Genomic DNA, 57569 nt, shown 5'->3' on the forward strand with positions numbered 1-57569 from the left:
TTTTCAGTTTTTTTTTCTGTCATGGCTCTAAACTTCTTCAACAAGCTGCATGAGAGCAGAGCGAAGGTAGGGGAGGGGCCGTTGGCGTTAAGTGATTTGATTAGGTAATAGTGTCAGCGATGAAAATAAACATTTTTTTTGTGTAATCAATCTCTATCCGGCTTTAACTGTGGATCCCAGTTTCTGTGGTCAGCTTTTCTTCTGAGTAAATCTTCCTTGTTAAGTTGCTCCTTTTACCGTAATTAACCTGAGTGACCTTTGCACATGCCCATCGACAAGACATTTCTTTCACCCCGGACCAAAACTGTTTCCGCCCGGTTTCGAACCGGGGACCTTTCGCGTGTGAGGCGAACGTGATAACCACTACACTACGGAAACCATGTCGTGATGGCTTTCATCCCTGACCATTAGAAGACTCAGAAGTGCGAGAGTCGCTGTGTGCGATATTTTACAGTTATGAAGTGCATCTCTGAAGAAACAACGCACACAGTTTGAGTGGCACAGACCGTCTGATAAACTGGCACGGTAAGCTGCAGTTAAGTTTGACTGAATCCCCTCTGAACACAAACACATTACACTGAAATTGGCATAATTTAAATAAAATAATATCGCTGCATTCATGTGTTTGCAGGTTCAGCTGATGTTCATTATTTGTCTGTGAAGGTTCTCAGTCATCCAGGTCATCGTAGTCAAAGGAGCTTGCAAAGAAAAGCGTCTGGACTTCTTTAAGTTGCTTGAAGACGTTCATTAAGATGTTCATTATTATTGTGTCCAGTTTCTGCTGACGAAAATTCAGCAGAAACTGTTTTTTCTGTGGAGTGACTGTTACATATGTAGTATATAACACATATACAGTACATATTTTGATTGTGATTACGTAACTCATAGTACTTGCACGTCACATCTTGATGCATGCTCAGTGGTCCCGGTAAGTAAATCCCCAAAAGTTGATTCTGTTCATCTGGACGTAGCGTTTTCAGTGGGAGATACGTTTCGTCACTCATCAACGTTATTTCTTCAGTCTCAGCAGGTTTCCAAAATCTTATAAACAGTATATTTGCATAATGAGTGAAACTAGCACCACTGAAGGAACAATGGGCTGGGAGGTCAGTGCCTTGATCATTAATATGCAAATTCTCATGACCATTGATCAGTGGTCAGTCATTATGCAAAAGTACTGTTTATAAGATCGGGGAAAGATAAGAATGAAGAAGTCACTTGGATGAGTGAGGAAACGTGTCTACAAATGATACGCTACGTCCAGATGAACAGAATGAAATTTTGGGGACATTTTCACATAAGACTTTTGTATGTATTGGTATAACAATGCATATACTGAAATGTAATATAAATGTGTTTCCGCCCGGTTTCGAACCGGGGACCTTTCGCGTGTGAGGCGAACGTGATAACCACTACACTACGGAAACTACTCGAGAGATGTCAAAGGGTCCTTTCTCCAAAAACTGAACTATAGCTAGATCACTGAACTCAAAGACATCCTACAACGACAAGGACGAATGAGCGAAAGTAGTTTTCAGTAGTGATGGCCCGCTTGAAGCTGAAGCTCCGGTGCGTGTGTCAAAAAAATCAACACACTGCTTCAGAAGCACTGTATCGAAGCTTGATTCGTTTGGCCAGAGTCACGTGATCGGTGACGTCCGAAGCTTCATTTAGAACCTAACTGCTTCGGTATCTGATTCAATGGTTTATAAGGAAGCGAATCATTCACGGGATTTGTGGAGTGTTTTGATGGTGACAGATAGCGAACCACTGATCATTCCACTGAGAGATTTGGAGCCAGCGAGGAATAGAGGAGGTTCTGTTGTGTGGGAGAATTTTGAGTTGATTTTTGTCAATCGGGTGGGTTTTACAGCTTTGTGTTCTGGCCGTTTACTTTTGTTTTGTGCGTGTTTATTATATCTGAAAATGGGAAAAAGATAAAATGTCAAAAATCTGCCTCCATAATATAAATATCATTAAATAACTTTAGAAAAACTTCCACTTGACTCTTTACATGTAATGTTGTAAAAATATATATTTTATTGTTTAATTAATCTGAAAATGTTAGTCTGCCAAATGTGCAGCAATTGAATTTATTTATTCTCTTTAGCTGATAGTTTGTGGGGCCCAGGTAGACTGTAAAACTGCATCTCTACCAGTTTCTCTGCACTCCAGCCTCCTCTGGGCCATGTGAAGGGATTTTCCTTAAGGCAGGATAAATGATCTCCACCAAAAGGAACAGGTTCGGCCATCGCACATTGTTTTATTAAACAAATAAAACACATTTTTTTAACCACCAAAAAAATACACGTTCAAAGCAACACAACAGCGGCCCAATATCAGACAAAACTCCACTCTGTAGAGTAGGCAATCGTAATGAAGCAGTTGGTTTTATTTTGTGGATTCAAGCTGCTCTTTGTATTTTTGGCCACCAGATGTCACCAAACAGGACTGTGTTGAAAAGCTTCGAGTAATGAACCGTTTTTCAATACAAGCTTCAGTGCTTCAGAAAGCTTCATTTGGCCATCACTAGTTTTCAGCATTGTCTTCTATTGTTATTCTATATGTAACAAGTGTCACCTGGCAGTTTGTTGCTCTCTGCCAGGTGATTGGCTGAAGAGCTGTGAAAAGGTGCCTTCCTCCTGCTGCAGAGTCGGGGCGGTCTGCCTCCCCCCACCGCAGGGAAAAGGGTAACACCACCTGGGTCTGGGTGCAGTTCCCCCCTCCAGGGGCAAGGGAGTGTGATCGTGTGTACAACGTCTCTTTATGTCTGTCTCCACGTTGGGTGAGTGTGGAGTAAGTGCATATGAGAGCATGAGGGTGGGAATGGATGTTTGTGTCTGTGTGTGCCTGTATGTCTGTGTCTATATGTCAGGTTGGGTGTCAGGCGCCACCTCTCTGGGAACATCTCAGGCCCTCCAAGGTATGGAGGCCTATCTCCCCCTACCACCACTTCCCCTGCCAGTGGCGGTCCCCCTCGGACATCGGTGCGTTGGTGGCTCTTTGTGTCCGGGGGTGGGCGTCCAGGTACACACCGGCTCACTCCTTGGCGGCCGCTTATCGGGGCCTGGAGCCTGGGGCTCGCTCGGGCCACTTCGGAGGTGGGGTGCCCCCGGCCTCTCGGCCTGGGGCTCGGTCACTCAGGCGCGGCTGGCTGCCGGCGGAGCTCACGGGCGCGTCACTGCAACTCCCCCTGGCTTCTGCTCCGCGGCTGCTGGGTGAGCCCTCATCTGGGACTCTCCTCAGCTCTTTCTGGGACAGTGGCGTGGCTGCCCCTCTGTTGGTCTTCCTTGGTCTCTTGTGTTCTGGGGGCCTCTGGATGTCTGGAGTTTTGATCTCCTCCATACCTGCTTCATGCCCTGGAGGACGGGGCTGTGGCCCCCCCACACCCTCTAGCAGATTATTACATGAAGGAACCTTTTAAAAAACAAAAAACAAGCGCGTCCATGCTCACAGGTGTACACACGGGTGATCACACCCACAAACTACACCCTTTTTGGCTCCTACCTCAAAGCACACTGTGTTCTGTTGATCTTATGTGCTGCACAATAATGTTTAATATTTAGTATTTACTGTCATATTCCCATATATCATTGTGATGTTGTTTATTCTATTACTCTTGTTCTCTTCTGCTTGCTTTCTTTTTTCTTTCTCAGCAGGTGATCCAGGTGATTGATATATGCATTTTTTTTCTCTGCCCGTTCTGTTGGTTTTTGTCTTTTGCCCTTCTCCCCCGTCCCTCTTCTCAGCTGTTTCTCTTTCCCTCTTTCTTTCTCCCCTTCTTTCCCCCAGTCAAGTCTGTCCCGTATTCAGTAAGTGAAAATAAAATAAACAATAAAAGGTGAATCAAATGGACCATTACGGCAAGGCTGGGATGGTCAATTTGGTAAAGTAAATCCGTTGGGCATCTTTCTTTGCCTTTAGACAACAATTCTGATGGCAAAAGAGCCGAACGGGACAGGCCAAAAAAAAAAAAAAAAAAAAAAAAAAAAAAAAAGAGCTGTGAAAAGGTAGTGGGTGTGTGGAAAAAAAAAATCAGAGGCAATTAATTCACTCAGGTGCGAGTGGGTATACTGTCGGTAAGAGACTTTTGCCATTTTTGTTTGGATCGTTTGCTATTGCATGTGCCTATTTTTAATGTGTCATTGGACTTTTTTAGTGTGATCACGAATTTTAATAGAAGAATTGATCAAGCCCTAGATCGACTGCGCGCAGGGAAACTGATCAATATTGTAGGTATATTGAGTGTTTGTTTTAGCTTCATGATTTTGAATGGTTTCCTAAAATTGATATTTTATTGGGTAATATTTTAATTGATAAAGTTGTTTGTTTTTCAGCTGTGCTGTCTCTGCTGTCCTTTTTTCGTTCTTTTGATTGATTTGTAATTTTGTTTTGGTTAGTCTGTCCAGCCGTAAAGGTGGTTATTGATTGAGAGTAAGTTGTGTAAGGGCGGACTAACCTCCCTTTTGTTTTTGTTTTTTTGTTTAATTGTTTGTGCCACTTCCCTTTATTTCCCAATCGCAGGCCATGCATAGCACTGATTCCCAGCTGCGCTGAGACCCGAATTGTTTCAATCAATCAAAGCTTTATTCGTCACATGCAGGTTGCCCTGCAGTGAAATGGGACCCCTACCCACCCTTACACATATGGCACAAACATTACATGGGGATACAGGTCGGAGATTGGTAGAATCAGAGGGAAAAAAACATTGAAATGTACACTACAGTGGGGAAAGTACAAGAGGAAAAAAAGAGACCCCTACTCATGCTGTGCTTCCATGGTAGGACAGCACGAGAACAGGAAACAAAAAACTCCTCTGCACAAAAAAGCACATAAATGTCCACAGCACAACATTGTGAAGACATGACAAGCCACAGGGGTGGGTGAGGAGTAATCCGAAGCGAACACAGCAGCCCATTCCAGCGCGGCACATGTTTGCAGTGTGTGCCACGATTGCAGTGTCGCTAAGCGGGGTGTGACGGGTTGCAGTGTTGTTATTTTCGCACAGTTTGTGTGGTAAGTCTCATGGACAGCTGGGATATCAGCAGGATGTGTTGTAAGTCCTGTCTGGAAATGACTGGGAATTTGTATGTCTAACTCATGTAATAAATAAATGATCAATTTATTTCTTTGCCCCGTTTACTCATCCCTTGTCCTCGGTTACATATACATTATACATTCTCACTCAGGAGAGTGCACTTTCTTTATATCGTGACTGTAATGCCTTTTTCTAAAGCTTAATGTGTTAAACACAGTCCGGTTTCAACTAAATCATGACCCGCACCGAGCCAGCAGAGCTACAGTACTCTGACAAGCGAAGAATGTGGATGAAAACAGAACTGACTCTCAAAACACCCAACCCTTCAGATAGGGCTGTGCGATATAACCAAAATCTCATGTTAATTTATGAACACAATTCCCAGAAACGTCTAATTTTAAAGATAAAAGTGTTCTGCCAGTGGAGATGCTTTAATGTATCAGATTTTTGAAATTAAAGGTCTACTTTTTTTTTTAAAATTTAATTGAACCTCTGACAATAAAAGTATCAACTGCTGTCTCTATTCAGATTTGTTTGGCCAGCCTGTTTGCCTCCTCTTTTCAGCAGCAAGCCACAGATCAAGTGTGGCAGAAGCAACATTCCCACCGTAAATTCTGTGGAAATTGTGAAGTCTAATTTATTTAGCAATCTTGCAGCTTTAGAATAAATGGATTAAAATACAAAGCACATTCTTCACTGGCAGCTCTAAACAGCCCAAGAAAGTCCACCCCAAAATGAGTGCAAGCCATATTTGGCTCAGTTAGACTATAGTTGGCCAAGCTGTGTTCTCCAGAACAAGACAAGTCTGCTGACTGTGGTCCATTGATTGATTGACACATTGTTATTGCTTGTACATTCACTTGCTCTCTCTTGCATGTCAAACGTTAGAACCTGCTAGTCTTCCTGATGGGTGGTGACAAATAAAAAGCCAGCAACTTCTCTTTGTTTCACATTCTCTTATTTCTTTGCAGGCATACGGACGCTGACCTTCTCAGTCCCTTCTTCTACTGAAATGGCTCTGAGCGGTAAAACTGCAGTAGTGACTGGAGCTGCGATGGGAATAGGAAAAGCCATAACGGAGATTCTTCTAAAAAATGGTGCCAAGGTACGTGTGGCATTGTAGGCATTGACTGAAAAGGTAGACACATCATCATTTAACAGCGTAGGAAGAGATATTTATTATATATAAGATAACTAAAGATAACTAAGCAAGTTGCCTGGATTCAGATATTTTTACACTAAGTTACAGCTCATATGATCAGCTCAGGAAAAGGGCATTGGGGATCAATATTAGTTTTCTTCATAGATAAAGATATCATCTTATTAAACTAATCTCAACTGTACGTGAAGATGCTGCAGCTTTATTGGTGGTGTACGTTTCCACAGAAAACTTACCAACACCCTTTAGTTGGAAAAAACAACTAAGAAAGTTGTTGTTGACATCATGCCAAAAGCGAGGTGAAAAGTAAAAAAGTTGATTTAGTGGTTGTCAACCTGCGAGGGTGCGGGTGGGGGGTGGTGGAGTTGTGGTGCAGTTAAATTAAACTGAATGATTTTCCCAGAGAAAACAACCAAACAAGAGTTTGTTTTTTTTATGATATCATGCTAAAAGAAAGGCTAAAAGGCTGAATGTGATTCTTTACTTCTGAGATAAAAGAGGGACATGGCCTCAATCTAGTCTTTAAATCTTTATTTGCCTCAAGCAGTTCAAACAAAACAAATACATGGATTCTCCTTCAATCAGAAAACCAGTCAGTCTGCAAGCAGTTCACTGTAGCCAACTTCCTGAAAGATGAACCTACTTATTATTACACAGGATTATATATAGAACTGTGCTTCTTTCACGTAAGTCTAAAGTCTTATGTGAAAGTAAGAATTGATTCTGTTCATCTGGACGTAGCGTATCAGTGGGAGACACGTTTCGTCACTCATCCAAGTGACTTCTTCAGTCTGATCTTTTCCCAATCCTATAAACAGTACATTTGCATAGTGAAAGCTCAATTGTCATGAAAATTGGCATATTAACTTACCTCCCAGCCCATAGTTCCCCATTTCTGTACCGGCCTCGCACTGGTCTGCACAAACAACTTCTAAATATACTCAGGCATAGCGTGGCCAAATATATGTGTGCAATAAGATTCAGAGATGTAGGTGTGAAATCTAACTATGTGTACGTGCAGAATTAAACTACGAGCAACAGTAACAGTGGCCTGCATGCCCAACCCGGGCTTCATCACAGCTCACCAAGCTACAGGCAAAATCACAAAAATAAAGTAAGATTTATAAAAAATGGTCGACCTCACAAGGCGGTGTCGGAACTTACCAACACCCTTTAATTACTGCAAGTCTGTCAAAGTAGTTCATATGTTTTCAAATAGCCTAGATGGGTACCTAACAAACTGACAGCATATCTGTCCTTTCTGTCAACAGGTTGTACTTCTGGATAAGAATAAAGCCGCAGGGGAGAGTTTGGTCGAAGCCCTGAGCAAAGAGTACGAACCAGATCGAATGCTGTTCAGGGAATGCAACATACAATCAGATGAGGAGTTCAAAGGTAAAACACATGACATTGGAAATCAGATTATAAATGTTGGAGGTACAAAGGTTAGCATAATTGTAAAGCACTGTTTTCTCCTCTCTCAGCTGCCTTTCAGAAAGCCGTAGAAACCTTTGGAGGAATCGACATCTTGTGCAACAATGCCGGCATGTTCGATGAGTCTGAGTGGGAGAATATGGTCTCCACAAACCTTGTGAGAAAGAGAAAGCACAACAATTAATTATATTTCTAATACCTCAAATTTATGAATTGCTGATTCATTCAGAAAGATGTTGTTCCTTTTATTAGTTAGTCTGAAATAAACAATTGGCAACCTGAGAAAGTCCAAATTTAGTAGGCTTGGGTTACATTAATCTTCCTGTTATTCATCACAATGTTTTGTATGCAGATGACTGTTTGAAGTGTTTACAGAGAGAAAACAGATTTTCACTGTATGAACTGATGCCAAAATGACGGGTTTTTTTTTCCTGTAGGTGGGCTCTATTAGGGGAACTTATTTGGCTCTGGAGGACATGAACAAATTGAAGGGAGGTCAAGGAGGGGTCATCATCAATGTTTCATCCTTGGCAGGTAAATACTGTAAATTCAAATTGGAGACAAATTGGAGACATACCAGACTAGGATTGTAAATGTCATTACATTAATAACACTAAACTTAAACCCTGTACAATGATTGATATAACCCATCCTACAGGTCTTGGACCTTTGCTTACAGCTCCTGTCTACTCGGCTACTAAACACGGGCTGGTCGGATTCACTCGATCCATTGCAGTAAGAGATTCTCCCATGAGATTGTTTAAGAAGATTTAAAAAAAATCTATCAAATTTCTGCAGAAATTAATTGAAACTAGAGCAAATTTAATACTAATAAAATGTTTGCCTTACTTTTTCATTTTTATCTTTATTGTTTGGCATTTCCTGCACATTGACCTCACAGTTCAGTCTGAGGCAGCGCTCGCACATAACATCAAGTGAAAAAGAAAGCGTTCACAGGACTCTGCAGTGAAAAACACCACATTATTCAACAGCTTGTAGAGCCACCGTGTAGCAGCAATAATATCCAGTAACCATCCACGTATGACTCCCATTGTTGGGGAGAAATTTTAACTCACTCTTCTTTACAACATTTTTTCAGGTTTATGGAAGTTTGCAGGTATTTGTCTATGCACTGATCTCTTTGACTGCAAGTCCTTCATTACTTTCTGTTTGGGCCATTCTGTTGTAGATTTGCTGCTTGGGAGCATTGTCCCGTTCCATGAACACATTTTAAACAAACCTGTACTGGTTCTGGACAGACAGCCTGAAATTTGACTCTGGTTTTACGTCTACACTGGCAAACAGTTTGTGGTAGTTTGTTTAATTACTTTTGTCTGAAAATGTTCCTAAACGGTTACTACAATTCTTTGGATGGTTAAATTTGTAATCCAGTGTGGAGGTGTAAGAGGCAAAATTAGAAAAATGTGCAAACATTGTGCACGTGCACGATATGTGCAGAATCTTTCAGACTTCATCTTTAAATTTGGAATCTTTGGACACTGAACTTCAAAAATGCAAATGTTGAAACAAAGAGCACTTGTTGTTTATCCTCACACTACGCTTTCTATGTAGATGAAATGTAACTTAAAAAGCCTAACTATGTGTTGTTGTTTTTTCCAATAGGCTGCCTTTGCAGCATCAGACTATGGTATACGGGTCAATGCTATTTGCCCAGGTTTTGTTCAAACAAACCTGATCTCTGAAATGAAATCTCAAACGGGCCAATTTGCCCACCTGGTAGATGCAAGACTTCAGATGCGAGAGAATCTTGGGGTGTTAACGTAAGTCTTTGTTTGTAGTAACCCCTACAACATCAACATTTTGGGGGGTTTCCCCCTCTACAACTGGATTTAAAATCATCTTAAAATGCATATTGTATCTTTTTGACGCAGTGCAACCGAGGTAGCAGAGTGCATCCTTGAGCTGGTAACAGATGAGACCAAAAATGGAGAGGCCCTCGTGGTCGTAAAGGACTCAAAATTTTATGTGACTTTCCCAACACTGGATAAGAGCAGTGACAAACCATAAAATCATCATGTCAGTATCTGATATCATTCTTTAAGTATACTTGAAGTTAAAACACACACACACGCGCGCGCGCGCGCACACACACACACACACACAAAAGAAATACTGCTCAAACTATGTTTTGTTTTGGTTTTGTCCCCCTCATAAGATTTTTGGTATTGTGTGTCATTATTCTGTACCTTGAAAAGTTTTGAATGAATTCTGGTAAAACTTTGTAAGGGTTTGGAGTGGGGTCATGTCAACAACCTATTAAAATTTGGCTTACATCCAACAAGGTTTTCATGGTCAACTTAACGATTTGTTGGTTAAAAATGGGCAAAAATCCTTATTACTTAGAGCACCTCATAAAGATTTTAAATATCATGTCACATTTGATGTCTGACCTCTCCTTCAAGGTCAAATAAGGTTAAAATATTCATAAAATGTCTTTTATCTTTAAACTATGCTTAAACGACTGTAGTGTGGTATCATGTTCACCTTACACAAGAAAGTCTGGTTTCAGATCAGTGAACTAACAATCTTCATGAACAATGAGGCTTCTGAACTGTGTCCTGATTCCTATTTGAGAAAAGAGACATATAACTGAAGGTCCATAGTGCGTCAAAAGAATGATTTTATTAAAACACATATATGTGGTGAAGATGGGCTCTTTTTATAACATATGATGACCAGTAATCTGCATCACTGCAGATGCATGTTCCAGTAATTCCAGGTAGGAGATATTCTAAAAAAAGAACAGCTACTTCCTTTGTTTCTCCAGATGCTTCCTGTTATTCCACCCTCTGCACTTCAGAACAGAACTTGAGCATGCCATTTACAAGCAAAACAAGTCTGTGTGCAGGCAGACGTATGTCTGTGTTTTAACCTCAGTACATGACCTCACTCAACAAAGACCTTTTAGAAGTATACTTCCTGACTCTGTTTGAGTCATCTGTTACCAGGCAAACTCCAATGCAGCAGGCTGCTGAATGCACCCACACAGGCCTTTATTCCATCTCTAGACAACATGTATAATATGTGGTAAATTGTACTGTAAACATGTAGGCAACCTTTCAATAGCTGTACTTGGCTCCATTGATCGGCCAGACATCGCGCTGCCCGTAGCTTCAAACCATTAATTAACTTGACCTAGCTTCAACTCTTTAATTAGCAATATGTGTATAACATGATTACAGTTGCACCTGCAATGAAAGATTATGTGCTTATGCTAACACCTGAAATACAGACTTTAATGTAACATCAACAGTTTCAATAAATGTGTCAATGAAATGATAATGATAAATCATAAGTGATGCAACAATAATAATAATGATTATGAATAGTAACAGTAAAATAATATTTCATCTCTACAACTGCTTAAAGTCCTCCGATTGGCCTCCCTGCTGCTGCGGAGCCTGGGATGGTCTGCTTGCCTCCACCCCGGGGGGAAGGGTAACATCTCTTGGGTCTGGGTTCTGTTTCCCCCTCTGGGGGCGAGGGTACCTGGACCCGGGGTATAGAGTATGTTTGGGGAGTGTGATTGTGTGTACATGTCCATTTATGTCAATCCTTACGTTGGGTGAGTGCTGAGTGTTTGTATATGTGTGCATGATGGTGGGAATGCATGTTTGTGTCTGTGTGTGCCTGTTTGTCTGTGTCTGTGTGTGCCTGTTTGTCTGTGTCTGTGTCTGTGTGTGCCTGTTTGTCTGTGTCTGTGTGTGCCTGTTTGTCTGTGTCTGTGTGTGCCTGTTTGTCTGTGTCTGTGTCTGTGTGTGCCTGTTTGTCTGTGTCTGTGTGTGCCTGTTTGTCTGTGTCTATATGTCAGGTCGAGTCTTAGACTCCACCTCTCTGGGAACTCCCAGGCCCTCCAAAGTGTGGAGGCCTATCTCCCCTCACCACACTCCCTGCCGGTGACTGATGCCCTCAGGGGTCGGTGCATTGGTGGTTCTTGGTGTCCGGGGCTGGGCGCTCAGGTATGTACCAGCTCACTCCCGGTGGCTACTTGGTGGGGCCTGGCGCCTGTTGCTCGGTCAGGCCTCCTCTGGGGTGCAGGGGGCCCTCAGGGCTCCGGCCTCTTGGCCTGCGGCTTGGCTCACTCTGGCACAGCTGGCTGCCGGCAGAGCCGGCGGGCACGCCGGTGCAGCCCCCTCTAGCTTCTGCTCGGTGGCTACTGGGTGACGCCTCGTCTGGGAATCCTCAGCCCTTCCCATGAAGGTGGCACGGATGCCCCTCCGGTGGTCCTCCTTGGGCTCTCGCACTCTGGGGCCTCTGGATGTCTGGGGCCTGGATCTCCTCCATGTCTGCTTCATGCCCTGGGGGACGGGGCTATGGCTCTCTACATCCTCTTGCAGACCATTACATGTGGAAACCATTTGAATACAAGCACGCTGATCCACACAGGTGTGCACACGCGTGTTCACTTTTGTAGACTTAAATTACACCTTTCTTGGCTGCTACTTCAAAGCACATTGTGTGCTGTCTGTCCTGCGTGCTGCACAACAACATTGAATATTTAGTATTTATTGCTGTTTACACTTAGCTAGATTAATGCGATGGTGTTGTGTTTAGTATGTTGCTTTGGTTTTTTTTTTGCTTGTTTTCTATTCTTTCTCTCTCAACAGGTGATCCAGGAGATTTTATTTTATTTTATCCCTTTCTCACTGTCCCTCTCCCCTTCTGTTTCTCTTTTCCTTCCTCTTTCTCTCTCCCTTTCCTATCCCTCACTCATGTCTGTCCCGTCTGTAACATCTGAAAATAAAATATAATAAATAATAAAAACAAAGGTCGATCAAATGGACCAATACGGCAATGCCACGATGATCCATTTGGCAAAATAAATCCATTGGGTATCCTTGTTGGTCTTCAGACAACAATTCTGACGGCTAAAGAACCAAATGGGACAGGCAGAAAAAAAATCCTCTACTAATACACTATTAAGTATCATGGGAAAATAATGTAAGTTATACAAACAAACAGCCAAGACTAGATTCTTTTGACTCATTTTCAATAAAATATTATCTGTCATTGTTGGGAGAACATTTTTGCGACTTCTATTCTTATATTTTAGAACACATGACATTTTTAATGTTATCTAATCATTTTCTTCTTCGGATGCTGTCATAAATCATATTTATTTTAGAACATATGACAATTTTGCATATCATTAATATAATATAATATTGTACAATTAAAACATGCATCATATTCGCTTGTTTCTTTACATGTGCTGCATTTGTATTCCGATTGACCCTTTAGTGGCGCATGCGTAGTTTCCGTAGTGTAGTGGTTATCACGTTCGCCTAACACGCGAAAGGTCCCCGGTTCGAAACCGGGCGGAAACATGTTTTTTTTTTTTTCTTTCTTTTTTCTTTTTCTTTCTTCTTCTTCAAACATGGCTTCACATGTACAGCGAGAATGCAGTGTATAAATATTGTAAACTTTGTTTCAGTGTTGAGATTTACAAAAACCATTGTTTTTTTTAATTCTGTTTAGGTTTTAATCTGATTTTACTCTCATCACCTGCAAGTCTGATACAGTGTACAACAGTGATAGACAGCAATACATACTTCTCCAAAAATTCTCTCTTTATCTAAGTTTTAGTGACAATGGGTATTAGTACTACAAAATAAATAGTGTGTAGAAAAACATATTAAATTCCCAAGCATCCTCCTGCAATTAGACACATTTTTTGACATAAATAAACTCACCTGCTTCTTCAGATATCAGTGGGACTGGTTCAGTGTCTGGAGTGTGAGTATGGGGAGATGGGAGTGGGACAGCTAAGCCTCATGTCAATATCTGATATCATTATTTAGGTATTTGGCAGATGCTTGGAAAAAAAAAACAGCAACAAAAAACTCAAACAAATAAAACAAACAAAAAATTCCTCAAACCATGTTTTCTTTTGGTTTTGCCTTCTTTGCCAAAAAGGTTATGTTTTTGGTATTGTGTCTCATTATTCTGTATGTAAACACTTATAGAAAGTACCCCATAAAGATTTTTAATATCATGTCACATTTTACCTCTGACCCCTCTTTCAAGGTCAAATAAGGCCAAATTTTCATAAAATGTCTTTTATCTTCAAACTGTGCTTAAAGGACTGCTACAAAAACATTACAACATCAAAACCAGTCTAACTATAACCCATGTCTGTGGCAGAAACTGACCCCAGAGTGACACTCCACCAGTGTCTGTAGTGTGGTATCATGTTCGCCTTACAAGTCTGGTTAATTAATGCAGTTCTGAATGCAAGAGGAGGTTCAGGTAGCAGGGTGCAGATAAAAAAAAGTGTCCGGAGTGTAAATAGAAACCATCCTGTAATAAAGAATCTTGATGTATTACGTTACTCAGGCATAGAGTTGGATGTCTCGAGACCCGTCTTGGTCTCGAGACGGGTCTCGAGACCACTTTTACGTGGTCTTGGTCTCGTCTTGGTCTCGACGGACTTTGGTCTCGGTCTTGTCTTGGTCTCGCTGTCTCGGTCTTGCTGTCTCAGATCAACATAGTGGTCAGGAGATTTGGAGTCAACAGTATCCATGACACACAGCGTAACGTTCGATAATGCATCATGCGCAAAAGCTTTAGCTCTAAGAGCCGTGCTTAGAGAGTGCTTTGTAGTGAATCAGAATAGTCGACTCCCATTGAGCGAGAGCCGGCTCCTCACTTAATTTCCTTGCGCTGCTCAGCTGTCACGCAGCGACACACAGTGGCTCAGCCATGCTCAAATCCCTCCACATTGTGGATTATAATCTTCAGTTTGATGTTGCAATTTTATCTATATATAAAGTATAACTGAAACCAGTTACATATTTCCCATTCTTTAGACAGTTGTTGGAGGTGATCGCTGTTTTGTCAGATGACTTTGGGGCCAGTCAGTACCATCATGTCAGCCCTCAAAAGCACACAAAAGTTAGTCTTTTTTGTCCCGGTCTTGGTCTCGGTCTTGGTCTCGCCTCAACTTGGTCTTGGTCTTGGTCTCGGATTAGGCGGTCTTGACTACAAGTCTACTCAGGCATTACATCTGTGGGTGTTGGTATATTGTGTGCATGATCAAGTTTGAACATGTTGCTTGAGCTCTGGGAAACCCGCACCGTTTAATCCCAGCATGAAGAAAAGGAAAAGTGTGTTTCAACTTTGACCTTTAACATGTCAGGCAAGCATGAAAACCACTACTCTATTTATGCTCCATTTAATCTTCTTGTGGCTTCTGTTCTTGAATAGAGAGATCTAGAGAGGGAGAGGAAGACAGATCTCCCAATAAAAATACATTTTTAAAAAGCAGAATGGAGTTTTGCATCACAGAAAAAAAGAAAAACATTTTTTTTCTGTCAACCAGAAATGCAATTTTCAGCTTTTTGATTTATTACTTTTGAATCGCTCAGAATCAGAATCAGAAAAGGTTTTATTGCCAAATGTTGGGCAGGTTTACAACATTAGGAAATTGCTGCGGTACTTAGTGCAAAACATACTGTAAGACAAACACTTAAATAACTCATAAAAATAAAAATTAAAAGTGCTAAGCAGATTGATATATACAGTGGGGCAAAAAAGTATTTAGTCAGCCACCGATTGTGCAAGTTCCCCCACTTAAAATGATGACAGAGGTCAGTAATTTGCACCAGAGGTACACTTCAACTGTGAGAGACAGAATGTGAAAAAAAAATCCATGAATTCACATGGTAGGATTTGTAAAGAATTTATTTGTAAATCAGGGTGGAAAATAAGTATTTGGTCACCTCAAACAAGGAAAATCTCTGGCTCTCACAGACCTGTAATGTCTTCTGTAAGAAGCTTTTCTGTCCCCCACTCGTTACCTGTATGAATAGCACCTGTTTGAACTCATCATCTGTATAAAAGACACCTGTCCACAGCCTCAAACAGTCAGACTCCAAACTCCGCCATGGCCAAGACCAAAGAGCTTTCGAAGGACACCAGGAAAAGTATTGTAGACCTGCACCAGACTGGGAAGAGTGAATCTACAATAGGCAAGCAGCTTGGTGTGAAAAAATCAACTGTGGGAGCAATCATCAGAAAATGGAAGACATACAGGACCACTGATAATCTCCCTCGATCTGGGGCTCCACGCAAGATCTCATCCCGTGGGGTCAAAATGATCATGAGAACGGTGAGCAAAGATCCCAGAACCACACGGGGGGACCTGGTGAATGACCTGCAGAGAGCTGGGACCAAAGTAACAAAGGTCACCATCAGTAACACACTACAACGGCAGGGAATCAAATCCCGCAGTGCCAGACGTGTTCCGCTGCTGAAGCCAGTGCATGTCCAGGCCCGTCTGAAGTTTGCCAGAGAGCACATGGATGATACAGCAGAGGATTGGGAGAATGTCATGTGGTCAGATGAAACCAAAGTAGAACTTTTTGGTATAAACTCAACTCGTCGTGTTTGGAGGAAGAAGAATACTGAGTTGCATCCCAAGAACACCATACCTACTGTGAAGCATGGGGGTGGAAACATCATGCTATGGGGCTGTTTTTCTGCCAAGGGGACAGGACGACTGATCCGTGTTAAGGACAGAATGAATGGGGCCATGTATCGTGAGATTTTGAGCCAAAACCTCCTTCCATCAGTGAGAACTTTGAAGATGAAACGAGGCTGGGTCTTCCAACATGACAATGATCCAAAACACACCGCCCGGGCAACAAAGGAGTGGCTCCGTAAGAAGCATTTGAAAGTCCTGGAGTGGCCTAGCCAGTCTCCAGACCTCAACCCCATAGAAAATCTGTGGCGGGAGTTGAAAGTCCGTGTTGCTCGGCGACAGCCCCAAAACATCACTGCTCTCGAGAAGATCTGCATGGAGGAATGGGCCAAAATACCAGCTACTGTGTGTGCAAACCTGGTAAAGACCTATAGTAAACGTTGGACCTCTGTTATTGCCAACAAAGGTTATGTTACAAAGTATTGAGTTGTATTTTTGTTATTGACCAAATACTTATTTTCCACCCTGATTTACCAATAAATTCTTTACAAATCCTACCATGTGGATTCATGGATTTTTTTTTCACATTCTGTCTCTCACAGTTGAAGTGTACCTCTGGTGCAAATTACTGACCTCTGTCATCATTTTAGGTGGGGGAACTTGCACAATCGGTGGCTGACTAAATACTTTTTTGCCCCACTGTACATGTACGCAGGTAATGATCAGTGCAAAAATGGAACAGATGCAGAGAACACAGTATAGGGTTGTGTGCTTGTGGTGGGAAGAGTCATATGGTTATTGTTCATTAGTCCAACAGCAGAGGAGAAGAAACTGTTCTTATGGCAAGAGTTTCTGGTCCGAATGGACCAAACCTCCTGCCTGAAGGGAGCAGGTAAAACAGACTGTGTCCAGGGTGAGAAGGGTCAGCTGTGATCCGAGCTGCATGCCCCAGTGTCCTGGAGGTGTACAGGTCCTGCAGAAATGGGATTCTGCAGCCAATCACCTTCTCAGCAGAACACACAACACGCTGCAGTCTCTGTTTGTCCCTCCAGCGACCGCATGGTGATGGAGAAGATGTCGATGGACTTGATGATTGTAGAGTAGAATTGCATCATCGTCCGTGTTGGCTTGTTGCATTTCTTCAGCTGTCTCAGGAAGTACATCCTCTGCTGGACCTTCTTTATGACGGAGGTGATGGTGGGCTCTCACTTAAGGTACTGGGTGATGGTGGTACCCAGGAAGCGGAATGAGTCCACAGTGGTGATGAGGGTGCCAGTCAGGATGATGGGGGAGAGTGGGGCTGTGTGCTTCCTAAAGTCCACAGTAATCTCCACTGTCTTCTGGGCATTCAGCACCAGGTTGTTGTGGCTGCACCAGGACACCAGACGTTTAACCTCCCTCCTGTAGACAGACTCATCCCCGTCCGAGATGAGTCCGATAACAGTGGTGTCATCTGAAAACTTAATGACAGACTGGTGGTTGGAGGTGCAGCAGTTGGTGTACAGGGAGAAGATCAGAGGAGAAAGAACACAGACCCGGGGGGAGCCAGTGCTGATGGTCCAGGAGTCCGAGACATTCTTCCTCAGCCTCACATGCTGCTTCCTGTCTGTCAGGAAGTCAATGATCCACCGGCAGATGGGATCAGACACATTCATCTGGGAAAGCTTGTCTTGGAGATGGTCTGGAAGCATGGTTTTGAAACAAATAGGCACAAACAGGCTCCTGGCGTAGGTTCCCGGGGAGTCCAGATGCTGCAGGATGAAGTGTAGAGTCATGTTGATAGCATCATCTACAGACTTGTTGGCTCTGTATGCAAACTGCAGGGGTCCAGGAGGGGGGCCGTGAGGGTCTTGAGGTCTTGATCTCTGAAGGGGTGAACGCTCTTCCTTCAGTGGAGAAGTCAAGCTGGGCCAGTTGTATTTTGCAGAAAGGATGGAAATTACTGTGGTGAACATGCCCTTTATGAAGAAGAAGGAACACAAGGTGACACAGAAGAGTGATTGAAGGTGTACACAGGAGGATATCTTATGCAGAAGGTGCAATGTGAAAGAGATGGGTGAGAATGTATGTAGGCAGCTGTAGGATGACTTTGGAAATTGAAAAGAGGAAGAGAATAAGAGGTGGAAGAAACTGGCCTGACTTCAGTGAGGGGTTGAGACAAGTTTTTGTTAGGAGAGTTACCAGATTGATACCTTAGGTTTCCAACAATCTTGTGAAAACTCTAAGCCTTATCTTAGGGGCTAATAACTATACAACATCTTAGGAGATTTACCATTTCACGTCATGGAATACTTATGAAGACTGAAACTTTACTGTAGTTCTTTCAAGTAAACCAAATAAATATGTTTCCGCCCGGTTTCGAACCGGGGACCTTTCGCGTGTTAGGCGAACGTGATAACCACTACACTACGGAAACCAGCTTAGCTCTCGTGAAGGGATATTTTGAGAAAATGAATAACGTTTAAAGAAAATTGATCAGTTGTATGTTATATAGTCATACCCTGTCTGCTGTATTCATTTTCCATTTTTCATCTCGTCTCACACACGGACTGCGCAGATTTGCCTTAGTTATCGCTCTGTTAATACACTGCATATCATAGTAGGAGGCCATAATAATCACCTCACTATAAAAACTCTGTATAGCCTCGTAAAGTTGCACTATGCTGCAGAAAATATTATGCAACAGAAACTTCCAAAAGCATTTCCATTATCCAGTATATTGCCGCAGCAACTCTCCTTCGGTCTCCGTTGAGTGTTTGGTTAATAGTTATTTGTCTCCACCTAGTGGCTTACTCAGATTCAGCAGAAACACGTGTGACTGCGAACTGTGATGTGCTGTGATAGCCTGAGTATCTGCGTTCCCATGACGTGAGAGGGAATACAATTCGTGTTAAAGATGGGGCATCTACTGTCTGGAACTGTTGTCCAGTTTTGTAAACGTCCCTTGCCATCCACCCCCAAAGGTTCTCAATTGGATTTAGATCAGGGGAACACGTAGGGTGGTCCAAAAGAGTGATGTTATTCACTTCAAAGAAGTTCCTTGTGTACTGTAGAATTGTCCTGTTTAAAAACCCAGTCGTTACCACACAGGCGAGGGCCCTCAGTCATGAGTGATGCTCTCTGCAACATCTGGACACAGCCAGCGGCCGTTTTACGCCCCTGCACCTCTTGAGGCTCTACTGAAGGAAAAAGCACTCAGACTATATGGTGTTCAACAACGTACGTTCAAAAAGGAAAGGTTTATTTGCCTTGCCATCAGAATGTCATGACAGTGTGACTACCTGAAAGAAAATGACAATGAATCCACATTTTTGAACAGATTTGACCTTTCAAATGCATGCGATCCTAAACTTTTGATCAGCTGTCAAACAACCCGTTTCATTTTAAGCGTCATTTTCAATAAATTGCATGCTCAAAAAATGTTTAGTCTCACTTCCACTTCTTCTTGTTGCATGTTGAAGCTCTACTTCGAACCTCGTTATGATCCAACCATGGGTTTCAAATGGTCTTGAACTTTTGTTCGGGACTGTATCCCTAAATTTAGAGTCCCTAATCGCACCTCACACTCCTGCCTTTCCTTCTTTATTACCATCTCCTAGCATACCTTCCTCCTCTCCTCTTACCTATTTTTAACCAGCAGTATAGTTTCTACAACACCCTGTTAGCCAGCAATAGTGGCTATTGTTGTTCAAGATTGCATCTTTCTTTATGATTTGCATGTCTGATTTGGCTAAGATTTTTGGATATGATTTTTTGACACAACCCTTCCTATTTATGCAAGATTGGGGGTGTGCTTGGAGTATACTGGATTGTGCTGTATTGCATGTGTTTAAAGATTAATGTTTAGTTTCTCATAGCCAGGCGTTGGGTGCTATATTAATATCGAGGATATTTTAAAAGGCTTCCATGAGGGAATTGAATTCAGTAAATCCCCACTGGGTGACCGTGGGTCAAATATGGCTTGTTACTTCAGTTAATAACGTAATGTTTATGAAAAGTGTGACTCAGGGAAACCAAATAAATATGTTTCCGCCCGGTTTCGAACCGGGGACCTTTCGCGTGTTAGGCGAACGTGATAACCACTACACTACGGAAACCACTCGTAAACGCTCCAAGAGGTCACCGTGAACAGGTCAGTATAAAAATAAAAGCTCACGGTTAAAGTATTATCTACTAAACCTGTGTATTACATAGTCATACCCTGTCTGTAGCATTCATTCTTCATCTCGTCGGCACATACGGACTGCGCAAATTGACTTTATTTCTCGCAGAGTTAATACACTACTGTATACTGCTAAAACTCATATCACCGTAAAGCTGCACGATGCTGCAGAAATTATGCAACGGAAACTTCCAAATGCAGTTTCCATTAACCAGTATATTTCTACAGCAACTCTCCTTCCGTCTCCGCTGAGTTTTTTGTTAATAGTTATTTGTCTCCACCTAGTGACTGACTCAGATTCAACAGAAACACGTGTGACTGCGATCATTAAGAACAAATCGTATAAATGGTTGAATGTTGGAGAAAATCAGACAATAAGATATGATATAAACTGTGCTTACTGTGTAGTCTCAGTATTTGCTGTGACACAGATGGAAAGCATGGATCTGTCCTAGCAACAATTTAGGACCAGTGTGGACCCAATATCTGCGAGGTGTGTTTCCAGCAACTTGTTGATGTCATGAAGAACCAAGGGAGATCTGAAGGCAATATGTACCTAATAAATTGTCAGGTGGCTGTATAGTATTTTTGTGTTTTCTTGATAATGTGAAGAATTATAAAGAAAAAGCAGTACTGTTTCCGCCCGGTTTCGAACCGGGGACCTTTCGCGTGTGAGGCGAACGTGATAACCACTACACTACGGAAACTCGCTATGATACGACTTTGTCATTTTACAATAATATATATACATGTCACGATCTAATATTGTCACACATGATTTGGCGACAAGCAAAAATACTCACTTTTATAAAGTTACAGGCCTGCTGTTGCGAAAATACAGTCCAAAAGACATGTTATATAGACATTTTCGAACCGGAAAGTCATTCAAGTCATACAAGTCGTTACAGAAGAGGATTAGGTCCACTGGAAAAAAAGGTGGGCACCTCTTTTTTCTTTTCCAGAATTCTGAGAAAAAAGCCAGAATCCTGAAGTTAGAACTTTAACTTTAATCTCAGAATTCAGACTTTTTTTTCGCAGAATTCTGAGGAAAAAAAAGTCAGAATTCTCAAATTAAAGTCAGAACTGTCGGTTCACAGTCAAAATTCTGACTTTTGGTATTCTGAGAAGAATACTGAGAGAAATTCTGAGAAGAATACTGGGAGAAAAAGTCGGAATTCTGACTTTAATCTCAGAATTCTGGTAAGAAAAAAAAGACATTCCCACTCCTTTTCCCTGGGGCCCTAATCCTCTTGCGTAGAAACGATACAACACACAAAAAAAATAGACCTGACATGTTTCCGCCCGGTTTCGAACCGGGGACCTTTCGCGTGTTAGGCGAACGTGATAACCACTACACTACGGAAACCTCCACTACGTAGCCATTGAACAAACACACAAAAACGAATACTACATACGGAAAATTTGTTTTTTAATGGCCCGAAAAAGCATCGAATGCCTTGTCATTTGTAACAAATCATTCTCCATTGTGGAGACCACTGCCTGGTCTGTATGCTACCGGGGAAATATTCCCACATGAGATGTGAATAAAAGGTATTTCTACAAGTGGTACTCCAGTACGGATATACGCAAGTCTAAACTGAGTGTGACAGCTAAGAAACAGGCTCAAATGCACTGAAAACTGTCTGTGCTGGCTGCCTGTTAGAGAACAGACCACTTATGTGTCTTATGTAGTCTGGAAGATGAGTGGATGATGGGGTGGGTGAAGTTTTCTCTGTGGTGGGGTTGGGTGGACTGTCCCAGGCTATGTGGGGCCGGGCGGCGCTGCTGCACTGGGCCCCGGTCCGGATGGGCCTGGGCCCCCTTTCCCTGGCGGGTCGCGGAGTATGGGGATGCCTACTGGGGTCAGCGGGGGAGCTGGCCCCAGGGAGGGGTCACTTGCCCCTCCCTTCCTTCCTTCCCTCCCCATCTCCAGCTGCCTCCCTCTTCCTGCTCCACCACAACCATCCACACATGCAGGGCCTTGGAGTAGGGGTGTGTCACCAGGTTGAAGAGGAGGCAACCCCCCTCCCCCCTCTGTCCCCTTCTGGCTGCCTCTGCCTCAATTTTATCCCACAACTTAGACATTCACATTACTCCCACTCTCATTACACATACATATAGGATCTTGGGGGTGGACATGCTACACGGAATTCAAATTACCATCAGGGTGTACACCTCACCCCTGGCGTCGTTGCCCACCTCTCAATTTTAAATACACGTAGACATTGAGGGCTAGCAGGAGGGGCTATGCGCTTACCTGCTGCTCTCTGGCAGGTAGCTCCATGCCCTCCTGGGTTTTAAATGCACCTTAGAACACACATGCATCAACACTACAATGAGCGGGTGGAGGGAGGTTTGGAGTCTACTCTCACCCCCGTTCTCTGCGGCCTGCTGGAGTGGGGGGCTAGGAGGAGGAGTTGGCCGTCCGACTGGGGTCTGGAATGTGGGGCCTCCCTGCTGCTGCGGAGTCGGGTCGGTCTGCTTCTCCCCACCGCAGGGAAAAGGGTAACACCACCTGGGTCTGGGTGCAGTTCCCCCCTCCAGGGGCAAGGGTACCTAGACCCGGTTCGTAGAGTACGCTTGGGGAATGTGATCGTGTGTACAGTGTCTCTCTATGTCTGTCTCCACGTTGGTTGAGTGTAGAATAAGTGCATATGAGAGCATGAGGGTGGGAATGGATGTTTGCATCTGTGTGTGCCTGTATGTCTGTGTCTATATGTCAGGTTGGGTATCAGACGCCACCTCTCTGGGGACATCTCAGGCCCTCCAAGGTTTGGAGGCCTATCTCCCCCTACCACCACTTCCCCTGCTGGTGGCGGACTCCCTCAGACATCGGTGCGTTGGTTGTTCTTTGTGTCCGGGGATGGGCGTCCAGGTACACACCGGCTCACTCCTGGTGGCTGCTTGTCGGGGCCTGGAGCCTGGGGCTCGCTCGGGCCACTTCGGAGGTGGGGTGTCCCCGGCCTCTCGGCCTGGGGCTCGGTCACTCAGGCACAGCTGGCTGCCGGCGGAGCTCACGGGCACGTCACTGCAACCCCCCCCCCCCCTGGCTTCTGCTCCGTGGCTGCTGAGTGACCCCTCATCTGTGGCTCTCCTCAGCTCTTTCTGGGACAGTGGCGTGGCTGCCCCTCTGTTGTTCTTCCTTGGTCTCTTGTGTTCTGGGGGCCTCTGGATGTCTGGAGTTTTGATCTCCTCCATACCTGCTTCATGGCCCTGGAGGACGGGGCAGTGGCCCCCCCACACCCTCTAGCAGATCATTACATGAAGGAACCTTTTAAAAAAAACCAAGCGCGTCCATGCTCACAGGTGTACACACGGGTGCTCACACATACAAACTACACCCTTTTTGGCTCCTACCTCAAAGCACACTGTGTGCTGTCGATCTTACGTGCTGCACAATAATGTTTAATATTTAGTATTTACTGTCATATTGCCATATATCATTGTGATGTTGTTTATTCTATTACTCTCGTTTTCTTCTGCTTGTTTTCTTTTTTCTTTCTCAACAGGTGATCCAGGTGATCTATATATGCATTTTTTTCTCTGCTTATTCTGTTGGTTTTTGTTTTTTGCCCTCTTTTGCTGTTTTTCTTTCCCTCAGTCAAGTCTGTCCCGTATTCAGCAAGTGAAAATAACATAAACAATAAAAGGTGAATCAAATGGACCATTACGGCAAGGCTGGGATGGTCCATTTGGTAAAGTAAATCCGTTGGGCATCTTTCTTCGCCTTTAGACAATAATTCTGATGGTAAAAGAGCCAAACGGGACAGGCAAAAAAAGAAAAAAAAAATAGAGAACAGACCACAGTGGGAAGTCCTTTTCCTCTGCCTGCGAGTTGCGCATGCGTAGTAGGACGCCGCTGGCTGTGAGTAGAATCTATGGCCGTCGCGATGCAGACCGACGATTTTCCTTACTTACCTTCGGGACCAGCAGAGAGTATGTGCTGTTTATTTAACAGTTTGACGTGTGTTTTAGAAGAAAAGGGCGCGGTTGCACTGTGTAAAAGCCCTCCCTGTTATAGCTTAAAATACCGGCGCTGTTGTTACCTTCGCAAAGCTAACGTTAGCCGGTACTTAAGCAATAAGCGCATCGAGTTGCTAAAATGTGCTATGCTAGCTGTAGCCGTTTCGGCTCCAAGGTCGACAAGAGCACGTCTGCATCCGATGTTGCTTTTCAGTGACTGTGAAACATTTCGCCTGAATGGTTACTAATATGGACAGAGGGAGGCATCTTTGGCTTGGCATCAACTGAAATGCGTCTTTCACGCCATGCGGATTGCACTTCTGCTGGTCTTGCTTGTGTGTTTAGTAATGCAAGCAAGATACATGTGAGATTTCAGCTCGGGACAGTGTCATAACCGCAAGTGTATGAATTATGTAAAAGTATTTGTTTTAAATTTATGCGTGTCAATATCCGATTCGATGTATTTCCAGATAGTTATCCAGGGTGTAGACCTTAGTGTACATACTCTTTATGTTAGTCTTGGAGAGTCTGTTTTGTTTGTTTCCCCCCCTCTACTTTGGAAAGGATGCCACGACCATCCAGTGTGTTTTCTTTGGTGGACATACAGATTTTTTTCTCCAGTATGTTCTTTCAGTCTCGGAATACATCAAATCGTTGATTGGGCGACTTATCTTCCCACTATACACTCTTTGCAGCCTAAATGGAAATTGTGACTGCGATCCAACCACAGATTCAATTGTCCATTTAATTTTGATGCCTCGAAAAAGACTGGCTTTGTAATTCCTAAAACCTTTCCACAGTTTGGTTATGAAATGATAATAAAAAAAAAACTGCATTTTTTCCCCTTCTGATCCTTTTTCCATTTTGGTTCCAAATTCCACATGAGCATTGCAGCGTCTTCTGTTGAGGTCCTGTCATGTTCAAAGCTGTGAGGAGTGTTTGCATAACAAGACGCCCAAGTCTGAATAACAAAAAGCTGTGACTTTAACAGGATTCCGAATCCTCTAATGTGACACATTCAGATTGTAAATGCTTAAAAATACACTGTGCTCCTACATGTGTAAAGACGACGTGACATGTCATGCCATCCTCCTACAGAGCTGTAACCAACCAATTCGGCTGCCTGTCACGATAATACACCACCTGTTTAAAAAAAATTATTTATACATATATATTTTACTTTTGAGATATCAATGTGAATTAGTGATCTGCTTGGTATGAGCCAAGAATGACTAAGACTAAAAATGTTGTTCACAGATGTTTGCACAGGCATTGCCATAAACCCATAGGCAAGATAATAGTTAATCCAGAAAATTGTTTGTATTTTCCATAACACTATTAAATAAAACCAACACAAAATAGTGCATTTAAGCTCCTACATCCTTGGTAAGTAAAAGGAGTAGCTCGAGCAGATATGTTGTTTGAACTGCTGCCACAAATAGTCTCTTCACGTTGTGTTATAATTGCATTTTCCCAGATGATGTAACCTGATTTGAAGTTTCTCTCTCTCCCTTTCCTCTCCTTTGCAGTAAATAAGATGATAAAGGAGCATGGCGACCTGTTTTCTGACTCCCAGTGTAAAGTCTGCAGTGCTGTCCTAATTTCTGAATCTCAGAAGTTGACTCATTATCAGGTCAGTGAGCCCACGGTCTGCTGTGTGCTGCTGTGTTGGTGTCAGGGGACTTAGCTTTCATTAGATGGTGCTACAGTTTTCAGGAACGAGAGAAAAAGTGCACACTTATCACTTTTTAAGGTGTTATTATTGAATAGACTTGGCACTACATTAAAAGTTTATTTAAGCTGTAATAGCACATCATCATAAGGCTGTCCAGTAAATCACAAATATAGCAAAAGAGGGCAGAAGGGCTGTCCAACCAGCTGAGAGTAAGTGGACCTTTGGCCACACTGTTGACCAGATGTTTACTGTGATGCACTTCTCTTTTTTTCCCTGCTGTAAAGTGGATGATGAAGAGGAGACAATTCTAAGTTATTCTAAATTTTGACAAACCTGCAGATGTAAACAGCTTTTCAAATACTAATATTTAGTTTAAGTAAAATGGTTGGACATTGTTTGATTTATACGTTCATTTGTGATTGCTGGCTCTCATTGCAAAGAACCAAACTGAAGAAAAGAAGGAAATACTTACATCTAAAACCGTGTAGTTGCAGTGTTTGGCATTTATTGTGTAGTAAATTAGCAGTAGTAGATTGATGTCGATCCATAAATGCAACACTGAAATGGTTATATTAAATACAGTTATATTTTAGTTGAAATATTGATATGTTAAAGTTTGGAGACATAAATGTGTTAGAAATGTGCAGTGAATGTTTGTGTCCACTGTGGAATAAACATTGTGCTTGTCCTTTCAGAGCAAGAAGCATGCCAACAAAGTGCGGCGCTATCTTTCCATCCAAAATGAAAAAGAGCCAGCACTCAAAAAGCTGAAGCCCTTAACGTCTGACAGCGTGAGTAAAAAGTAGAGAACTCAAACCAGCACGAAGAAAACTTTTTATGAGTCACTATTACCTCGACAACGATAAATCTGAAACAAAGTACTTTTAGAGATATCTTTGATCTTGAGCAGTTGGCTCTCCCAGTGTGTCTTGCACTTTTTCAGCGGGAGGTTTGTGTATTTTAAGACCATCAGTGAATGTTCCAGTCATATCTGCCTGCTCTTCAGTTTATATAAAACCTGCTCACATCAGCTAGCTGGGGCTGTCAGGTTTTCAAAAATTGTGATGAAATTATTCAGATGAATTTAACACAGTCTAAATAGTTTATCCTGAAAAGCTCCCCAGCAGTCGTGGAACACACTGAGAATTATTTCATGATTGCTTCATTCACCATCAGGATGCCTAAACTAGGACTAGACTAGGATGTCCTCATGAACTGGGGGAATAGTTACAGCCATGTCCCACCGGTAGGAGGCCCAGGACAGGACACTCTATAGAGATTATGTCTCTCGGCTGGTTTGGGAATGCTCAGGTTGCTGGGGTACAGGATCTGAGTATCTCTGCCTAAATTGCTGCCTCTACAACCTGAATCTGTATAAGGGTTGATGGGTAGATAGGTGGATCTTTTATTCAGAGATCAATTATTAAGTCATACAAGTTGTGGAAATTAAACTTGCTGATAATCTACTGAAGGTTGAGGCTTTTTTTTGCAGTAATATTTGATTGATTTATGTTCCTGTGCAGGACTGTAACAATGGAGACACAGACCGGTTTAAGGTGTGTCATGTATGTAACATGACCTTCTCTGCTCCAGTAGTGGCTGAGTCTCACTATCAGGGCAAAGTTCACGCCAAGAACCTGAGGTTGAAAGCAGTTGGACCTCAAGCTCTAGGTATTTAGCTTTTGGTTTTATTTCCTGTGTGTATCCTTTATGTTACCCTTTATGAAGTCTTTTTTTAAATTCTATGTCTTCTTCTGCAGTAAACTCCCAAATAGCGCCAACTCCTCAACTAAAGAAGAAACCTGCAGATGATTCAAGCGGCACTCCAGTGACAGGAAACAACAACAATCCAGACCGTTTCTGCTCCATATGTCAGGCCTCATTCAACAACCCGCTCATGGCCCAGCAGCACTATGTAGGCAAGAAGCATAGAAAACAGATGACAAAGCTTAAACTGATGGAGACGTACGGGCCATCCACAGCACCAGGTCCGATTGCAGAAGCATGAGTTTGTGCAGTTCTGTTTTGTTTTTTAAAAAAAAACAACAACTAAACTTTCAATATGCAATAAGAGCACATTGTTTGAAATTATTCCCTACTTTTCATTGATCTACAGCTTCCACAATAAATGGCTATCCATGCACCATCTGCAACATTGAACTGAACTCTGTGGAGCAGTATCAGTCGCATATCAGCGGAGCCAAGCATAAGAATCAGTAAGTACAACACTGGGGTTAGTTTTGTTTTGAAAACAGAACTTTTTGGCACCATGTGGTTACCACAAAGAGTCCACAGAGTCCTCAAATGAGCAAACAGAACATAACATAGCTACTTTTCTGTTGGCTGTGTACATGTTTGCTTCTCTCCTACTCTCTACTCTCACTCATTCTGCATTTTGATATAGTCGAATTCACAATAAATCTTTTATCACATACACATTTTCTGTTCCTGTTGTCAGAAAACAAGATGACAATGAAATGCTGATTGATTGATTTCTTTTATTTATTTATATTTTAGCACAGCCCAGAAACTACAGGGCGCCATAACACTGACTAGTCCACTTTGTTCTGCTGTGACATCAGACAAACCCTACACTCACATGTGTTAAAAACAAAGACTGCTGAGAACTGGGCTGTATGTAAAATTAAAGTTATTGCTCAAAGAGAAAGTTAACACACCATGGAGCTGGAGCCATAGCAGTTAAGTGTGGCAGTATATACTAAAAGAGCTGAGTAGCTCCCGTTGGCTGCATCTCAGGGTTACAAACAGACCTGAAGGCAAGCAGCTGTTCCAGTTTGAGTTAAAGTTACAGACACTGAAACTGAGCCCGAAACCAGGCGTATAGAAACATATTATACAAAATGATATATATCGTTGTATTTTGCATTGGAATTTCAGATATAGAATCAGGGCACCGGTGAGACTAATATTAATATAGGAAACTAACTTGGCGCTGCAGCCTCACAGCAAGAATGTTTCTGGTTCGAACTTACCAGATCTGATATGTCTCTGTGTTAACCCTGAAATAGACTGACACCCTTTCAGGGTGTACCCTGCCTCTTGCCTAATAATAGCATCCATTCATTTTCTTCTTCTTATCTGGTTTGTGGGGTCCGAAGCCTAAGCAGAAGAGCCCAGACCTTCCTCTCCCCAGCCACCTCCTCCAGCTCTCGGCTGGCCTTGGTCTACCCCAGAGCCTCCCCCAGGAGGCATCCTTGTTAGATGCCCAATCCATCTCAGCTGGCTCCTTTCAAATTTACCAGTGTAACCCTCCCTGGGATAGGGTTACCAGCCCCCCACCCCACCCTTCAGCCAGGGGAGGGAGCAGCATCTGGTGGCCTGGCCCGTCCTTTTGAAGCCCCACCACCCACAGGGGGCGCTGTAGGGGTAGGGTGCAGTGTGTGTCAGGTGGCAGCCGAGGGTGGATGCCATAGCAGCCTGATCCAGCTGTTGAGGCTGGCCATCTGACCCTTTGAAACAATAGTAACAAAACTGAAACGAGTAAAGCCGGCACAGAAATTAAAAGTAAACTGAAAAATAAAAATAAATACAAAACCATCAAACCACAGATGGAAGACAGTGGACAGTCTCCATTCTTTACTTGACCACAAAGAAGTTCTTTACATATTGTGGACCCTGTCTTCTCTGTGGCAGGGACTAAGCTAAAGCACCAACACCCACATGAAGAAGTGCATTTTTGAGACCCAAGTTGATGGTGCACAGCTAAAACATGTAGACAACACATCCTCTGGAAAAAGAGAAATGTCCTAAAAATAATTTTCTTTTATTTCAAAGAGTGAAGAAATCGAGCCTGAAGATCACAGAGAACAAACACCCGGCAGATCAATCGTACAGCAGCGATAACCAGTATGCTGCCCCCGATGACCAGTACCCGCCCGAGGAGGAGCAGTTTGGCAGAGACGACAACTACATAGGCGGAAATAACCAGTATGCTCCAGAGGACACGGCGTACACAGAGGAGTACCAGTACACTTGAGGCTGGACTGGGATGGACTAAAGAGGTTTCAGTCAGGACTTGGAATGACACACAACAACCAGCCCCTTTAACGTATTAACAAAAAATCAACCTCTATGAACCTTCAGCTCCTGTCAGTCTCTTCTGAGTAGGTGTTTCCCTGGAACAGAGTAATGTAGCTTTGGATACTGGAACAACATTTTGAGTTTCTCACCGAAAAGATTTTTTTTTTTCTTTTTGTTTGTTTGTTTTTATTTATTTCTCTTTAAATGGAAAAAAAAAGAAGCTTTTCACTCGTGGAAAGTTATTTAACCCTTCAGTGCGTGATAAAGGAAGTGTAGTTCAACATCCGGGCTTAGTGTACAAACACCAAACACTAACAGGGGAAAGTCTGCTTTGAAATTTTTGTCTTAAGGGTTGGCAGCAGTCATCCCATGTTTATCCCTAAACTAACCTGTATTAACATCTCATACCTGAGCCACATGCAAGCAGTGAACTCTACAAAGCAAAGCAGCTTCATACTTCTCATGTCACCTCTTCGGTTTGGTTTGTAGGTCCTGTAAATGCATTTATTGAGACACGCGCCTTTTTCATGTCTCAAGACACAGTAACTTAGTCAAACTGAGGCTTTATGTCTGGATTTAACAGACTAAAGCTGATGTTTTAATGTCCTGGACAAAGCTGATATTATTGTTCAAGTGGCCCACAGTTTTTCTTTTTTATTCCCCTTGTCTTGGTAGCTGCAGTTTTTACTGTAAAAACACAAGAGTAGGTGAGCCTCAATTAGATAATTTTAGTACTTCAAATGGGATCCAAATGTGTCAACAACAACAACCATTGTATTCAAAGTATTTGATTATTATTATTGTTTTATAAAACATTATCTTTCTAGACTTTAAGCATACAAATGTTATCATGCAAAGTTTGAACCTCATCATTGACTTTTGAAACAAAGTATAATTTTCTTTTTTTGTACTGTTTAGTTAAAGTCTAATTTTCTTTAAGAGTGTGAGGTTATTAATTATCCCAAGTGTCCAAACTCTGTAGAGACTGATAGATGCTTTCTGAGCTCTGTAACTACTGTCAGTAGCAGAGATCACAGTATTTACCACGGAGAAGAAAAGAGTGATGTCAAATTAGGAAGTGATGTCAACATAAGAATGACAATAACGTTTTATTAGTCTGCTTTTCCTCATAAAGAATTGGTTCAATATTTTAATAATGAATGTCTTCAACTTTTTGGCTAAAGGGAAAAAAAGATTTTGTTTGGATGTAATTTATACCAAGAGGGCTTGTGCATACTGTACAGTACATCCTGTATTTAGCAAAAAAGAAAACAACAAACGTGGGCTTTTTGTTTTTACCCTCATCGTTTGAGTGTTCTGTGTTTTTGTGATTAAGATTTGCTTTCGATAAGTTATGTATCGCTGAGGGTACAAAAAAATGCTGCAAAGGTGTGTATAAAGTAGAGACATGTTTTAAAAGAGCTCACAGTTTCATGAGTCTTTTCAAGAAGGAGGAACACAAAGGAGATTAATGTCGGGAAATAAAATGATTAAATGCATCTGCTTCTAAAAAGCAAAATCAGTGATGTGTGAGGGCACGGCTCAGTGGAGAAATGTGCATGTAGGTGTGAGGTGAGGTAGGGGAAAAACAAAATCACAAGGGAGACGAGTGTCTGGAGACTTCACAGACCGGCAGCATCAGTGTGGCTCGCACCCTGTTATCCACTCTAAAAGAAGGAAGGAGTTTAATTCAGGCTCAGTTTAATAGTTTATATCTATGAAGTAGAGCGGGAACATTAAAGGAAAAAGGTCTGTAATGTTTATATGCACCCACACGCTCAATCAGTTTATATGAATCTGTTTAACAGATGAATGTCAAAAGAAAGTCTTTATCTTATAAAGCACTTTTCAAATTCCATTGTACAAAGTGCTTTACAAGGGCAAGAGAATAAAGCAGTAGTAACAGGAAGCACTCCGAGATCGCGAACTTTTGCCAAGGCAGCTCACTCTGTGGCCAGTATTTACTTTAGGGTAGCATGACTTATGTTTATTTTGATTATATAAACATATGTAGGAGTAGGTAATGGATAATGGGTATTGGTTTGTAAATACTGACATGAATAAGTTATTATGTAATAGACTACAGTATATCTCTAACTAGGCAGCTCATGACAATCCTTTCTTTAAAGATGTCACACATTTTGTGGTCATCTTGAAAGAAAGGCACATCTGAACCGCAAAAGTGAAAACGGGAGAATTTTAGGTGCAGTTTTAAAGATAAAAATTTGACCTTCAGATCCCAGATCAAATGTGATATATGTTGACAATACACAACACACTTGTATGACTCAAAATTTGAAAGTATATTCTTTTTAAGTCAACTTTTAAGTCATTTTTTCCAAAAGTTACAGTTTTGAAATAGGAATCTGAAATTTTGACTCTAGGTTGGCACAAATTGTTTTGTTTGTTTTCAGTGGCAGAAACAAGGTTGAGTAGAAGCGAACAAGTCGACTGACCTGATTTCCACAGACGGGCTCTTCCCAAGCCTCTGAGCCCTGACTGCAAATGCTCCTTCCCCCTTTAGTTTTCAGCTGGGCCACTAAAACAGAAAAAAGACCACAAGCTTAAAAGAGGATAAAACCAACCGAAAACAGAATACATTACAGTTAATGACATACAGCAGTAACATGTCAACACAAGGGGAGTGGAAAGAGGTGAAGAAATCATCAGTCCATCATAGCTGTCCCCTAGTAGCCTGAGCCTATAAATTAAGGACTAGTTCAGGGTCACCTAAACCTGCCATAATTATACATAGAGATGGTGTTAAAGATCTTTTTGGGTTTCTACTGAACCAGTCTGAGAGAAAAGTACTTTAGTGGGTAATATAATATGATGCCTTTAAGATACGACAGGACCCAAACATGCAGGGCCTTGAGGAAAACATACTTTTAGGTGAAGTTTGTTCCAGGGGTTGATCATGTGCTTCATTCTCCTCTTTAGCATGGATAAAGTCCATGGTTTCATTTGGGGTGTGATGAAAGTCCACCCAGGCGATGAGAGGCCTTTCTCTTGTATATTTAGATAAAGTTTAAATTGTTTTTAGACGTTTAAAGGCCATCACTGTGAAAAATAAACTGGTTTCAGGAGGCTGACATTACATCCTTTGTGTTACATTGAGGAGGTGGAACAGACTGGATGAAGATCATCTCCTATCTTTCTCAATGCATAGCTTTCCATAACTTACAATGAGACACCCGCTGAACTTTTATTGCTGATAATTTCCCAGTTTGATGTGAAAGAGCTTGACCGGTCTCCACAGAAACTGTGATCCAGAGCGGTTCGAGCAGTTTGACCTCTCTCACACTTGTGTGGTTGTTGAGACAGTAGATTTGTCTTTGGAAGGAGAAGTTTAGCTCTCACACATGGGTGGATTTATTTTAAGGATTATAATAAAAACAAAGAGAATAAAACTGAAACATTTAAGGTAAAAAACCAAAGGCCAAACAGAATCTGTGCTTCAAAACTGATCAAGTGTTTATAACTTGAGAAAATTGTGTCCCAACCTTTGTGAGCTTCCTACAAGATTATATGCAAGACTTCACCCACCTGGTGGCGCACTTGCTCTTCGCTAGTGCTGGGTCAGAATGAGATGAGACACTTTTCCATAAAAAAGAAGGAAAAATGCTAGTGGTTCCAGAAAAATACTTGAAATTAAAAACAAACATGAATGTTTTCCTTAATGCACTGCAACTTGTTTTATTTCTTTTCAATTCTAATTTGACATCATCGCAGGATTTTTATGCAATTTCCTGGTTCTGCATAAGCACAAACTAACAAATTCTGATTATGCAGCCTGTAGATTTGCATATCGTTTGACAGAATCTATAAAACTATAACCAAACAACCCAAAATAATTATTTTATTTGGGTTTAAATCCAGATTTTTCACACTTCAACCCAGTCAAAAAAGGACAGGTTTGTACAGCTATGTCATGTGAGACCTGCCATGAATGTATCCCAAAGAAAGGACACTTCACTGACACATTTTGAACAAACACCTGCATGCTGTTTTATTTTTCACCTGGTCCTGATGCAAAGGAGGTCAGGTTGGCACGAATTTAAACATTTTCCTGCAGTAAAATAAATGTAAATTAATGCTTCTACAAAGACAAAAATCATGCACTGCATGTCTCCAAAGTCCTTTCAGACAGACATTTGAAATATAAAGGTTTGCACTCTGGAAGTTACAGAAAGCCTAAGGAAACTATACAACTATAACAAACAAACAAAGTTGCGAGTGGCCTAAGTTGATGAATATCACAAGTCTTACTAATCTTCTATTAATCACTTATTAATGTAATAAATATCAAATAATTTATTACATGCAATTCTGCTACTCAGCGTCTGAACAATGCAGAAACAAGAAGCATCACCTTCTCCCCTTTTGTGCATTTGTATCATTTTTACCAGCGTAAATGTGATGCTCAGAAAGGCATTCATAGTGCAGCACTGCAGCTGTTTGTACAGTATGTATGAGTGTCTCGCATACAATATGTGGAGCACACAGGGTGACATCGGGATAATGTCTAAGAGCTGCCAGACAAGATGATTTGTCTTGGTCCGCTGCAGGCTGAATGGGTTTCACCAGCATTGTAATTCAATTAAAAGAGGAATGTCAGTTTAAAATGCTCCCAGTCTGGTTTGTATATGGCATCTGTATCTTTCTTTTTTTTTTTACAGCATCCGCCAACAGACAATGCTGAATAAATTGTGTTTTATTGTCAGTTAAATTTGTCTACTTGCCCTAAAAATGCTCTGGTTGCCAGATTGTGTTTGAGAGACACTTTAGCTGCCTTGGAGCTCTAAATTTCATCATTGTCTGTATGTAAACACAATGCGGGTTTCTACTGATTTGCATTTTAAGTGCAGCATATGTTGCATCCAGATGTTGCTTCTGCTTTAGAGAGAAACAGATGCATTGGATTAGGAGTTCAGCATCAGCAAGCTACAAATAGAGTGCTCATTGTATCATAAAACTGTCTTCTGTTTAGCGATGAGAATAAAAGAACAGAAATTCCCTGCATGTTGCTCCAGTTATCGAAGCGTCAGAGAAGAACAGTGCGGTGAATGCAATTAGAGCACCGTACAGCATGTCAAAGTAAGTCTGATAGGGGCGGACACAGCGCCCTTTGGTTTGTTTTTACATGACCCAGAAATGACTATTCTGATGCTGCTTCGGTATGTGATGACAGAGGGAATATAAAATATGACACTAGTAGTAGTTTTTGGCATATTAGTGGTGCGTGTACCTTTGGGTGGTTATCAAGACCAACTCACATTTGACATTTCATATCATCTCCAATCCAACAAACAAAAAAAAAAAATACAATATTTTCATAATTTGCCTGGTTGCAATAATATAGAGCCTGATTTTTCATGGTCAGGGTAACTATCAGTAGTGTGGTAGAGAAAAGTCATTGTGGAAGTCCTATTAATGTTTAATTGGAATTCTGTGTTTCCTTTATTTATTATACCAAAAACATTTACCTGTAAAGGTATATACTTAGACTCAAGATATGAGTTGGCTGAGCTTGTTGGTGATATTTAAAAACCTGCAGCATCAGTGGCTCCCCTCAACTCTGTGTTTATTAGCAGGTAAGTTAAATTAAAGATTGCGTAGTGGTCTTTTTGATCCCATTTAACTCTCAGCTGGTCTAACAGCGCAAAAGCATTTTACTCAGGAGAATTGGTAAAATTAGCGGTGACCCCTGCTGATGTTTTAAGTCACTTCTGCATTGATGTTCATCCATTTTTTTTATATACAGTCTCTGATTACACCTGACTAATGTAATTTGATTGTCAGGACATAAATTAGATTTCAAGTAGACTTTGGTGGATTTAATTGTCTAAAAACAAAACTTTACTGTTTCCTTCCTGTTTCCTGTATAATTTTTATTTTACATAAGATATTAAATTTTTGCAATATCCAGAATGGCAAAAGCTTGCTTGGCAAAAGTGGGCTAGTCTTTTAATCCAAACGATGATTTATCTCCAAACAAATGAATGTGACATCACTAAATAGATCTATTCTTCTGCAAATATGGTTGTGCGTCACTGAGAGAGGTGTCCAATCAGAAAAGGCTAATGTTTATCTATGTGGACTTTTTTGTATTTATTGCTTATTACTGCATTTAAGCAATAACTTTTTGATTACTGATAATTTCTTTTAAATAATGCAGTGAGAAGCAGCTCATGTCTCAGGGTTAAAATGGAGGGAGAAAGTACAGTATGTGGCTTTCCCCCCCCCAATCTGGTGTCTTGTTCCATTTCCTGCACTGTGTAAGCCGTGTCCTCAAAGGATCAAAAGAAAAATCAATCCGGCAAAGTTGCTGAAGGTTTTCTGCCATCGGATCTTTGCCTCTGTTTGCAGGATGGGGGTTTCTGATTTACATCTCAGATACAAAAGAAAACATCAGTGTCTGACTCTGTTTTATTTAATCACGCAGAACTACACACTCAGGAAGGAAGAGTATAAACCTCCAAAATCCTGATGTAACTCTAGATATTTAAAACAGACCCCTTTTCCCTCCCTCTGACACTGTGAAGCAGGAGATACTCTGCATGTTTAGCGTCACTGTAGAGCTTTTTAGGAAGGTCCAAGCACCATAACTAAAAAGATTTGCTTTTATTTATTTTTTTATTGTTCCCTTCATTAAAGTCCGTTTGTTCTATGACAGAAATGTTGTATTTCATGGCTTTACATGTCTTGTTGCATAGCTTGTTTGCGAGTTTTTGTGAGCATATTATGTTGTTGTAATCATTTTTCAAATTTTAAACACTAAACTTCTAAGAGCAGAATAGAGAAAATGATAAAAAAGAAGCACAAAGAGACCAAAAAGTGTCAAAGAGCAGAATGAGGCAGACTGCGGGCTTGCACTCTGTAACAGCTTTCGGAAGATTTTTTAAATGGAGCCATCCGCAGGCCAAATGCATCTCAATGAACAACGAACAAAAAAGAAAAAAATCCTCTTTTTGAAGCACAGGTGCAGGAGCTGCACTGCACATAACGGGATTGCATTAGGGTGATGAATTCTTATTAGATAAGGTGGTAGATTGTACTTTTCCTCTATTACTGCCAAGGCTATAAAATAATTATCTCTGCAGTTGATGCTCCACTTGGTATTTAACATTCTAATCAATTCAAGCGTGAGGCTTTCAGCCTAGTCTTTATATCCATTAAGAAAATTGATTGAATTATCTCAACCAGGTGGCTGTGGCTCAGGAGGCAGAGCGGGTCATCTACCCAATATATGATCACTGGTTTGATCCTGGATCCCAATCTCTGCAGCTCGGGAAGTTTCTTTGGGCAAAATACTGAATCACGATGCATCTGTGTGTGTGAGTGAGTGTGTGTGAGTGTTAGGTAAAGGACTTGGAATGTGTGTGTCAATGTGCGAATGAGGCTTGTGGTAAGAAAACTGCTTTGAGTGCTCAAATTGAGTGGAGATGTGCTATATAAGTACCAGCCCCCTTTAACATATCTAATTTGCTAATGCACTAAAATGATACTCAATTATTTAACAATGAATGTAAAAGGAGTAGCTTGTAATGACAACTCCCCTCATAATTTTACCAGATCTGCTCAGCGCTTCAGAGAGCTTTACCACCCATGAACTAAATCTTGAAGTGTTATTTAAATTCTCACTAATCTTTTTCAGAACACTGCACGCTGATCAGCACCACACAGCAGCCAGGCAAAGTTAACATCCAGCTATTGTAGTTTGCGAGTGCGTAGGAGATAGCTTAGGATGTTTTACATGGAAAAATTATAAGCGCTCATTTATGGGATGTTAATAGGACTTCACTGAGTCAGCCCCCATGCCTGAAACCATCTTACTGAAATATAAAAACATAAAAATTCTTATGATCCATAAATGTTCCTTCAGGTATTCTTTCAGGGGATCCTGTTGGATTCAGTCATTAAGCCTCACCCAAACAATCAGCAGATTTTAGCACAATGTTGGCGTTTCATGGCAAAAACTAAACATCGTTACTATTCTCTCATAACAAGTCTGACCGATTGTTCGCATTTTGCAAAAGATAAAATAAAGGTTGAGGTTTTTGTCTTAAAGTGGGTTTAAATAGTTTCGTTTCAGACAATTTTGGTACCATGAAGTTAAACTGAACAGTCTCGCAACAACTGGCTCTGGTTGCTGTCATCAAACTCAAGCACCATGGGTGTTTTTCAGCTTCTTAACCAATGGGACTGTTATAAGTTTATATGGGATTAGAAGCCATAGTAAAAAAGTAATAGGTTACATATGCTTGACATTGAGACACTGTTTGTGTAGATGCACCTCTAGTTTATTACTAACTTTCTCTTATATTAAAGAAGCTGCTAGGACGGCCTCCCATGCAGTGGCTGGTAAACATAGTCAGACATTAGAAAATGAAGAGCCAGATTTTTCCTTTAGACGATTTCTCAAATCAAATGTTCATAAGAAAGAATAATGATCAAACTTTAAATGGATATTTAAACTTAACCATCAACCAATCACCCAGTGGTTATTATCTATAACAGGTTTACAAGTTGACAGTATTTAAGAGTACACAACTCTTTCTGCCACTTCAGACACACTTTTGCATATTATATTTGTGCACAGTCATGTGGGACTCTTTTTTTGCCCCTGTATTGCTGCACTGTCGTTCGTGCACACTGCAGAAAGAAAACAGCCAATCAAAGGAGGTGGGTGGCTCAGGCTTTCAGCAGCTCATTCCCCAGCATGCACCAGGCATATTTCCCATCAGCCATCAGTCAGTGAGGCAATCTATTACTGACAGACGGGAAGCACCCACATCTAGGTCTTGGCCTTGAAGAAGAAGCTGTGGGACACAGGTGTAGTGTGTGAAGTTTTGTCTGCTCGGTAGTAATTTCAACACTTCATCCATGTGTCTAGGTGTGTATTTGTGTCTCTGTGTTGATGTTTTGTCTCTTTTACCAACTCTCTATGTGTGACTGTTTATGAATCCTTTACAAACACAGTGTGGTTTTCCAGATTTAAACCAGCTTTCACTGAATTTCTCAGTATCATTTAGTTGGAGTTATGCGTCTGTTCCAGCAACATACTCGACATAACCTGACATGCAAATGCACCTACACATCATGCTGCTGTGATTGGAAAACTTTCTTGTTCCTGTGCATTTCTGGCTGTTTTTCACAGCAGTTGAATATAAAATAAAAAAGTCACTGTCATAGGGAATAATAATCATAACATTGTGGAGGTATGTAAAGACGACAGGAGAGGTCTCAGTGTCTCACTCCAACTTTATTAACGGATTCACCAGAACTCCACATACAAAAAGTGCCAGAATCTCCAACCCAACACTTCCCTTAAACTTGGGTGTGAGTGGAGCCACCTGGTGGTCCGCCACAATGTCAATATAAGGACTCACAAATGTCAGCAAATTCCTGGGCGGGGGTAGATTGTTAGAACTATCCAAAGAAGAAAAGTTTGAGAGACAAACATGTTTGGCCCTGAAAAATGACACATTCACAACAAAGAGCGACGACCCAGAAGAGAAAGAGTCCCAGTTTTTATTTTTTCTATCAGCTGGCAACGAATATAAAAACTGGGACATAAGCACACAGTAATTAGCACATAGTGCACCAGCACAAGCATAAATATCAGCAATGATGTTGTCCACTAACATAGGTTGTGCTAGGTTACGTCGGTGATAGGCTCTACAGAGATTCACCGTTTCTTGTTGGACTTTGTTTCTCATGGCAGTTTCATTTTAAGGACGTGACCAGTACCCACGATGTACAGAGTCCCCCTAATGTGAAAAAACCTCAATTATGTAACACTTCAACACCTGATACCTCATGACAGCTGCTCGTGCACAGATTATAGATTATAGATCATCTGCTGTGTTGTCAGGTTGTCACAGTTAATCTGAGTGTGACTGATAGAAGCGACGACGAGAAGTAACAGTGAAAAAGTAAAAGGTGTGAAATAATACGTTTGATATTTTATAAATAAAATATTTAAGCGTGAACACGATGTCATTGAACAATAAGACACCAAAAAGTGTGGCTAATTCATTCGCCAAAAAAAGAGCTAAAAAGAGGTCCTGCACACACACACACATGAATAATTTTTATAGCTATCCCAACAACACAGTTGCTGTTAATTCTGTTTAAAGCCACGATTGTGCATTAAAACCTAATACTGTGTCCCCCCCCCCCACCCAAGGAGAGCAAAATAAAAACAGCTGTTCATCACGATTTCCTTTTTTCATATTCAGCTCATGCAGTAAGCAGATCCTTCTCATGCTCAGGCTGATACTGCAGGACTTAATAACTGTGACAGTGCAGCTGTAGAGTGCACATACTTGGACTACATGTTTCATGAATGGGCCAAAATGAACCAGGAAAGGCAAATTTTGAAATGAAAAGGGCAACACAAGCGTCTTGGCTGCTTTGAAAGGGTTGTTTGTTTATTCAGTTATTGTTTTCATTTAAAAAGTTAATATTAATTGATCACTTTGGCACCACTGCTGATGCAACTGCTGTGACTCCAGCTGCCATCTCGCGTCATCTGCTTGTAGCCTTTTCGATAAGCTGTCTGATTATTCTCTGCAGTTGTGGATTCTTTGGAAGGTTCTTCTATCCTCGCTGTGATCCCAGTGTGAGTTTGAAGCTGCCAATTTCTGTGCCGATAAAGCTTCAAGTGCCCCATATTCTGTACGTGTTGCTTAAATAACAGTTCAAAGTTTGTTTGTATACCAGTGGCAGATGGTCTGTGGAGGCTATTTATATAGTTCCAAATCACAACAACAGTCGTCTCAAGGCGCTTTATATTGTACAGTAGATTGTACAATATTAGCTACAGAGAAAAACCCAATAATCATATGACCCGCTATGAGCAAGCACTTTGGCGACAGTGGGAAGGAAAAACTCCCTTTTAACAGGAAGAAACCTCCAGCAGAACCAGGCTCAGGAAGGGGCGGGGCCATCTGCTGCAACCGGTTGGGGTGAAAGAAGGAAGACAGGATAAAGACATGCTATGGAAGAGAGCCAGAGATTGATAACAGATATGATTCAATGCAGAGAGGTCTATTAACACATAGTGAGTGAGAAAGGTGACTGGAAAGGAAAGACTCAATGCATCATGGGAATCCCCCGGCAGCCTACGCCTATTGCAGCATAACTAAGGGAGGATTCAGGATCACCTGGTCCAGCCCTAACTATATGCTTTAGCAAAAAGGAAAGTTTTAATCTAATCTTAAAAGTTGAGATAGTGTCTGTCTCCCGAATCCAAACTGGAAGCTGGTTCCACAGAAGAGGGGCCTGAAAACTGAAGGCTCTGCCTCACATTCTACTTTTAAATACTCTAGGAACAACAAGTAGGCCTGCAGAGCGAGAGCGAAGTGCTCTAATAGGGTGATATGGTACTACAAGGTCATTAAGATAAGATGGGGCCTGATTATTTAAGACCTTGTACGTGAGGAGCAGGATTTTGAATTCAATTCTGGATTTAACAGGAAGCCAATGAAGGGAAGCCAAAACAGGAGAAATATGCTCTCTCTTTCTCTAGTCCCTGTCAGGACTCTTGCTGCAGCATTTTGGATTAACTGAAGGCTTTTCAGGGAGTTTTTTGGACATCTTACATATTTGTTTAATATGTGCGTTGAAGGACATGTCCTGGTCAAAAACTACTCCAAGGTTCCTCACAGCGTTACTGGAGGCCAAGGTAATGCCATCCAGAGTAAGAATCTGGTTAGATACCATATTTCTAAGCTTTTCAGGGCAGAGTACAATAACCTCAGTTTTATCTGAATTAAGAAGCAGAAAGTTAGCGGCCATCCAGGTCTTTATGTCTTTAAGACATTCCTGCAGTTTAACTAATTGGTGTGTGTTATCTGGCTTCATGGACAGAGAGTTGGGTGTCATCTGCATAGCAGTGAAAATGTATGCTATGTCTTCTAATGATGCTGCCTAAGGGAAGCATGTATAGTGTAAACAGAATTGGTCCTAGCACCAAACCCTGTGGAACACCATAACTGACCTTAGTGTGTGAAGAGGACTCTCGATTTACATGAACATATTGGAGTCTTTTAGATAGACATGATTCAAACCACTGCAGTGCAGTACCTGTAATACCTACAGCATGTTCTAATTGGTCTAATAGAATATTATGGTCGACAGTATCGAGTCCACTGTCAGAGGCCATAAGAAGATCATTTGTAACCTTTATTAAAGCTGTTTCTGTGCTGTGATGAGCTCTGAAACCTGACTGAAACTCTTCAAATAAGCCGTTCCTCTTCAGATGATCAGTTAACTGTTTGACAACTACTCTTTCAAGAATTTTTGATATGAAAGGAAGGTTAAGGTTAAGGAAGGTGAAGAAGTTCATGAAGTCATTACTAGTTAACGTTAAAGGGATGGTTGGCTCAACAGTGCTCTGACTTTTTGTCAGCCTGGCTACAGTGCTGAAGAGAAACCTGGGGTTGTTCTTATTTTCTTCAATCAGTGATGAATAGTAAGATGGCTTTGCGGAGGGCTTTCTTATAAAGCATCACACTATTTCTCCAGGCAAAATGATGATCTTCTAAATTTGTGACACACCATTTCCTGTCCAGCTTACGAGTTATCTGCTTTAGGCTACGTGTTTGAGAATTATACCACGGAGTCAGGTACTTCTGATTTGAGGCCTTAGTTTTCACAGGAGCTACAGTATCCAGAGTCGTACGTAGTGAGGAGGTAAAATTATTAACAAGATAATCGACCTCTGTTGGAGTAGCGTTCAGATACCTGCTCTGCTCTGTGTTGGTACAGGGCATTGAAGATGATAACAGTGGGTGGATTATATTCTTAAACTTAGTTACAGCGCTTTCAGAAAGACATCTACTGTGATAAAGTCTACTCTCCACCGCTGTGTAATCAATTATTGTAAATGTAAGTGTTATCAGGAAATGATCAGACAGGAGAGGGTTTTCAGGAAACGCTGTTAAATGTTCAGTTTTTATGCCACATGTTAAAACAAGATCTATAGTGTGATTAAAGTGGTGGGTGGGTTCTTTTACATTTTGAGAGAAGCCAATTGAGTCTAATAACAGATTAAACGCTGTGTTGAGGCTGTCATTTTTAGCATCTACATGAATGTTAAAATCACCCACAATAATTATTTTATCTGAGCTGAGCACTAAATCAGATAAAAAGTCTGAGAAATCAGACAGAGACTCTGTGTAAGGCCCAGGTGGACGATAGATGATAGCAAGTAAGACTGGTTTCTGAGTTTTACAGCTGGGGTGGACAAGGCTAAGCATCAGGCTTTCAAATGAATTAAAAGTCTGACTTGGTCTAGGCTTCACGGAAATTATACAGTGTCATCTCTCCTTCTGCTTTATTTAAAGGGGCAGTTCATCCAAATTACTCAAGCTGGCTGAGGTTTTGCAGACATGTGACTGCTTGCCATGTGACAATAACTTGTCCACATCATGGTGTATTCCCCAACCAGCTGGTAAGTGGTTGCTGGAGGTTGATAGAAGTTGCTGGGAAATCAATTTGCCTCTTCCTGCAGATGGTTACATTGTGGTTGAGTCATGACCACTTTGATTGTTCCTTGCACGAGTTTTGGTTGCTTGCAGACTGCTGCAGTCTCCTGTAGTTTGCATGGACAGGCCAACTTGTCAACAAACATTCCCCAGCTGCTCTCTAAGCATAGTGAAACTGTGCGTGACACAAAGGAGTTTGCCTTCAAAGTAAAAGCTACCCCTTTTTGAAATGTGTTGGCTTTTTTTTAAGGTAAATATTCTTTGTTTCCGGTTTCTGGCACATTTTTTTTCAGGTTTTACTACAGCTCGGCTGGTGGTTGGCAAGTGTTTGCAGACAAGTTGACGTCTTCCAGTCAAACTACAGGTGACTGTGGCAATCTTCCAGCGACCAAAGCAATAACAAGAAAGGTTTGTAGTGCAGCACCCTCTTTGTGACTTTGTTTCACTCAGTGATAGCCAGAAACTTTCGGCAACCGCTCGCCAGCCAGCTGGAGAATACACATTTTCCCGTTGGTTGTATCCTGTCAAATATGGGAGGCAACTCTCAATGTGCGCATGACATCACGTGAGAAATCTCTATTTACAGTCAGGCCTCTTTTTCTTGAGATTTCTCAGCCATCTACTGCAGGTGGCTGGGTGGTCGCGTTACAACCCCCCTGACAGTACACACACTTTCTCTCTCTCAACCACACACACTCGCACACAAACAGAGTAGCTTTTCCTCCTTTCAGAGGACATTATGTAAATAATCAGTGATTGGTATTATGGGAACATTCTTTTTGTTCCAATATGGTGACTCAGTAAACAGATTCATATCTCCACAAGAAGACACATATATGCAAACACACACACACACCAACCCTCTCTCCCTCTATGGCATCAGAAAATTCCTGTGGATTAGATCTAATTCTTGTGACAGATGGACAAATGGTGGTGGTAGTTTGTGTGTGCATGAGAGAGCAGCTGGGAGCACGAGGTAAAACCTGCATCCAACAGGCTGCTGGGGCTGTCAGCAGACACCTGTTTGAACCCCGACCCCCTGCTCCTCCTCCTCCTCTTCGCCCAATTCTTCCCCCCCGGATACTTGATATGTGGGGTAGAGAGAGGGAGAAGGGTGTAAGACAGATGTAGATAGAGGAGGAGGAAGGGGAGCTAGGGAGAAAACAGCTGGATCAACTGAATGTTTCCGTTTTCTGTTTCCTGTCTCAGATTTGTCAGGACTGTTTCTAGGAGGGAGAGACGAGTTTTGCTAACTTCTGTCCACCACAGGATGGTTGATGATTAACACTGACATGCCGTGCTACATTCTACCAGATGTTGAGGTTTCTGACTTAGATTTAGAGCCTTTTATAGCCAGAATTGAAGTTATCTGCTGAATATGTACATGCCGAATATGTAAATTTTGAAATCTGAAGCAAAAATGTGTGTTTGAAAGTTTTAGCCTGCAGACTATAACTTTTCAAAAGATGTTTAGGTCCCAAAAATGATACTATGTTGCTAAAATAAGCATTTAATAGACATCTCTCAGCTTAAATCACCTATATTTGATTTAAAGGTTAAATAGGTACATTTTATTTGAACAAAATGACTAAACAGTGCAGCTCCTCTAACAGCCACTTGTGTCATGGTTGATGGTGTTAAAATGCCTCTGTATTAAAACATGTTTTGGAACTTGTGGTAAAGGAGAAAAATGCCATAGCAACCGTACATCATACAATAACTCACTGATTTGAATTTTGTTAAGACTTAAGTATGCTGACAAAAGCAGCTGTGGTTGGCAGCTGTCTGCTTCGTCTGACCTCGTCTAACTAAAATCACTGAACCACTACATTTGTGCTTTTGTTCCCTCATTGGGAATATCTGACAAATACGAAATAAAATAGGATTCTAGTCTAAGAAGCTTGTATTTTAGTTTTAGCGAGTAAAATTCTAACTAACCTTTAGTGACTTTGTTAGCAGTAATTAGCAAATATTTGTGTCAGTGCAATATTGTAATGTATCTGAATAACCAAGTTAGCGCGCATCAGTGGATATCTTTTTTTATTATCACTTTTTGCTACAAAACTTGGTAACAGCCAAAATGTTTTTTATTTGTAAAAAACATTATTTGAAATAGTAATCGCTTCAACTAATGTCAATTTAAAAGCAGTTTAAAAACATCAGTGTTTAACTGTAGTTGCTTTTATTTACACAATGTGTGTTTTAATCATTTTAATTTTCCAATAAATTGTTAATTAATTAAATAATTGACACCACTTTATGTACTAACTGACTGTGTATAGTTGGGGACTGTTTTTAATTATCTGCTTCTCTTTCTTCTTGTAGACATTAATAACATGATCTGCCTTCCCTAAGATACACTTTGCTCCACTTGTTCAGTCAGTTCAGTCCCTGTTTTCATGATTTATTCAGTGTCAAAACTGTTTGCCGGGAAACACGGGGCAGACAAAGTCAAGAGGAAACTGAGGCGCCCTCCTGACCGCAGAGAAACAGTGCCAAAGCCGCAGTCAGACAACAGGTGAGCGGTTACGCTCTCGGGCACGTCTCATTGATATTCTAACCTATTGCACTTTCCCAGAGAGAGGACTCCCCTGTGGAAACATATTACTGCCTTACAGCTCTCCCCCCCAACTGCAGGCTTTGATCTTCTCAATGTGAAGCAGATCCCAGGCGAGGCTGAACGGCAGTTAATATGACCAGTGAGGCTCTGAGGATAAATACGTGAAAATATATGTCCATTCCTGTGAGTGAGTGAGTGAGTGAGTGCATGAAGAGTGAAAAAGAGAACAGCATTAAAATGTGTTCACCAAAAAAACAAAAGACAAAGTATGCTTTCCAGCAGCATACCGATATTATTTCTGTACCCTAAGCAACTTCCCGGATTCCAGTAATTTACTTTAAAATCTTTTTACAGTATATCTATATATATATATATATATATATATATATATATATATATATATATATATATATATAATTGTACTTATAGTAAATTTACTGTAACTGGATTTTACAGTAATTTTGTTTTTTTTAACTTCACTTTACTTAGTTTGTAGATCAAACTTAAAATACAGACTCTTTTGTATTAAAGAAGGGTAATTTATATTACAGAGTTGTAACTTTGGGTTTTCAAAATCGGCATGTTTTATCATCCTACTGATTAGTACTAGATGAAAGTGAAAACAATCACAAGGAGAGGCAGGCAGGTTTCTCGAGTCATACAGTACAATGGCTTTCTTTCAGGAGGCAGCAGCTCAGAGTTTAGTCAAGCCCTAAACATGCTGTGGTGAAATGAAGCCTCACCTGAATACAACACCTTTGTTTTGTCTGACCTCTGCGTGTTTAAAGACCCATGGTTCACTTCCCTCCCCGCTTTCAGGTCGATGGTCTGCGGACATCCGCTCACTGCACAAGGCATCTTTGCCTCACCTGTGGGTGGAGATATTTTCCTGGAAGAGGGATTAAATGCCGGCGAAATACCTGGAGATGCCACTTATGAATCAAATCCTCAGTTCAACAAGACTTAGATTGTGGAAAGTAACATAAGCAGGTTGTTTTGTCTTGTAGAAGAAGTATTTAAACTGTTCAAATGAGAGAAAAAGACTCCTATCTAAATAAATAGGTTTTTTTTAGTGAAAGCAGGACTTCACAGTTTATAGCTAACACATGAAAATGTAATTTAGAGATTTGGAACTTTTAAATATATGAAAAGGACTGCACAGTCCTTCATGTGTAGTCCTGTAAAATGATTTTAAAGTCATCTGGTGAATATGTCTAAAAAACAAACAAAGCAAGTTCTCCTTTGTGAAAAACTTTACAGATGCAGAGATTTCTGCAGGTTCTCAACTCAAGTTTGTGAAAACGTTTCCCGTCTCATTCAAGGGGCGTCTTCAGTTCTAAAAACAAAGGGTGGAGAATCCCAGGTATTTAACCCCTAGTGGGGGTCGTCCCCTTGGATGTCGTCCTGAGGGTTGTTGACCCAGTATTGATCATGTGCGTCATCACATGAGCCAAGTGTGAAAAAAGGCATGGGTCATTACCATCACCAGGGGTTAAGGGTGAAAGCACTGTGAGACATCGCCCCACTCCATCATATGGCCTCCTGAGGTCACTTGAGGCAAGGTATGAGTGGGGGGTTGAAGCACCTGGGAACTGATCACAAGACTGCATTGTAGGTGGCTGATAGGTGGTGTCATAAGCCGCCTCTTCTCTTCAACACAGTGGATGTAGATGGTCTCCTTTACTCCTCTTTCAAATCTGTTTTTCTTAGTGCATAATGTGAACATTCCCCTCCATAGAGTGACCCTTGTTCTTTAAATGCAGATGTTTTGCTTTTTTCCCCTTACATAAATGGATACCTATGATACCGCAGATATCGAATATCCCATATTAGAGATGAATGGATTCTTAGTGCAAGTAAACCTGCAGAGTCTTTTCAGGAACTCAAAAACACAGTTTGGAAAGAATGATGAAGGTAAACAGTCATTTTAAAGTCGCAGGAGTGTTTTTGAATTCTTGAAGTTGAGCTGTAATGATATGCTACAGGATGTTTAGTCCAGTGATTGAAAAGTGGCATGTCCAGGCTGTATCCCACCATTCGCCTCAAGACAGCTGGGATGCCTTCTATCCAACACCCCCCATGACCTTTAATTTAAGTGGTTAAAAAGATGGATGAATGGATGGAAACCCAGTGGTCCCGATCAGGTTATGTCTTCAACATATGTTGCCATGGTGAAGTAGGATGTGAAAAAAGAGCCACCTTCATGATACTGAAAACTGTGACTTTATGCTTAGTTTACCTTGTTAACCCATTAATCTGGCTTAGTAATAGAAAGAAAACAGGTCCACTCGATGCCTCAGCTTTCACTCTGGTTGGTTAGAGTCGGATTTTTCTCCGTCCTCCTGCCAGATTTGACTTTTTATATTGTCAGACCTGTTTGATCACCTGCAGACTCGATGATTAAACTACGTCTGAAAGAGTTTTCAAATCCCAGAACAACAAGCGAGTCAACTTGAATTCCTGCATTTATCTTTAACACTGAATTCCCGTTATCACTCAACAAAAAGTCTCTATGAAGGTAGGGGGGAAAAAGGAAAACACTCAACTGTACTTTGAGAAATTAAGAGCGAGAATAGGATTTTTTTTTTTCACAATATACCTCTCCACATCTCCAGCTCTCCCTCGGAGTCACACTCATGAGACGCTTTTGTGTTTCAAATCAGGAGGGATAAAAGAGCATGGTAGACTTCAGAGCCTTGTTTGAGGGTTTTAGGAATGAAGGGATCTTTTTGCCTTTGGTGCTGATAATCGGCGGCTTCTCTCGTTTCCCTTCAGCACAAAAACCTCCCCTGTCTGCCTCCTTATTCTCAGAGGAGAGTTTTCACCTCCCCGGGGTGAGACTGAGCCACCTGTAAGCTTGGATTTATACTCTAGGAGGAAGAAGCTGCTCTGGTCTTTTCAGCTTTTACCAGTGCCGGTCAGCTGTCATGTGGTTCAGCAGTTCTTTGGTTACTCACTCCTTCCTTTATCTGCAACATTATTTTAAAAAAGTGGGAGAAAAAAAACAGTATCAGGTTTTGGAGGAAAGAACTTTGGATTTCTTTATAGTTTAGACACGAGAAAAGAGAAAATCCTCCAGACTTTTGGCAGATTTGTTGTTTCCTTCTCAGACACAAACTTTTTTTTTTAAAGCAGTATGTTGTAAACAGTTTGTGGGCCACTCAAATTCCCTAAACCCCCTCAATAAGAGGCTTATCTTCCCCTGCAAAGACAAGAAGGAAGTAAAGGATAAGGGGCTGGAGAGAGAGAGAATGAGAGGGCAGGAAGGATGAGGGAATCCCAATGTCATGCTCATCAGGAGATCACAGGACTTTACAGGAAAAGAAAGGTGATTGCAGCAGTGAGTATAAGTTTTGTCAGAGGAAAATATGTAGTTGGAAGCACCTGAAGAGGAAGGCAATCAGCGCATTTTTACAATCGTGTCATCCTTAAAATGACCATCAACTAATCTTACAGACTGACCGGATTCTAAAGTTAGTGGGGGGTGACCCATCTACAGCTAAAATCGGGCTTAATCGGCAAAGTGTCTGCGCAGCTTAAGTCTTGATCAAATGCTCAAAAAAGGCTTGTAATCTTACTAGTGCAATGAAGTGCAAATGCAAATGACCTCATAATAAATTCTTCAAATGCCAAACCCAGTCATACAGATGTGCTAGTACGGTTTTAAGATTTTAAGATGACATTGCTGGCTAATGTGCTCTAATCTGTTCTGGGACAAACTGATAATCTATGCTTGGTCCCTTCCCCTCATCCCCGCTCCAGCCTCCCTCATGCTGACATTTGCGCTCCAGAAACTTCAGGGACAAGATGCGTGCACAGAAAACTGGTACCAGACAGTCAGACGGCTGGGACGGCTGGGACGGCAGACAGACTGGCGGTGGGTGTCCCTCCATTAACGAGGCCTGACAGCTTCCATGCAGGCTCATGCGACAGTGAAAGCGAGGATCGGGTCAGACTCAAAGCGTTTGATGTTGGGGTGGCGCTTGAGTTTGAAGTCACCGCTCATTTCAGCTCTGTTTGGATTTTTTAAGCCCTGTTGTGTCAGACGGCCCTATCTGACCGGCGCTGGGGCAGGCAAACCGATCCAGTAACTCACAGTGACAGTCAAAAACAAACTACCTACGATATCTGCCCCGCTAACTGCCCATTTAAACCCCCCAAGCAGATAGGAACACCACTTCCCTGGATTGTGGGGATTACCCAACATGCTCGTTTTTCTGGTACATACAAGAGTTTCATTCTTTTTTTTTCTGCAGCCGGAAAAGTCTGATTTTTTTTGTGGTTTAAGCCAGGAAATCCTGGGCTGGCGTGCTGGCCTGGACGCGGTGTCCATTGTCTGGCTGCTCACTCACTGCACCCATTGATACTCTTCATCCAGCTGTAAAATCTGGTGTGGTGGTTAAGTGTGCATGTTTGTGTGTGTGTGTCTATGAGCGGTGTGGGTGTTATGAGGGCGGATGCAATTCACTCTGAAAACAAGATGTAACCCCCCCTCGGATGGGTCAGAGTGGGTAAGAGTATAGAAGCATTGGCACTGAAGGGATAAAAACACGCCGCGTTTGCTTCCTGTGTGCTTCCAGTGCTCTGTGTCCTCTCCCCCCCCCCCCCTCTCTCTCTCTCTGTGGGCCGCAGCTGTAGGTTTTCATAGTGCATTTCCCCTCTTCCATAGGAGACGTTCTGCAGTGTTTAACAAGGGGGTCAGATTAGCATAACAGCCTCCACAGGAACCCTGTCAGCATTAAAACACACTTCCTCTGGAAGTGGTTTTCTGCATAATCTGGTCCTCCCACCATCACCACCACCACCTTCAACCCTTCACCCTCCCCAGTTCCAGTAAAAAAAAAAATAGAAACAGCAATCCCTCTGCTCGCTGTCCCTCATTATCTACCCCTCTTTGTCTGAAAGCCCTGCAATATCTTTCTTTACACATAAACCTTTCTTCAAAAATAGAGCTTATATAGCTGTAACTGGAAATCACAGTTAGCAGCTGTGTGGCGTTTGCATGTTCTCCCCTTTGTTTGTGTGGGTTCTCTCCGGCTACTCCAATTTCCTCCCACATACCAAAGACATGCAGTTAGTGGGGTTAATTGGTGATTCTAAATTGCCCATAGGTGTGAATCCAAATGGTTCTGCAAATTGTCCAGGCCATGACCCTGATAAGGATGGATGTTTTGATGGATAACTGTGCAGCTTTGGACATATAATATCTTACAGTATTTTTACATTTAATTGCAGCTGATGATGACATTCCTAACAGCCCCTCATCGCACTCCAATATCAAAAGTTACATCCCAAAAAATTGAATATTTCATAGAAAGTTTATGTAGAACCTTTTATTATAATCATTTTTGCCTTTTCTCTGCATTGTTTGATACATTTTTGTTATAGACTTATTTGTTCTTCAGAAACTGGTAATTTATGAGGTCTACTTTATGTCCTCAAAACAGGAAGCCCAAAACTGCATTTGACAGCAAAACACACAAGAAAATACAAGCCAACAAAAACACAAAAAGCGAGCACACGCTTTGTTCTGGGATATTAGAGGCATAGCAAGTCTTTTCATAATTTCAGCTCTGCTGCATTCCACCACAAAACCCATCCGGAGAATAATAAGAGAGACTCCACACATTAAAAAAACTGAACTTGTTTTCCTTGCAGAGTCATCCATATTCTCACGTTCCCACATCCGGATCAGGAAGCAGCTCTGTGCACGAGGAACAGGTGGAAGGCCTGGGAAGGCCTTTGCAGAGGGCTGTGATTTATTCTTTACTCCACTAACTTCTTAGTTTTTCTGCTCTGATATACTTGTCTCTAACCAGCTCTACTCAGTTATAGTCATTGCTTCTTCTTCTTCGTTGCTTTTGGTGTACTCCAGTCTTCACCCAAGATAATAATAATTATTCTATAATAAAAAAAAACTACATATATACTGGATGTATTACTATTGGATGCATTACTGTGCCTTGCACACTGAACTGCTCTAGTCTGTAAAAGGAAACACTGCAGAACATAAACCTCTGTCTGACAAAGAAGTCTGTCTTTTATCAAATGACTAGGAAGAGGAAAGTACAAAGTAAACTGTCACTCTCTATTGCTGCCTGTTGAATCTGCGGCCAACGGGGACAATTCAAAGTCCCCAATAAGAGACTGCAGATTTTTATCGAAGATGATTAAAACTACCTTAATGAAGAGGAAATGCGTGTTCGCTTAAGACTGAGAAACTACTTCTAAATGAGTGAAAACAGCAACTTGTTCTAATGTAAAAGAAAAATGGAAACTGGTTAGAGAAATGGAATGCATGCATGTGAGCTGAGCGTAAGGCTATAGAAGAAACTTTAAGAAACTTTGGAGGAGGGTTGGACAGAGACACAGACAGATAGTTGTTGATAGTTGTAACCTTTATATTTTGTGTCTATTAAACCAAGACATATTAAAATTTGAGTCCACCTTTAAGCATTAGTATAGTTCCAAAGTTCTCTCTGATAAACTCTTTCACGTTCAATATAAATTAGTTTATTGGGAACTGATTAACATATTCATGGCTAACAAAGTACAACACAGTAGTATTTTTCCACAGTACACATGAATAAAACTCTGTACTTATAAACCAACCCCCCCAAATAGTCCCCATACGCTTACAATAACAGATACGTGTGTATAGTATTCTTGCACATACACACTTGCAGTGGGAATTAAGTGCAGCATGCCAGAAGCCGAGAGGGAACAGACTGAAGAAACAGTCCGAGTGCATATTTTGGACTTGAGATTAAGTTTCAGCCTCTCGGCCCGCAGCACCGGATAGATTTGATTACGGCAACAACCAGAGGCTAAATCTAATTAGCACCATTATTCATAGCAGGATGTCAGCCTCGAGTTTCAGTACAAGCCACAGTATCGGTCATCGGGGAAAAAACTGATGGTCTCTTGGCATCACACGTCAGAGTGTTTGTATTGTCTTGGATGATTCTAAAGTCTGTAACAAAAACCAGAAGGACACAGTACTGAAATCTAAACAACTTCAATTTATTTTGAAAGTAAACACAATAACATTTTGAGAAAACCGGAGGTACGTCACATTCATTTTAGTCTAAAGTCTAAAGTTGTTTTACAGTAAGAGCTTTGAATTCAAATTCCCTCATAATATAACTGAATTTCTCCTGCAGGAATTATAATCTGAAATTCCCAGTCACATTCTGACAGCTACATTACTCCACTGCTAGCAGCTTGGTAGGATATTTGTGTGTTATTCAGCTAACGTAGCACAGTAGTACAGAAGTCTGGTGAGACATTTTTCACACTGTTAGCCTGAACACTTCTGGAATATCCAGATTGATATAAGAGACAATACAAAGCAAAACAAAAACCAAAAACGAGGAAACCAGATGTACGGCTGGAGAAATCAAAACAGACTAACACAGAAACATTAGTGTTAGTTGTTCTTTAGTTGCAGCAGCTAATGCAGTGGAGTTGTAGATGTTTAACTTGTCTGTACAACAGTTAATAGTTGTCTGAGTGTTGCTTGTGGAATGACTAAACTTTGTAATAAATGAAGCCAAAATATGTCAGTGGTGGCGCCACCAGGTGCAAGTCTGTGCACCTGAGACTGGAATTGTGGCATCAGTACCATGTCTATTCTTCCATGACATCAGTCTAAGACGTCAAGGCAATTAAGCCTATTAGGAATTACCCTACAGTCATAAAACATACAGGGGGATGTGGGTACAGCCAGGACAGGCTTGTCTCTCTGACAGACAAGCATTTACACTCAAATTAGCAAATTTAGAATTACCGTTTAATTTAACATGCAGGAAACCAGAATACCTGGAGTTACTCACACAGGCACAAGGAGCACAAACACCCCAGCCGACCCTTTTGCTGTCAGATGATGGTGCACTACAGGAAACAAGTTAAATTAGCCAGCAGGTTTCTCTGCAGAAAGGTTTCCTGAAAAATGCGTCTCCTCCTGCGGGATATTCATTTTGTAAATACACCAGATAGAGGCTTTCTGACAACTACATGATGGCATATATCTATCTGAATGCAAAACCATGGCAACTACAAAAAGCTGAACTGCTCAGTGTGTTATCAGTTCTGCTTACCTCCATCTGCTGCGACCTTACACATCAGGGTGTCATTTTGTCGCAGCATCCGCTTTAAAGCCTCGTGACTCAGTTGGCCTATTTAACTGGTCGTATTGGGCAGCTAATCTTATAACACTAGTGTCATAAAGGTTAAGCTGAAATCTACAACCTTCTTTAAATTAGCTGCAGCCTCTTTATGTAGCTAAATGAGCTCAGAGTGCATTTATAACAGCTACTTTCAGCACATGTCGAAGATTGTTCAAGCAATCGATCAATTTCTTCCATTCAACCTTCAACCGAGACCATTTGCAACAAACTTGGTGACAAAGTGACAACTGTTGGTGCAGCATGCCAACAGTTATGGAAGAAAATGACCATCAATCGGCCTCACTCTGGAGCTCAAAGCAAAATCTTCCCTCATGGTGTGAAGATGATCGTGAGAAAGGTGGTGGATGTGCCCAAAACTACACAGGAGAAGCTTAATTCTAAATAAACAGCTCTTATTTATTGCTGTCATGATAGAAATAATAGAATGATCGAAATAAACAATGGCAACATCCAGTGATTTGTTTTTGTTTTGTTTTTGTGTGCAGCGTTAGCTCTGGTGAACTTTAGCGCTCTCCATGTGATCCTGTCTTTCTTGAAGTATAGATTAAAGCCCGAGCTGCACTGATGATGAGGTCATTCTGTCAGACAAAGGGAGCTAAGCCTTGACCTTTAACCCCGTCTTAGCCTAGAAGTCACATGCATTTATATGCTAAGGTCTTCTGACAAACATTTCTTTGTCTGGTGATATCTGCATTAAAAAAAGGAATTTATATTCATTTTGAAAATGTCAAAGTGTGACTGGACCAACAGAAGACAAAATAATTTTGACTTTGCCTGTTTATCTAAAAGGGAAATCAGAGGCAATTAAACATAATCAATCGAATGCCTGGGTGGTCCAATAACCAGTGGAAGGAAGTGACGAGAAAAAGTTCAATTCAAGCTGTTAAGTCAAGCCACGGGGCCCAGAGTGAACAATGAACAAAAAGAAATCCCTCCCAGATCCCCATAATGTTTTGATTCTGTCATGCCTTTTTCCTAGCAGTCTTTGCGTCAGGATATGGCCAAGTCAAGCAGCAAAGCCATACCACTGTGCTCAGTGACTTAAGTCTAAGCCCCATTCAGAACTCTCAGGCTGTGGTCATTATAGTGAAGGCTTCTGGGTCGTGTGTTGGAAGCTTCCTCTTTCATTGCATCTATGTAATGGCCGAATTAAAGGGGACCTAGTACGCTCATTTCCAGCTCCACGTTTTCACTCGTGGACTCTGGCTTTCTGTCATATACTGTCCCTTGGTGCAGCATCTCAGTTCAATCCTCCATCATTTCAGATTCTCACCATTTAAGGCCACTATTTGTCTTTCTGAGTTGTCATAGCTTACCTGATATCCATCCATCCAGCCATCCTCCATCCATCTCACCAGCCAGCCAACCAAAGCAGAGAAGCCGCGATGTCCCTCTCCTCTTTCAGCTCATCTGGGGGGGACACGGAGACATCAAAGTGCAGATGCTCCACCGCCTAAAATTCTGCCTATAAAAATTATCAGAATCAGAATCAGAATCAGAATAATTTATTGATCCCTGGGGGAAATTATTTTTTGTTACAGTGCTCCATTTTAAACCAACATTAAGACAAGACAGACAATACACTAACTAAGAATAGTAAGAATCGTGACAAACACCCACTGGGGATGAGTCAGACTTTTCACCAGTTTATCTGTTAGGTTATGACAAATACTCAAATACTCAATGTGTCACAGTCACAGTTTTCAAGATATGCCAGTGTTACATTAAAATCATGCCTCTGCTGTTCTGAACTTACCACTAATTTTAGGCAGATGTATTTGGTCAAGTACATAAAATGTTCAAATAGTGAGGAAGACATTTTTTCAGTCTGGATGGAAACTTTTCTTAATGTTTTGTTTCTTAGTTCTTATAATTCTGCCTTTTAAAGTGCTGTAAGCTCAGGACTTTCAGTTACAATGCCATATCTTGGGTCTCAATAGCAACTGTGACCTCTCCAAAGAAGAAGAAAGCATCGAGCAGAGGCCGGATGGATGGGAAAATTGGGACCATGTCAAACTAAAATGCTATTAAGGGGAAACACATTATTGTTCTGTTCACCTTTGGGGTTAGACCTCCAAGGAATAACTTTCACAAAAGTTCTGTACTCTTACTGTTTTTTGACATGGAGACCTTCCAGCTGCTATATGTTGATTTGGGCCTCCAAATAGCTTCAAGGGACATGTGACCCTAGGTTCAAAGTTCAATGTTCAGACAGGCCAGGCTCACCTTTTCTACCCTGATGCTGAGGACAAAGCTCACATTGAGAGTCAGAAAGTGCCTTTTCAGGCTATAGTGATTTTCTGTTGGGACAATTCACCTTTAGCTTAAAAAAACATCACTACAGAAAAAATAGGACTATATGCAATCCTGAAAAACACTAAGTACAAATTCAAAAGGTCAGACTGTGCAATGCTCAGAAAAACTGTACAGAGACCTAAATACTACATCTCAGACTCCACAGGCCTCAATTAGCATGTTAAATGTTAAAGTTAATGACAGTACAATTAGACAAAGACTGAGCAAGTATGGCTTGGCAGACGGAATTCTCCGCTCTCTAAAAAGAGCAGAGTGGTTTAGGTTTGCTAAGCTGCAGCGGAATAAACCATAAAACTTCTGGAACAATGTTCTTTGAAATGACGATATTAAAGTGGACCAAGTGTTTAGAGAAAATCAGACATGACATATCAGCACAAACATCTCAAAGCAACTGTCTTCACAGTATTGGAGGGGTAATGGTTTGGGTTTGTTTTGCAACCACAGGATATGACCATGTTGCTGTCATTAAATCGACTATGAACTCCTCTGTATATCAAAGTATTGTCATGTAACGTGGTGGACTACTATCTCCTGTACACCAACACGTCTTCCTTTCTCCTGAGAGAAATTGGCGCATATTTGTTGTGTAGTGGTTTGTATGTGTGTTTCACAGTTGAGTTGATTGAAGGCAGTTGTATTTGATTGTAGTTACAGTCTAGTCTTGTTAGTTATACACTGTAAACACTGCTCCTTTTTCAGTGCTTCCCTACCTCCCTGCCTTTCAAACTGTTAAGGTAGCAGCATATGATGTAAAAGCTGTCCAGAAAACAGCAGGTATCAGCAGCATTATCTCTGGGACGGAGGAGGGTTGCAATGTGGTTTGCAGATATACAGTAACTGTATACTGTAACCTTAAATAGTATGGAGTATGTGAACATTGCCAATTGGAAGTACAGAACAATATCATCTAAGCCATAAGCAGATGTTGGAAGCTAATCAGAGGGTTTGCAGCTGAATTTCACCTTCTGGCATACCTGCACTAATGCTATGCTTGATTAATGGTAGTATATTTAATAAAATGCTTTCTAAATTGCTTTCTAAAAAAAAAAAAAAAAAAAACCCAAACCTTAAAACATGCACCACCTGAATCACA

General features: G+C 41.4%; 2 protein-coding genes, 7 non-coding genes and 1 pseudogene across 9 annotated transcripts; 4 read left to right on the forward strand and 6 right to left on the reverse strand.

Annotated features, from left to right (window-relative positions):
* Window positions 1-305: 305 nt before the first annotated feature.
* Window positions 306-378, reverse strand: trnav-cac (transfer RNA valine (anticodon CAC)). Its single transcript has one exon. It is a non-coding gene; the product is annotated as a tRNA-Val (tRNA).
* Window positions 379-1354: 976 nt separating this feature from the next.
* trnav-cac (transfer RNA valine (anticodon CAC)) lies at window positions 1355-1427 on the reverse strand. Its single transcript has one exon. It is a non-coding gene; the product is annotated as a tRNA-Val (tRNA).
* Window positions 1428-5919: 4492 nt separating this feature from the next.
* Window positions 5920-10685, forward strand: LOC146566091 (15-hydroxyprostaglandin dehydrogenase [NAD(+)]-like). The gene is made up of 7 exons (XM_085287988.1): window positions 5920-6143; window positions 7469-7592; window positions 7682-7788; window positions 8069-8165; window positions 8290-8366; window positions 9255-9412; window positions 9524-10685. The coding sequence occupies exons 1-7, from the start codon at window positions 6051-6053 to the stop codon at window positions 9657-9659; spliced, it is 792 nt and encodes a 263-aa protein (XP_085144114.1). The 5' UTR covers window positions 5920-6050; the 3' UTR covers window positions 9660-10685.
* A 2221-nt stretch (window positions 10686-12906) lies between these two features.
* On the forward strand, window positions 12907-12979 carry trnav-aac (transfer RNA valine (anticodon AAC)). Its single transcript has one exon. It is a non-coding gene; the product is annotated as a tRNA-Val (tRNA).
* Window positions 12980-17017: 4038 nt separating this feature from the next.
* LOC146566093 (uncharacterized) lies at window positions 17018-17936 on the forward strand (annotated as a pseudogene).
* Window positions 17937-18417: 481 nt separating this feature from the next.
* Window positions 18418-18490, reverse strand: trnav-aac (transfer RNA valine (anticodon AAC)). Its single transcript has one exon. It is a non-coding gene; the product is annotated as a tRNA-Val (tRNA).
* A 1608-nt stretch (window positions 18491-20098) lies between these two features.
* On the reverse strand, window positions 20099-20171 carry trnav-aac (transfer RNA valine (anticodon AAC)). Its single transcript has one exon. It is a non-coding gene; the product is annotated as a tRNA-Val (tRNA).
* A 699-nt stretch (window positions 20172-20870) lies between these two features.
* trnav-cac (transfer RNA valine (anticodon CAC)) lies at window positions 20871-20943 on the reverse strand. The gene has a single exon. It is a non-coding gene; the product is annotated as a tRNA-Val (tRNA).
* Window positions 20944-21529: 586 nt separating this feature from the next.
* Window positions 21530-21602, reverse strand: trnav-aac (transfer RNA valine (anticodon AAC)). The gene has a single exon. It is a non-coding gene; the product is annotated as a tRNA-Val (tRNA).
* A 2476-nt stretch (window positions 21603-24078) lies between these two features.
* Window positions 24079-31336, forward strand: znf346 (zinc finger protein 346). The gene is made up of 7 exons (XM_085289638.1): window positions 24079-24172; window positions 25729-25832; window positions 26570-26665; window positions 27398-27545; window positions 27635-27862; window positions 27991-28090; window positions 29670-31336. The coding sequence occupies exons 1-7, from the start codon at window positions 24115-24117 to the stop codon at window positions 29869-29871; spliced, it is 936 nt and encodes a 311-aa protein (XP_085145764.1). The 5' UTR covers window positions 24079-24114; the 3' UTR covers window positions 29872-31336.
* The last annotated feature ends 26233 nt before the right edge of the window (window positions 31337-57569 follow it).

The sequence above is a fragment of the Mchenga conophoros genome, linkage group LG10 (genome assembly GCF_057382185.1).
Source record: "Mchenga conophoros isolate Kocher_MC1m ecotype Shallow Benthic linkage group LG10, M_conophoros_male_GT1.1, whole genome shotgun sequence".
Classification (NCBI taxonomy): Eukaryota; Metazoa; Chordata; class Actinopteri; order Cichliformes; family Cichlidae; genus Mchenga; species Mchenga conophoros.

Coding starts and splice junctions, on each gene's coding strand:
- LOC146566091 (XM_085287988.1), top strand. CDS start 6,051: ATGGCTCTGAGCGGTAAAACTGCAGTAGTGACTGGAGCTGCGATGGGA. Junction 7,593..7,681: donor ATCAGATGAGGAGTTCAAAG/GTAAAACACATG, acceptor CTCCTCTCTCAG/CTGCCTTTCAGAAAGCCGTA. Junction 7,789..8,068: donor ATATGGTCTCCACAAACCTT/GTGAGAAAGAGA, acceptor TTTTTCCTGTAG/GTGGGCTCTATTAGGGGAAC.
- znf346 (XM_085289638.1), top strand. CDS start 24,115: ATGGCCGTCGCGATGCAGACCGACGATTTTCCTTACTTACCTTCGGGA. Junction 25,833..26,569: donor AGAAGTTGACTCATTATCAG/GTCAGTGAGCCC, acceptor TTGTCCTTTCAG/AGCAAGAAGCATGCCAACAA. Junction 27,863..27,990: donor CGGGCCATCCACAGCACCAG/GTCCGATTGCAG, acceptor ATTGATCTACAG/CTTCCACAATAAATGGCTAT.